The sequence below is a fragment of the Coenobita brevimanus genome, chromosome 114 (genome assembly GCF_032717465.1).
Source record: "Coenobita brevimanus isolate Jiangsu-jjx chromosome 114, ASM3271746v2, whole genome shotgun sequence".
In the NCBI taxonomy this organism is placed as follows: Eukaryota; Metazoa; Arthropoda; class Malacostraca; order Decapoda; family Coenobitidae; genus Coenobita; species Coenobita brevimanus.
Window position 1 is genome coordinate 24,189,278 of NC_137067.1, and position 72,089 is coordinate 24,261,366.

Here is a 72,089-nt window from a genome sequence, read left to right on the forward strand (position 1 = left end):
TGCGGGTTTTCTTCCTCTCTGCTTCAGTTTCTTCTCTCACTCACTTTTTTTTTTTAATCAGTATTTCTCCTGATTGTTCTTACCATTCCAAGTCTCTCTCTCTCTCTCTCTCTCTCTCTCTCCAGTTTTTCTTACCCCATTTTTCTCTCTCCCAGCACAGTCACGTTCTCCTCTACCACATTCCATCTTTCCCTGTTCCCACCTACAGTTACCCTCGTCATTACCTTCCTGTAATTCTTTTTTTCTCCTCCTCCTTCTCTTCTGTTCCTTCCTTTCCTTTCCCTCTCACTCTTCTTTCCACCTCTCTTTTCTCTTCTCCATCGTACATCATTTTACTTTCTCTCTCTCTCTCTCTCTTTAGGAATAAAGAGATTGTTCTCACAGTCTATCTCTCCTTAATACGGCCACTTCCTGAGGTGCTGTGGAATTTTGGTCGCTTGAAAAAGACATAGGTCGACCTAAAGAGTTCAGGAGACTAAGGTATCAGGTTGGCCTGAGGGCTGTGGGACTTTTTTTAGCAGAAACTCGTACACTACGAGGTCAGCTCATTAAAGTGTTTAAAATCTGAATGGGTTTCACAATCATTACATCAAAGTTGCTTACTCTTAACACGGACTAGGCACACAACGAACAAATTTTCCAGCAGAATTACATGAACACTTCATCACGTGCAAGATCTGCTCCACATGGAACTGACTCAACATGGACGTTGTTAACACTACAGTAGAGAAGTTTAAGGGATTCATCGGCAGGATCTTACACTAGAATAAATGTGAATTGGATATGCATTCCCAGGCAAACAAGATGTATCTCCACGGTATGGCCTGCATAGTCCTTAGCCTAACTTTTCCTTGTAACTCCTCTCTCTCTCTCTCTCTGTAAAAGAGGTGTTTACTACCGCAACATTCAATAACAGCAGATTTATTTTCGCTGTGTGTGTGTGTGTGTGTGTGTGTGTAAAAGTGGTTTCTATTACCGCAACATTTAATCACAGCAATTTATTCTCTCTCTCTCTGTCTCTGTCTCTGTCTCTCTCTCTCTCTCTCTCTCTCTCTGTGTAGTAAACCTTTTCCTAACTTGGTTTATGACATATACTGTACTGTTCCTATATTAGTTGTTCGCAGTACACGTAATTAGAGAGGTGCTTGAACTACAGAAACCCCTAGCTGGATGTGAGCGAGAGTATGGAGGGTACCGGGTGGGGTTATGGGGTTGGAGAGAAAAGTGGGGGGGTTGGTTGGGAGTGTGGGACTATGAGGAAGGGAGGAGGAGGGGTTACCTCTCCATCGAGCAGTGTTACAAACACCTTAGTCCACGGAAAAGGAAACGAACTTTTTCCAATGTCTGTACTTATCACCCTCTCCGTGCCCCACCCCTCTGTCACACACACACACACACACACACACACACACACACATGTGTACCGCCAACTGATCCACCATATACTATTACTCCTTCTCTGCAGCAATAAACAACTCACGTGATGGTGTTCGTAGCCAAGAAGATCACACTTGCTCTCATAAACACAGCCACTGTTATACTAACATCTCATCAGTCATCACTCACTGGCCAGAGCTAAATATGCTAAGGACGCTAAACAAGCTAACAAACAGCTACAATTTTGTTTATGCATAAAGTTCCGGAAATTAGCGAAAAAAATGGATAATATTTTTGGAATAAGGCCAATAATTTACTGAAATCACTAAAACATTACTTGATGTCCTGAAGTTAAGCAGTCAAAAAGTACCGCTATTGTTGGTTAAACGTAGCGCAAAGATCACTACATTGGCAACACGGCATCACTTCCTCAGGTTGCCAGGTCTGTCCTTTTGGGGACCTGCCTGTAGTTTTCTTTTCATACGAAAAAGGACAGCCCAAAACTGTCCTTTCTTGTCTTTTTTATTTACCTTTTGCTGTTTACAAATCAACAGTATTTAAAAAGCTTAGTATCCAGTTATGTAGCCAGGGCTGACATGCTAAATATTTAGCTACTCGTACTTGACACATCAGAGCGTAGTCAGGAATGACATGCACAAAAGAGAGTGAGGGAGTTGAGAGGAACTGAGAGAGACAGAAGTAGGTATACCAACCACACCCCACCCAACCCCATTTCTACCCCACAACACCCCACCCAACCCCATACTTACCCCAACACACCCCACCCAACCCCATACCCACCGCACCACACCCCACCCAACACCATACCAACCCCACCCAACACCCCATACCTACCCCACCACACCACACCCAACCACGTTACAATAACCCACACCCACACCCTACCCAACCCCATACCTACCCTACCACACCCCACCTAACCACATTAACATAACCCACACTCACACCACCATACCCAACACCCATACCACCATACCCAACACCCATACCACCATACCCAACACCCACACCACCATACCCAACACCCACACCACCATACCCAACACCTACACCACCATACCCAACACCCACACCACCATACCCAACACCCACACCACCATACCCAACACCCATACCACCATACCCAACACCCACACCACCATACCCAACACCCACACCACCATACCCAACACCCATACCACCATACCCAACACCCACACCACCATACCCAACACGCACACCACCATACCCAACACCCACACCACCATACCCAACACCCACACCACCATACCCAACACCCACTGTAGGCATAACGTCATAATATAACACAATAATATATGTAACTACGGTATGCAGCTATATACACATAGGTAACACTATGTTAAACAGGTAGTTATGTACGAGTTCTCCAGGAAGAGGTTACATAGGTAACAATATGTCAAACAGGTAGCTATGTCTGAGTTCTCCAGGAAGAAACAACCACACATCTCCCTACCTAGACGAATCAAGGATGTCAAGCATCTCTGATCACGTGTCGGAAACGTGACAGACACACACACGCACAAACCTACACACACGTACGCCCACACACTTCAGCCGGAAGCTAGAGGGGAGGATACAAGTCCGATATCACATGTAGGAGAGTTAGTAGAAGACAGTCAGACAGAGCAGGGCAGGAGAGAACAAGTGTTAGACAAGGAGAGAGTGATAGGGAGTAGGAGAGTAAGAGTAAAGTAGGAGGACAGCAGCTAGCATAAACTGCTACTAACCATAGGCTACACGGGTCACGCCAAGCTCTTAACTTTTATTCAAGTAACTGTCTCACAATTAACTCCGTCGACCCAAATCTGCCTATTTCATCATCCCACGAACCCTTTCAAGTCTCCTGGCCACTATAGTGGCTTTCTCGGTAAAGGTCTCCTAGCCACTCCCGTGGGAGCATATTTAGGCATGAATGAAAACTGTTGCGTGAGGCTGGTGAATGAAATGAGGATACGAGCTGGTCCCCAGACCCCTCTGCTTCCACCAGGCATGCTCAGATCACAGTATTTTAGTTTAAACAGTCTGGGAAGAGCTAATCATGGTGGGGGGGTTGGGCTGCACATACTGGTTTTATCTGGAAAGAGCTAATCATGGTGGGGGGTTGGGCTGCACATACTGGTTTTATCTGGAAAGAGCTAATCATGGTGGGGGTTGGGCTGCACATACTGGTTTTATTATACTGTTGACCTGGCAATATTGTTTTACTATTTTGGTATCAGACAGTTCATTTAGCAAAAGAATATTGTTTGCAATATATTTTTACTGCTCTGGAGGATACATAGCTCACACCTCCCTCCTCCCTTTCATATCCCCCTACCTCCCACCGATTCCCCACCCCTCTACCTCCCACCCTTCCTCCTTCCACTTTCCCTCCAATCCCCCACCCCCTACTTCCTCCGCCCTCCTACCTCCCACCGATCCCCCAACCCTATACCTCCCACCCTCCATTCTCCCTCCAATCCCCCACCCCCTACTTCCTCCGCCCTCCTGCCTCCCACCTATCCCCCACCCCTATACCTCCCACCCTCCATTCTCCCTCCAATCCCCCACCCCCTGCCTCCCGCATACGCACATAGTGCCGCGTCACTTGCAAGCAAGAGATTTCCGCGTTGTATGTCTCAATATTTATTCATTTCCTGGGTGTTAGAGTGTCTGATTGAGGAAAAATAATTACAGATTTATGATTTTAGGTTTCTAAGGTTGTTTCTGTAGCCTTTTATACACGTACCATGCATTTATTTGTTACCAGGCGAACATACATGTGCAGCGAGTGTTGCCTTTTTCATTGACAAATGATTGTTAGTGTCTCCTTACTTTTTTCTGATTTATATTTCATGAGTTTCTCACATTTCCTGGTTATACTTATAACACCGTCAATTTTGAGAAATAATGTTTGATCACTGTCTCTACTGCTGCCTGTAAGTAGCCTACACAGGACGATATAGTTAGCAACAATAAACTAAACATACGTAAATACAAAAGGCCAGCTCGTAGGTTTACCCCCATGTTCTCACCCCCACAGCCTTGGACAGTACTAAGCAAAATAAGAGTAAAGTAAAATAAATTAGTCAGTAGTAACTAGTAAGTGATAGTTTTATATGGATCTTGTAACTGTTTAGTTTGTTTTTTGTCAAGGAAACATCTCAAGAATCATTCACAAATGTGAGATATAATGTACATACTGTATATTAGTGCACTGTTTTTTTATGGAGAAACATGGAAACAAACAATGCAATCATGTCGCCAATGCACCAAGAAATCACCTACCCACCGAGACGGCAATACTCAACACGCTACCACACACCACTTGCTACGCAACTTCCCATCATTTTTGCAGCAATTGTATAGTAAGTAGAGCTCTAATGTTCTATAGGCAGTTGTGTATTACTTCCCTGTGCATGAATATCATATTTTTTCCTTTATTTGCAAAAACTGACTTAAAAAAAAAAATGCGTCTCTCAAACGTGACCTTGGGACCTATTTGAGACCTGAAAGGGTCATATGAAGAGAATAACGGAACAGAGAAGGCCTCCACTAACTCCTACACACCTCACCATTATTCTCTGCTGGTGTCTCTTCCATCGACGAAATAACAAAATAACAGTGTCTATAGAATTACAAACCTCGGCTACGTCTACTTACACTGGTGACAGCGGTGAACAACGAACCAACTACGTTCACTTACAATGGTAGCAGCGGCGAACAACGATAAAATACGTTACTTACACCACACCACCATATCCAACACCCACACCACCATACCCAACACCCACACCACCACACCCAACACCCACACCACCACACCCAACACCCACATCACCATACCCAACACCCACATCACCATACCCAAACCCACACCACCATACCACCATACCCAACACCCACACAACCATGCCCAACACCCACACCACCACACCCAACACCCACACCACCACACCCAACACCCACACCACCATACCCAACACCCACACAACCATGCCCAACACCCATACCATCATACCCAACACCCATACCACCATACCCAACACCCATACCACCATACCCAACACCCATACCACCATACCCAACAACCATACCACCATACCCAACACCGATACCACCATACCCAACACCCACACCACCATACCCAACAACCATACCACCATACCCAACCCCCACACCAGCATACCCAACACCCACACCACCATACCCAACACCCACATCTTTGAGGCCTTGTACCATTATACCTCAGTCATATATGTATACCTGCTTGCATTCATGACAACATTCATCAATAATACCTTATCATGTCACCACTACCACTATTACCACCACCACTATCACCACAACTACCATTATCACCACCACCACTACCACTATTACCACCACGACTATCACCACCACCACTACCACTATGACCACCACAACGACCACCACTATCACCACTACCACGACTACCACTATCACCACCACTACCACTATCACCACCACCACCACCACTATCACCACTACCACTATCACCACCACCACTATCACAAACACCACTACCATTATCATCACCACCACTACAACTATCACCACCACCACTACCACTACCACTATCACCACCATCATTAACACTATCACTATCACCACCACCAGTACCACTATCACCACCACTATTAACACTATCACTACCACCACTGCTGCTATCACCACCACTACTACCACTATCACAACTACCACTGCCACTATCACCACCACCACAACCACCACCAGTACCACTATCACCACCACCACAACCACCACCACCACAACCACCACCAGTACCACTACCACCATCACCATCCACACAATCACCACCACCACCACTATCACTACCACTATAACCACCACCACTACCATTAACACCACCACCAAAAACCACTACACCACCACCACTACCACTATCACCACCACCACTACCACAGTCACCACCACCACCACCACCACTATCACCACCACCACCACCACCACCATCACCACTACCACAACTATTATCAACATGACTATCACCACCACCATTACTATCACCACTACAACCATCACCACCACCACCACCACCACCACTATCACCACCACCACCACCACCATCACCACTACCACAACTATTATCAACATGACTATCACCACCAACACCATTACTATCACCACTACTACAATCACCACCACCACCACTATTACTATCATCACCAATATGACTATGACCACCACCATCGCTACCACTACCATCACCACCACTATCACCATTGCCACTACCATTATAAGTACCACCATCACCACTACTATTATCACCACCACCACTCTCACCACCACTACTATTACAACTACCACTACCACTATTACCACCACAACTACCATTATCACCATTACCATTATCACCATCACCACCACTACAACCATTACCACCACCACCGCTACCACTATCACCACCACCACCACTACCACTATTACCACTACCACCACCACTACTGTTACAATCACCACTACAACTAACACTATTACCACCTCTACCACTATCACCACCACCATCACCACCACTACCTTTATCACCATCACCAGTACCACTATCACCACCACCACCACCACCACCACCACTACCTTGATCATCTTCACCAGTACCACTATCACCACCACCACCAATACTACCTTTATCACCATCACCAGTACCACTATCACCACCACCACCACCACCAATGCTACCTTTATCACCGTCACCAGTACCACTATCACCACCACCACCACCAATACTACCTTTATCACCATCACCAGTACCACTATCACCACCACCACTACCACCACCACTACCTTTATCATCGTCACCAGTACCACTATCACCACCACCACTACCACTACCTTTATCACCGTCACCAGTACCACTATCACCACCACCACCACTACTACCTTTATCACCGTCACCAGTACCACTATCACCACCACCACCACCACCAATGCTACCCTTATCATCGTCACCAGTACCACTATCACCACCACTACCTTTATCATCGTCACCAGTACCACTATCACCACCACCACTACCTTTATCATCGTCACCAGTACCACTATCACCACCACTACCTTTATCACCGTCACCAGTACCACTATCACCACCACCACCACCACCACTACCTTTATCATCGTCACCAGTACCACCACCACCACCACTACCTTTATCATCGTCACCAGTACCACTATCACCACCACCACCACTACCACTACCTTTATCACCGTCACCAATACCACTATCACCACCACCACCACCACCACCTTTATCACCGTCACAGTACCACTATCACCACCACCACTACTACAATCACCACTACAACTAACACTATCACCACCTCTACCACTATCACCACCACCACCTCTGCCAGTCACCACCACCACCACCATCACAACTATTACCTTCACCACTACCACCACCACCACCACCACCACCACTACTACCTTTATCACCATCACCAGTACCACTATCACCACCACCACCACCATCACAATTATTACCATCACCACTACCACCATCACCACCACCAACACTACTACTATCACCAACACCACCATTACCACTATCACCCTCCCTTTCCTGTCTGCCTGATGCCTGCCTGTCTGGATGCATCTCTGCCTGCCTCTGTCTGTCAGCTTCGTAAGCCACAAGTTAGTGACAGATATATATGAAGAAATTTAACCTAATGTCAAAAAGTATTACCTACTTGTGAAAAACAAATACATATGAGCCAGAATGATAAGCTAATCTGAACATGAAGCAGCACGATAATTCCTGAATAAAATAAATAGCAAGGACAAAGGAAAAAACGGTGCGGATATAGACCACAGGCCGAACAACGACTGCACTGGACTCGATGATCACTGGTTTATTAGGACAGCTAATCCATTTAATTAGACACTGTATTATACACAGTAAATATCGTAACCAAAACTTGTGTCAGTAATATCTCGTTAAAAAAATTTCACGTGGTGAAATACCAATGTGATATATATCTATATATATATATATATATATATATATATATATATATATATATATATATTCATTTATTTCTTTATATATAAAATATGGAACAGACATGATACGTTTTTATTCATGTTTCTAGGGTATCTAAACTATATAGGAAATCCCCAGGAGGTATTATTCATTACCGTCCAGGCCAAGAACTGGAATTACTTACCTCACACGATGCCTGGGATACGCCTATGCAGCAATACAATGGACAAAGTGAGCTTTGTTTGGTACAACAGGCTGTCTGAATGCTGGCCGTTTATCGACCTTTAAAATAATATAACAAATGGTGTACATGAGTGAGCAGTATCATATGCCTCTGCTGTAACACTTAACATGTGTGATTTAAGTATTTTGCTAGTAATCATAATAACTACTGCTGTTGCAACAACATACACCCCGCATATATATATTATATTATATTATTATATATATATATATATATATATATATATATATATATATATATACTGCATATATATATTGTCACCGAACATTATTTATCGTTCGTGTTGTAATACATCGCTCTCACACTCGTAACCATAACAACACCCGGTGATAAAGCTAGTTATCTACACGCAGATACAAACATCCTCTCGTCGCACCTCCCTCTCCCAACCTCCCTACATAAACATTTCTGTGCGCCATCTGTTGGGTGAAAATGCCACTTCTTTCAGCTGCTTCGTTGTTCAATCCTCAGGTGTTTCTGATTCACACAGTGGCTGGCTGGGGGAACGGACTTTTGTTCGTGATAGTACAACAGACAGTGAAAGAGTTGTGAGGAAGCGAGAGAGACAGGAGTAGGTATACCGACCACACCCCACCCAACCCCATATCTACCCCACAACACCTCACCCAACCCCATACGTACCCCACCAGACCCAACCCCATACATAACCCACCACACCCAACCCCATAGCTACCCCACCACACCCCACCCAACCCCATATCTACCCCACAACACCCCACCCAACCCCATACGTACCCCACCACACCCAACCCCATAGCTACCCCACCACACCCCACCCAACCCCATACCCACCCCGCCACACCCCACCCAACACTCCATACCTACCCTACCACACCCCACCCAACCACGTTACCGTAACCCACACCCACATCGCCATATCCAACACCCACACCACCATACCCAACACCCATACCACCATACCCAACACCCACACCACCATACCCAACACCCACACCACCATACCCAACACCCACACCACCATACCCAACACCCACACCACCATACCCAACACCCATACCATCATACACACCCACACCACCATACCCAACACCCATACCACCATACCCAACACCCACACCACCATGCCCAACACCCACACCACCATACCCAACACCCACACCACCATACCCAACACCCACACCACCATACCCAACACCCACACCACCATACCCAACACCCACACCACCATTCCCAACACCCACACCACCATACCCAACACCCACACCACCATACCCAACACCCACACCACCATACCCAACACCCACACCACCATATCCAACACCCACTGTAGGCATAATGTCATAATATAACACAATAATATATGTAACTACGGTATGCAGCTATATACACATAGGTAACACTATGTTAAACAGGTAGTCATGAACGAGTTCTCCAGTTACATAGGTAACAATATGTCAGACAGGTAGCTATGTCTGAGTTCTCCAGGAAGAAACAACCACACATCCCCCTACCTAGACGAATCAAGGATGTCAAGCATCTCTGATCACGTGTCGGAAACGTGACAGACACACACACGCACAAACCTACACACACGTACGCCCACACACTTTAGCCGGAAGCTACAGGGGGGGATACAAGTCCGATATCACATGTAGGAGAGTTAGTAGAAGACAGAGTCAGACAAAGTAGGACAGGAGAGAACAAGAGTTAGACAAGGAGAGAGCGATAGGGAGTAGGAGAGTAAGAGTAAAGTAGGAGGACAGCAGCTAGCATAAACTGCTACTAACCATAGGCTACACGGGTCACGCCAAGCTCTTAACTTTTATTCAAGTAACTGTCTCACAATAAACTCCGTCGACCCAAATCTGCCTATTTCATCATCCCACTTAAAATATGAAGAGAATAACGGAACAGAGAAGGCCTACACTAACTCCTACACACCTCACCATTACTCTCTGCTGGTGTCTCTTCCATCGACGAAATAACAAAATAACCTTCTCTATGGAAGTACACCGCTCGGCTACGTCTACTTACACGATCAGTAATAACCTACTGACATATGTCACCATCACCACTACCACCATCACTACTACCACTATCACCACCACCATTACGACTATCACCACCACAACCACCACCATGACCACCACAACCACGATCACCACTACTACCACAACCACTATCACCACCACCACCACTATCACCACCACCATTACGACTATCACCACCACACCCACCACCATGACCACCACAACCACGATCACCACCTCCACCACTACTACCACAATCATCACCACAACCACCATCAACACCAACATCGACACCACCATCACTGCCACCACCACTACTACCACTATCACCACCACCATTACGACTATCACCACCACAACCACCATCATGACCACCACAACCACTATCAACACCACCACCATTGCTACCACTATCACCACCACAACCACCGCTATCACCACCACCACCACCACCACCACCACTACTACCATTATCACCACCACAACCACCACTATTACCACCACCGCCACCATCACTATCACCGCCAATATCACCACCACCACCACTATCACCACAACCACCATCACCATTATCACCACCACTATCACCACCACCACTACCACCAGTATCAACAACACGACCACTATCAACACTACCACTATAACCACAACCACCACCACTATCACCAACACTTCTACCTCCACAACCACCACCACTATCACCACCACTTCTACCTCCACAACCACCACATCCATTATACCACGACAACCACCACTATCACCATCACCATAAAAACCACCACTATCACCATCACCACCACCACCACTATCACCACCACCACCACCAGCAGTATCACCACCACTATCACCACCACCACCACCAGTATCACCACCACCACAACCACCACTATCACCACCACCGCCACCATCACTATCACCGCCAATATCACCACCACCACCACTATCACCACAACCACCATCACCATTATCACCACCACTACCAACACCACCACTACTACCACCAGTATCACCAACACCACCACTATCACCACTACCACTATAACCACAACCACCACCACTATCACCACTACTTCTACCTCCACAACCACCACATCCATTATACTACGACCAGTACCACAACTATCACCATCACCACCATCACCACCAAAACCACCACTATCACCATCACCACCACCACCACCACTATCACCACAACCACCACCACTGACCACCACCACCAGCAGTATCACCACCACTATCACCACCACCACCACCAGTATCACCACCACCACCACAACCACCACCACCACCACTATCACCACCACCACCACTATCACCATCACCACCACCACTATCTCCACCACCACCACCACTTTCACCACCATCACCACCACTATCATCACCATCACCACCACCACCACCACCATCACCACCACCACCACTATCACCATCACCACCACCACCACACAGTGCAGGAAACAAGTACAGACAAAAGGACTCGCTGCGCCTCAAGGTCACACCTCCCTCACTCCCTTGTCCTCCCTTCATCCTCCCTTTCCTGCCTGACTGCTGCCCCCCCCCCACCCGTCTGCCTGCTGCTTCCCTGTCTGCCAGCAGCCTCCCTGTCTGCCTGCTGCCTCCCTGTCTGCCAACAGCCTCCCTGTCTGCCTGCTGCCTTCCTGTCTGCCTGCTACCTCCTTGTCTTCCTGCTTCCTCCCTGTCTGCCTGCTGCCTAACTGCCTACTTATCTGCCTGCCTGTCTGCCTGCCTGCTGCCTAACTGCCTGCTGTCTCCCGGTGTTCCTGCTGCCTAACTGCCTATCTTCCTGCATCCTAACTGCTTGCTCCCTTGCTATCTGCCTGCTGTCTCCCTGTCTGCCTGCTGCCTTCTTGTCTGCATAACTGCATGCCTGTCTGCCTGCTGCCTCCGGGTCTGCCTGCTGCCTAACTGCCTGCCTGCTGCCTCGAACAGTCTTGTAATAGATTATATAGCAGTCGTAGCCGAGATGTAGTAAATATTGAGTAAATTGAGGAAATAACCTCAGTTCACTTGTAGTCGATGACGGGAGAAGATAAAAGATGAGTCTGGGGTTGATTGTAGTGTTATTGTGTTCAAAAGGAAAAAGCTCAAGATGAACACTGCGTGTATTACACAAGAGCGTTTGTGCTAGCTAACGTCTCCCAGCTTCTCTCGTTACACCCCCACTTCTCGCTCTCTCTCCGCTCCAGTCTCCTAATTCCTTCTGACTTCTCCTCCTCTTTCTTGGCGTATATAAGAACTTCCATCACGTGGGCTACACTGTCGTCGAAATGTTCTAGAAGCCTGTGTGTGTGTGTGTGTGTGTGTGTGTGTGTGTGTGTGTATCGTGGCTTTCCGGCCAAGCGTCACCAGGTGCTGAATACAGCATTCCTCAGCGGCAATTTACAAACGCTGTTCCTCCAGGCCGTAGCCATGACTTTGCTTTAACCTTGTAGATTACATCTATGTTACTAGCTATTATTTATGATATTTAAGAGTCCTGACACCTCTCTATCTGCCTCCTTCCTAACTGCCTGCTGCCTCCCTGTCTGCCTCCTTCCTAACTGCCTGCTGCTTCCCTGTCTGCCTGCTGCCTAACTGCCTGCTGCATCCCTGTCTGCCTGCTGCCTATAACTGCCTGCTGCATCCCTGTCTGCCTGCTGCCTAACTGCCTGCTGCATCCCTGTCTGCCTGCTGCCTAACTGCCTGCTGCATCCCTGTCTGCCTGCTGCCTAACTGCCTGCTGCTATAACTGCCTGCTGCATCCCTGTCTGCCTGCTGCTATAACTGCCTGCTGCCTCCCTGTCTGCCTGCTGCTATAACTGCCTGCTGCATCCCTGTCTGCCTTCTGCCTAACTGCTGCTGCATCCCTGTCTGCCTTCTGCCTAACTGCTGCTGCATCCCTGTCTGCCTGCTGCCTAACTGCCTGCTGCATCCCTGTCTGCCTGCTGCCTAACTGCCTGCTGCATCCCTGTCTGCCTGCTGCCTAACTGCCTGCTGCATCCCTGTCTGCCTGCTGCCTAACTGCCTGCTGCATCCCTGTCTGCCTGCTGCCTAACCGCCTACTGCATCCCTGTCTGCCTGCTGCCTAACTGCCTGCTGCCTCCCTGTCTGCCTGCTGCCTCCCTGTCTGCCTGCTGCTTAACCACCTGCTGCTTCCCTGTCTGCCTGCTGCTTAACCGCCTGCTGCCTCCCTGTCTGCCTGCTGCTTAACCGCCTGCTGCCTCCCTGTCTGCCTGCTGCCTGTCTGCCTGCTACCTAACTGCTTGCTGCCCCACTGTCTGCCTGCTGCATCCCTGTCTGCCTACTGCCTCGCCGTCTGTCTGCTACCTAACTGTCTGCTTGCTGCCCCACTGTCTGCCTGCTGCCTCCCTGTCTGCCTTCTGCCCCCCTTTCTGCTTGCTGCCCCCCTGTCCGTCTGCTACCTGTCTGCCTGCTGCCTCCTTGTCTGCCTTCTGCCTCCCTTTCTGCCTGCTGCCCCTCTGTCTGCTGCCTCCCTGTCTGCCTGCTACCTGACTGTCTGCCTTCTGCCTTCCTGTCTGCCTTTTGCCTTCTGCCTACCTGTCTGCCTGCTGCCTCCCTGTCTGCTCCCTGCCTTCCTGCTGCCTCCCTGTTTGCCTGCTGCCTCACTGTCTGCCAGCTGCCCCCGTCTGCCTCCTGCCTTCCTGTCAACCTGCTGCTAACTACCTGATGCCTTCCTGTCTGCCTGGTGCCTCTTTGCTGCCTTACTGCATGCCTGTCTTCCTCCTGCCTATTGCATGCCCGTCTGCCTCTCTGCCAACCCCTTCCCTGAATGCTGCTCTCTCTCTTTGATTGCAGGCCACACCCTAGCACAAGCAGTGTTGCCAAAGAATGTTATAGATATCTGCTAAATTTGCCTCAAAACTGGTAAAAATCCGCTAAACTGGGTGAATTAAGCAAAATCCTGCTAGTTGGGACAAAAATTAACGGGGGAATCACATAGAAAAGAAAATGGAATTGTATCGCTAGTGATTAAACTGGCTAGATATAGCACAAACAAAAAATGTCACTACTGCGTTTGTCACTGCTGCCACAAGTCATTCTTTAAACAAACACCAAACACACTTTCTCCGTGTAATTATAAATCTCGTTACGTTGTTTCATCCCTAAATCTGATATCAAGAAATAAAAACGATTGCTTAGGATTGCCACAGTACATTCCTTTACACTTTGTTGGCAGTGCAGCGCTTTTCTTCTACATCGAGACATTTTCCTCCAGTTAACGACAGTTTTCAATATTTAGCGTCAAGAAGTCTGCTTCTGTTACACACATCTGTACACAATTCTGAGAATATCGCCAAGTTTGATCATTTTATATGGCGATTTTATATACTTTTATTTTTTTATTTTTTTATTATTATTATTATTTATGGCCTTCCTAGCGTGTTGAGGCTTTGCATTTAGCAAGTCACTATCAGCGTCCAACACATGACTCATTTCCTGCACGTCTCCCTCTGCCGCTGATGCAAGGCTACCCACCTGTCTGGCACACGTCCACGGCAGCAGATGTGGCCAGTCATTACCAGAGATCGGATAAAAATGTTGTTATTTAGGCCATTTTAGGTACATCTCTACCAGAAACCATAATATATATATATATATATTTTTTTTTTTGCAAAAAAAAAAAAAAAATGGGAAAAAATATTTATGTACTTTTATTTTCCCGATCTCTGCTCATCACCCTCTACGTGCCCCACCCCTTTGTCTCTCTCTCACACACACACACACACACACACACACGTGTACCACCAACTAATCCACCATATACTATTACTCCTTCTCTGCAGCAAAAAACAACTCACGTGATGGTGTTCGTAGCCAAGATGATCTCACCTCCTTCCGTAAACACAGCCAGTATAACACTGACTCACAAACACCTCACGATCCTCATCACTCACTGGCCAGAGCTAAATATGCTAAGGCCGCTAAACAAGCTAACAAACAGCTACAGTTTTGTTCATGCATAAAGTTCCGGAAATTATCGATAAAAATGGATTACATTTTTGGAATAAGGCTAACTGTTTAGTTGATCATACAGTCTGTACATGACCCTCATTTTTTTAAAGATAATAGTATTTTTCCCTTACACTGGCTTGGAAGCACAGGTGTTAGCGTCTATTGCTAGGTAGCAGAGTGCTTGAATGTTGCTGGTGTGTGGAAGATAGAACGAAGGACAGCAAGTGTTTGTAAGTGTTAACAGACATGTTTAATGTAGTGCTTGCTAGTACTGGGCTACAAATTAAGGATATTCACGGAAAATGGCAAGCCACATATTTTCCTTATTTAACCCTGTGATTTGGTCAGTCAGCGTCAGAAGGTGTGGGTTTGTGTAGTTAACAGTTGGTGGACATTGCATTATGTAGTGATGCAGTGTGTGTGCCGCAGCTGCCCCACACACTGCACATGCTACTGGATCTTCTCTGGTAAAGTACCAATATTTATAACCCAGTCTCAGTCTCATCAGAACAGCGGCCTAAAGCCCACCTCTCTGGCCATAGGTTACAGCAGTATTCTGAGACACATTTACATAGTGAAGACAGCTAGTGCTGCCAATTGTCATGCTGTCATGGGGCTGTCTAGTAATACCAGGACTGTCTGTGTGGGCCCTTGTGGAAAGAAGACAGTCAGGGAGTCTTTTTGAAATGACAGTGTCCACGTACTGTGTGGGCGACTCCTACTCCCTAATGAACAGGCCACAGCCACACCTGGTGCCATGTACACCCCCGTCACAATATATGTGTACAGTCTGGTGACGTGATACTCCCTAATGAACAGGCCACAGCCACACCTGGTGCCATGTACACCCCCGTCACAATATATGTGTACAGTCTGGTGACCACCTATTGTCTCCAGCTGTGTCATGAAGTGGGATCTAAGGTCACAGGGCAGCCAACTGAGAGAGAGAGAGAGAGAGAGAGAGAGAGAGAGAGAGAGAGTATACAGTATATACAAACAAAAATCAGTACAGTTCTCTCTCTCTCTCTCTCTCTCTCACACACACACACACACACACACACACACACACACACACACAGGATTTTAACCATGGAAAATTATTAAGTTTTTAAATGAGTTATTCTTGCTTGTCCTGTTGGAACATTTCATTATTATTATTATTATTATATTATCATCATCATCAGCTTAGCTCAGTGGCAAAGAGACAATACTATGGCACTGTATTCCTTCCGTAGCACTTCTTCGTGACTAGCATCATATTCTAGTGTTACTATAATACATGCTTTCTGTTATGCTGGGTGTGTTTAGGTCGACTTCTCGTGCCCAAGACACCAGCGACTGAGCGTGGTCGTCTTTCGAGACTGGAACTACAACACTTAACAGAGGCACAGGGCATAAAAACTCGTAGGCCACCTTAACACATGTATTGCCTTAACCCAAATTCCCTTACAATATACATACAGTGGTATACAAGATGTGGAACGGGTATAGTGACAAGCTGGTTAACAATAGTATATCACGCCACACATACACTGTGATAACACACGAGTCAGTATACAGGGGTATAATACAGAGGGGTTGGTGACACAGTTCATACAATCCTATTTCCTCCGTCCTTATATATTTTACTGGTCCTTTGAACTTAGGTATCGCCACAGCACTTATATATTACTCTAGTTCCTTGAACTTAGGTATTGACACAGCATATTGGGTACGTTAGGTTGGAGACACTTTCATTGTTGGTATTCACGGCCTCACTGTCCTTAGGATATACGGGCACTGTCACTTTCAGCTCTTTGGCATAACACTGAGACCTTATTGTGTCGTCACTGGGGCCGCCGGTGTCTGGGCTTAGCCAAGGTGGCGCCTGGGGGTTGGAGGGAGCCCCACAGGTTAGCCCTCCCGTAGGAGACACGGGACTGCTACTGGGGGTGTCACGGCCCAGGTGGTTCTCTGGTCCAGGGTACAGGGAGGCCCTGTCTTGTCGGGGCCTCCACTAGGGGAGTGGCCTTCGGGACTGGGGCCAAACAGCATCAGGAGCCGGGCCTGCCACTTCTTACTCTGGGCGGAGGGCCGGCGGTGAGTGGGGCCAGAGCGGTCCCACCCTGGGGTCCGAGGGGTGTCCCTGGGAGGCCAGGGGCTGCGGTCGCCTCTAGGTTGGGGTGCCATCAGAGGTTGACTGGGGCACTTCGTCCGTGGGGCGTCCGTCAGGGCTGGGCGTTGTCCAGGGGCAGGCTGAAGGGCGTGGATCCCATCTTCACGTATCAAACCTTGCCACCACTCCTCGAACGGCGGCACCTCTGGGGAACCACACCTGGAGGGAAAGACAGAAGGGCATCCCACGTGGCCCCTGGATGGAGAGTGAGCCGCGCCAGGAACCTTCTCCGATGGGAGAACCCTCAGGACTGTGGACAAAGGACGTACAGTGACCGTCCCTTCCCCGGCATGTACAGTGGCCGTTGCTGCGGTTCCACAGGCCCTTGGGATAGCAGCAGAAGGACGTACAGTGGCCATTCCTTCCCCGGCACGTGCAGTGGCCGTTACTGTGGTGTTACTCCCGTAGGAGGAGGAGGTGGTGGATGAGGGACGTACAGTGGTCGTTCCCTCCCTGGTGCGTACAGTGGCCATTGCCACGGTTCCACCTCTCCTACTTTTGCCTGTCAGCGTGCATACAGTGGCCGTCATGCCGAGGCGGGCTCCAGATGTGACTGCAGCAGAAGGGCGTACAGTGGCCGTCCTTTCCCTGGTATGTACAGTGGCCGTTACCATTGTGCTGCCTGGGACTGTATCTGGAGCAGTCCCACCCTGATCCTGGCTAAGGCTGGTCTGGCCGAGATGTAGTTGGCCATCATTGCGACGTGGTGGTTGGGGGAGTTGAGGGGAAGGGGAACATGAGGCCGGGGTGCACCTGAGCCCGTCTCGCTCTGAGCCTACATTCTGTTCACCTGGCCCACTGTGGTGTCTTCCTGGGGTGGGGGTGGGGCTGCAGCTCCGTAGTGGGGTGGGGGGTTTGGTGGTGGGAGCCTGCATTTCACTTTCCATAGCACTTCTTCATGACTAGCATTCAAGATGGAGAGATGGCAATTTTTGGCCAAGTTAGAGTGAAAGGAGTGTCCAAACTAAACAGAGAGAGAGAGAAAGATCTGCAAGAGGTAACTATAGAAATGAGACTAAAATTACTACTACTGCTACTGCTGTCACTACTATTATACTACTATAAGTACTGGTGCTGCTACTACTACTACTACTACCATCACCACTGAAATACCAGCCGTTGCAACTGGGAACACAACAACACCCCCAGGAGGCGACTATGGAGGGGTTTCTAGGGCGTGTGCTCCGCCCGTGCAATATGGGCATATGTCCCATACGGCCACACGCCCCTATTCCACGAAGCTGACCTGGCATGAACACCGCAGTCCAGGTACATTACCCTCTGGCCAAGCCAGCCCTCGTCAGGATCGGGGTGGAGCTGAGAAATCAGTTCCTGGCAGCACCCCAGTGACAGCCTGTAGCTATACACTAAAAGAGACGGCCTGTAGCTGCTCTGATGCAGAAACAGCCTGTAGCTGTACACTAAAAGAGACGGCCTGTAGCTGCTCAGATACAGCGACGGCCTGTAGCCACTCCAGTGCTGCCCCCCCCCCCTGCAGAACCAGTGACGGCCTGCAGCCACACTTTAGGAGAGAACGGTATGCCCCCTCTCCTTCTGCAGTTGCCTCGAGGGGCATGACACTGGGGATGGCCTGTAGCTGCACAAGTAGACAGGAGACGGCCTGCAGCCGCTCCCCACCTATATGTCGCTCCTCATATGGAACACTGGCAATGGCCTGTAGCCGTGCCCGTGGACAGGTGATGGCCTGTAGCCGCACTTTGCCCACGGCCCCATCAGAAGTCAGGCCCTGGTGACAGCCTGTAGCCGCACCGACAGGGGACTGCCTGTAGCTGCCCTCCTCCTGTTACCCACAGGACCTTGGCGACAGCCTGTAGCCGCGCCAGGGAGAGATGCCTCTTAAAAAGTCTCTTGACCCCTGTGACTTCGCAACCCGAGGGTGACCCTTGCTCAGCCAGCCTCTCCTGTGGCAGAGTGGGTCGTGCCTCCATCTCCCCCAACAGAGGCAGCCCCCAGAAGGAGAACCTCTGCCTAGAGGACTTGTGGAGAGGCTCTGTGTTATCCCTGGGAGTGTGTGCCATCCAGCCGGCACTTGAGAGAGACAAGAGCCTGATGGATTCCTGCCGGAGGTGACACCACAGTATTACCCTAACGGCGACCCAACAGGAGAGAAGCCGCAGATGAAGGATCCTCGGTGGCGCCCCCAGAACCCCTGGGTGCGACCTCTCCAGTCCCAGGCGACAGCAACTTCCTTCCGAAGGCAGGTACTGACAAGAGCGCCTACTTGAGTTGTTTGGCCCAAGTCCAAAGGGCCAGACTCCCCTACCAAGCCCGACCATTAAGGGGCCCTTCACCATGCCCGACTGCAGTCCACGATGGGCGATGACATCCCTGCAGATAGTTCCGTGGCCCTTGAAAGAAGGGGCACCTGACGGGACTCCGCCAACATATGGCCGACGCCTGCGAGTCCCCAGGCCCCCTCTGCCTGGCCAGAGCCCTCAACCCTACCCCACCAAACAGTAACTGCTCCCCCAGTGAGTGCAATTCTAGTGCCCGTGTCTTATACAGTAAGGAAACATAGTGCCCTACAGACAGTGAGTGTTGAAGGTAATGTTCTTGTAATTACACCTTGAACAGTGCATGCCTTTCAATCTACAGTGCCACAATAGTGCTCTATCATTACCTAGTGTATAACGGGATGCATATACCCAGATTGTGAAATACGCAGCCCTAGACCCAAATTGTGTACAAACTCCACTCACTCATTACAGTGTCCATCCTGTATCGTCGTGACGGGAAGTATCCTGCGAGATACCTATCCTATATCAGTCAGTACCAGTCCTTCACCTGTCTAACAGCCCCTGACATTGTACAGTGTATTGTGTACCTTTGTTTGTGTTGTGTTACCTATCCTATATCAGTCAGTGCCAGTCCTTCACCTGTCTAACAGCCCCTGACATTGTATAGTGTATTGTGTACCTTTGTTTGTGTTGTGTTCTGGAGAATATAGTAATATACGTGTAAGGCAGGTGCCCAGAGTCTTTATGTCCTGTTCCTCTTGTAGTGTATCCTAGCTCCGGTCTAGACAAAGGACCCGGCTGTACAATACGTGTTTCTAGGACGGGAAGCCGACCTAAAAACACCTAGCGTAACAACCACCACCACTACTACTACTACTACTACTACTACTAGTGCTACTTCTACTAGTGCTACTGCTGCTACTACTACTACTACTACTACCACTACTACTATTAGTGCTACTGCTGCTACTACTACTATTATTACTCCTTTCATCACCACCACCACCACTACTACTACTACTACTACTACTAGTGCTACTTCTACTAGTGCTACTGCTGCTACTACTACTACTACTACTACCACTACTACTACTAGTGCTACTGCTGCTACTACTACTATTATTACTCCTTTCATCACCACCACCACCACTACTACTACTACTACAACTATTAGTGCTACTGCTACTACTATTACTACTAAAAGTACTACTTCCATCACCACCACCACCACTACCACTACTACTAACAGCACCACCACTATTACTAGTATGACTACTACCACTATAACTACTACTACCACTATTATTACCACTACAACTATTACCACCACCACCACCACCACCACCAGCACATTTTCTACTTACTACGCTGCCAGGCTGAGTAGCAAAGGCAAATGAGTTAAGGCACTATTACTACTGCTTTTATTTTCCTCTCTACAATTCAAACTACTGACTAGATAACACACAACGACATGAGAGAGAAAAACAAGTAACGGTTATTGGAATTGAAATGTAAACTATCCAATGCTGAGAATTGCCTTGCTAATATTTACAATAGTTCATCAATTCTGTAGCATTGCTCTGTAGCCTTGCTTAAGCAACCTCCCTAACACCTTTTCCTAAGCAATTTGTTTTGATTACACCTTGCTGTCCATCCAAGTAACGTTTTTTTTAAATTTAAACTAGGATTGATTTGGTAATATTTAATTCCATATCATTGGTCTATATGGTTGGCTAAGCAAGCTCCCTAACACCTTTTCCTACGCAATTTATCTTCTTCATTACACCTTACTGTCCTCTTCTGTGTTACATAAATCCTTCCAATAACACCATATTCTGCATAAAGCTCCCTAACACCTTTTCCTAAGTGATTTATTTTGTTTATTACACCTTACTGTCCTCTTCTGTGTTACATAAATCCTTCCAGTATCACCATACTCTGCATAAAGCTCCCTAACACCTTTTCCTAAGTGATTTATTTTGTTTATTACACCTTACTGTCCTCTTCTGTGTTACATAAATCCTTCCAATATCACCATACTCTGCATAAATAACATACACACCAATATTAACCAGCCATATCCAAAAATAAATCACTAAGGAAGAGGTGTTAGGGAGCAAGAATACAAGTCTTAACTTATGGGTAAAACTTTGAGCCAAATAAATAAATATATACATAATACTGTATTACGAGAGAGAGAGAGAGAGAGAATGGTTTTGTCTCTCTCTCATCCTATAATCAACTTTTTCCTTTTTCAGTACAAGGAAGAAGGAACCAAAGGCTGAATCCCTGGAAGGAAAAAAACAACAAAAACAACAACAAAGCCAAATTCAATAGCAGAGCAGTTAAGGAACCTCCCTAACACCTTTTCCTAAGTGATTTGTTTTGCTTACTATACCTTACTGTTTGAATGTATGGATGTATGGCAGTGTTAGTATACATACAGAGGTGGGACTATGCTCAGTACATGCTGTACCCAGCCTTGTCTTTACCAGTAATGATAACAATAAAAATGATGATGATGATGATAATAATAATAATAATAATAATAATAATAATAATAACAATAATAATAATAATAACAACAATAATAATAATAATAAAAATAATAATAATAATAATAATCTTGGACCATCATTTAGTGATGGCCAAGGTAAAGCTGCAAAGAAAATGGTTAAGGAGAAGAAGGGGAAGACAGGAGGAAACAGCTCCTGTGGGAAGAGTGGAGAAATTGCAAGATAGTGAGAAAATGGCAGAGTATAAGAGCATAGCGGAAGAAAGATTGGGAAGGTATGAGCTAGAGCAGATGGAAGGGGTGGAGGACGTATGTAAGATATTCACGGAAGAGATAAGCGCAGCGTGTGAGGCGGTTTGTGGAGTGAGGAGGAGATGCAACGGTGTACAAGGGACAGCATGGTGAAATGATGAGGTGAAACAAGCTGTGGAACAAAAGAAGAAGCCATATAGTGAATGGTTAGCGAGTAGAGGTAGGGGAGAAGATGAGAGAGAGAAGAGAGAGGTATATGTGAGCAGGAGAAGGGAGGTTAAGAGACTGGTGAAGGAGAGTAAGAAGAAAGTGGATATAGAGTTTGGGAGGAATCTGAGTGTGAAATGGAGGGAGAGTAAGAAATTGTTTTGGAAGGAGGTAAAGAAAGGCAGTGTGAAAGGGGAAAGAGTAGAGGAGTGAAAGATAGGAATAATAGACTGTTGGTGGAGGAGAGAAATTGAGGAGATGGAAGGAGCACTTTGAGGATATGTTGAATGTAGAGAGTGACAGCAGTGCGAGTATAAGTGGTTGGGGAATGGCTGGGAGAAGAAGAGATGAGAGGAGGGAGGAAGAGATCAGTAGGGCGGAAGTTGTGGAAGCAATGAAGAAGATTAAGTTGGGAATGGCCCCAGGAATTGCTGAAGTGTGTGGTGAAATGCTTAGGTATGGGGGTGAGATTGTTATGGTGTGGATATGGAAGTTGTTTAGATTGGCTTGGGAAGAGGGAAGGGTTCCAGAGGACTGGAAATCAGGTATAATTGTTCCTTTATACAAAGGAAAAGGGGAGAGGGAAGTATGTGGTAACCATAAGGGTATTTGTCTTCTTAGTGTGACTGGTAAAATATATGGTAGAATACTCATTAATAGGGTTAGGCATATGGCAGAGGAGCTAGTTGGAGAACAAGGGGGATTCAGGAAGGGAAAAGGGTGTGTAGATCAGATATTTGTTCTAAGATGTTTAGTGGAGAAGTATCTAGAGAAGGGAAGGAAAGTGTATGCTGCCTTCATGGACTTGGAGAAAGCTTATGACAGAACAGATAGGCAAGGTATGTGGAAGGTATTAAGAATATATGGAGTGGATGGGAAACTGTTGAGTGCTGTGAAGAGTATGTACGAGGGAGCTAGGATTATGGTGCAAGTGGATGGTGAGCTGAGTGAGTTCTTTGATCTCAATGTGTGATGAAACAGGGTTGTGTGATGTCTCCATGGCTGTTTAATATATACATGGATGGGGTTGTAAAGGAGGTGCAAGGTAGGGCAGTGGATGTGGGGGTGGCTCTAATGAATGAGGGTGAGATTTGAAAGATTCCGGTGTTGCTGTTTGCTGATGATACAGTATTGTTGAGTGAAGATGAATCGGAGTTGCAAGGTTTGGTGAATGAATTTGGGACAGTGGGTAGGAGGAGGAATCTGAAAGTTAATGCAAACAAAAGTAAAGTTATGGTGTTTGAGAGGAATGAAGTCACAGAGTGTGCAGTGAGGTTGGATGGTGAGGATATGGAGAAAGTGAGTGCATTCAAGTACTTGGGTAGTGTGATGAGTAAGGATGGAACTTTGGGGAATGAAGTGCGTAAAGGTGTAACTAAACAGTGTGTGATATGTAATACTAAAGATGCCACTGCAATATAATTATTTGGTCCCCCAAAATATATTTTTGTGCATAAAATCAGTAAGTTTTGATGTCTTTCCATATGCTGTTGTTATTATTTTGCTCCCAGCTTTAGTAGTGGCAACTTCAGTGTTACATTGTACACTAATACTTACATTATACAGTGATCAGAATAATGGTGTAACTGACTGACAATACCAATATCACATACGGTATTTATTAACTACCAGTAATAGCTTTAGAAAATTGTCCTCCTGATGCAAAGGGTAATAGAAATTCACATAATGGAGCATTTAGAAAAAGACCCACTGATCCAGCTCTACTCATGTCTGTGTCTAAGAAACAGGCTGAGCATTAAGCTTAAGTCCATTTTTATATATGTATTACAGCTCTAACCTGGGATTAAAAAAGAAAGAAAAAAAAAGCAATGATAGTCCCCCCCCCACACACACAACCTTCAATGTAAAAATGTTCTGTACATAATCACTTTAGTCCAGTTCAATTAATATACAACCATATATATGTACAAAACACACCTACAGTATTTGCATGACCATCTTCTACCTATGGTCAATAAATAAAACTTCAGGAAGTGATATGACAGATGTTGGAAGCTGTGAGTTGGGGAGCTTGGACAACAGGGAGAGTGGATTGCTGCAGCCTGGTAGGGAGAGAGACACTGTGTTACTAGAGTAATAAACAGAATACCTGCTTAGGAAGAGATATTAGTAATTTATACTGATGACAATATGGGCCCTAGTGTTATAGTAAAGCTTGAAAAACATCAAAATGGATAAAGATCAATATGATGGTAATATTTCTTATTATGTTGATGATCATAACTGATCATCAGCATAATAATAAATATTGCCATCATATTCATCATCTTTATGATGTTTTTCCTGCTGCTGTAGTCCCAGGCTCCTCTGAAGTGAACCAGTGAACTACAAGCTCTTATCTTGCACTCAGTCCTCCTCCTTTCAGGGGATAACAAGACTGCGTACATGGTTATATCAGTGCCACTGCATGAAGGCATCCCTCTATACTGGGTACATGGTTATATCAGTGCCACTGCATGAAGGCATCCCTCTATACTGGCTACATGGTTATATCAGTGCCACTGCATGAAGGCATCCCTCTATACTGGCTACATGGTTATATCAGTGCCACTGCATGAAGGCATCCTTCAGTAACATCTTGATATAACAAAATAACAAAATCCTACTTATATGCTTTCTCTTCCTGGATCCTACCTAACCTGATGTTTTAATGGAATTACGGTTATCCATCCATCCATCATCCAACCCTATGCTGCCCCATGAAGAGTGTAGCAGCCCGGGGCTAGGCAAGTTGGTCCTGACATTTAAGATGAGAGTGACCAGCCTCACTCATCCCTGCATGGCATTACGTGAGCAATAAACCCCAACCACCCTTGGATATAAACCTTCACCGGCTCAATCCGATTGGAGCGCAATAATTACCGACTAAACCACAAGGCGCCAAAATTTGGTATTATGGTTACCACCCAGCATACTAAATGGTTTCCTGGTATACTGGAAACCATTTGGCTTGTCACTCAGTGCAGAGTCACCTATAGACAGAAGGAAGGAGAAAGAATGAAGGAAAAAACAAAAGGGGGAGTGTAGAGTCACCTGTAGGCATAAAGGAGAGGAAAGAATGAAGGAAAGAAGACAGAAGAGGAGAGAAGAAAAGAAGGATGGAAGAGGAAACGGCAGTCATCCGAGAGCAGCACTACACTGAGTGAGTGGGTGGTGAACATCCAGTTACGTCTCAAAATTTTGGCTGATGGTGAGAAAATTAAGAAAAGATAAGTATATAATAATAATCATCAACAACATCATCAACCATCATAAAAACTATGCCAAAAATGACATGCCCGATTTGTCAGTAAGTCCAACTGACAAACTATGCATCATCCAGACATCAGTGGAGTTTCATCGCCTTGTGATAAAGGCACAGCTGGACACATACAAAGGTAACTGCATACAGTGACAGCAAACACAGGCAGATATGACTAACCCTGCATCATCCAGTATTGGTGAGTGACTGGAGGCATTTACCGAGAGACGCTGCTTGTTTGTGTGACACTAGAGGCCTTGTGTGTTGCTGCTGCCCCTCCACAGTGGATGATGGGCAGGCCTTGTGTGTTGCTGCTGCCCCTCCACAGTGGATGATGGGCAGGCCTTGTGTGTTGCTGCTGCCCCTCCACAGTGGATGATGGGCAGGCCTTGTGTGTTGCTGCTGCCCCTCCACAGTGGATGATGGGCAGGCCTTGTGTGTTGCTGCTGCCCCTCCACAGTGGATGATGGGCAGGCCTTGTGTGTTGCTGCTGCCTCTCCACAGTGGATGATGGGCAGGCCAGGGGATGAGGAGTGGCAGGGTGGAGGAAGTGGGCAGCTTGGCTGATCAGTTTGGCCTGCCACACTACCAATCCTGCTCACTGGCTCAAATCTGATACTTGCCGAATGCCCTGTGGGATAACAAGTCACTTTAACCCCTTCTCAGAAATTACACTGATTTTTAGTACTGAATAATCCTGCTGTATACAGACAACTTTATTCTGCCCAGGGTAAATATAACAAACTGGAGAGGTCACACACACCACTAGAACTGCCTGTTCATACACAGCATCAAATATTTCTCCCCCAATTCCTACCTAAGAAAAGGGATGAGGTAGGATCCCCCTTCCTCCCCACCAGAGAGAGTATAACAGTCAAACAGCATACCCAGTGACATATGCCACAGTCATTAACACATCACCTAACAATCTGAAGTAATGGTTCCACCTTATGAGTACTACTGGGTTGATCATGTTCCCTTTAGCACTTAACTCCTTCTGTAACACCTGCACAAATAAAGTATCAATGGTACCACTCAACTTTTTCTCTACCATCCACACATGCACTACTCAAAATGACACTGTGGTTACTCTTACAAAACCCTAATACAAAAGGACTCCTGATGTTACCAGTATATATGTTTATGGAAATCTGTTCGTATAAAAGAGTACATAACCTATGGGCAAAAATGAGGACTGGGTGTTTAACCACTACCAACTTACACCTATAATGCTAAATATTGTTCAGTTTTAAACAAGAATAAAGGTTAGTTATATCTAATATGCACAAACAATATTAACAAATTACCTATAATAATGCATATCTATTGTCTGTCAACTTGTACCTTTCCTTCTTGCTGGAAGTTTGCTCTCATTCAGCCAGTCCCAAAGAAGGGTGACCACTCCCAACCCTCCAACTATCGTCCAATTGCTTTAACGTCCTGTATTTCAAAAGTTTTCGAGTCAATTCTCGATAGAAAAATTTTAAGGCATCTTTCCTATCACAACCTTCTTTCCGATCGTCAGTACGGGTTCCGTCAGGGACGCTCCACTGGCGATCTTCTCACCTACCTTTCAGACTCCTGGTCATCCTCCTTTCGGGACTTTGGCGAAAGCTTTGCCATTGCACTTGACATCTCAAAGGCTTTCGATCGAGTCTGGCATAAATCTTTAATTTCCAAACTGCCCTCCTACGGTTTCTATCCTTCTATCTGTGCCTTCATCGCTAGCTTCCTTTCCGGTCGTTCTATAGCCGCTGTTGTAGACGGCCATCGTTCTTCTCCTAGATCTATCAACAGTGGTGTTCCTCAGGGCTGTGTCCTATCACCAACTCTCTTCCTTTTATTCATCAATGATCTAAGCTGTACATCTAACCCTATCCACTCATATGCTGATGACTCCACCCTTCACCTTTCCATTCGGTTCCCGCAACGCCCATCTCAACAGTTACTTCAGCAAACAAGGGATGAGGCTATGGCACACCTAATGTCTGACTTGGCTCATATCTCTGACTGGGGTAAAAATAATATGGTTGTTTTTAATGCATCTAAGACTCAGTTCTTACACCTATCAACCCGACAAAATCATCCACAGGTATACCCACTAATGTTTAATAATATTCAGCTTAATCCTGCATCATCCTTGAACATGCTTGGGGTTTCATTTACTCGGGACTTATCTTGGAAAGATCATATTACATCTCTTGTAAAATCTGCTTCCAAGAGATTGGGTGTGCTAAGCCGACTCCGCTCTTTCTTTACCCCTGCACAATTGTTGACTCTATACAGGGGTTTTATCTGCCCCTGTGTGGAGTACAACTCTCATGTGTGGGGAGGCTCCCCACATACAGCTCTTCTCAATAGGGTGGAGTCAAAGGCTTTTCGTCTCATTAACTCTCCTCCTCTTACTGACTCCCTTCAACCTCTGTCTCTTCGCCGCACTGTTGCATCTTTATCTCTTTTCTATCGCTACTTTAATGGTCTCTGCTCCTCTGAACTGTCTGCTTGCATTCCTCCACCTCTACGACAGACGCATAGCACCCGTCTGGCAGCAAACTCTCATCCCTTTTCTGTCCAACTCTCTAATGCAAGAGTTAACCGTTACTCCCAGTCTTTCATTTATGCAACAGGTCAGCTCTGGAACTGTCTCCCTCTGTCTGTATTTCCTGCTGCCTATGATCTCCAGTCTTTCAAACGCAGCGTGTCCAGGGATCTCAAAATGATCGGATCTTGAATTTGGCTCTCTATTGTATTTTTTCTCTTGGAGGGAACTGTTACTGCGGGCTCATGGCCTTTGGTTCCTTCTTCCTCGCATAAAAAAAAAAAAAAAAAAGATGCATAAAGATCCCAAGAAAAGCTACTGGAATTGAAACCAAATCCTCAAACACCTGACTCTGGCTGCTGACTGCATACAACAATCGTACACACAAGTAACCCTTAAAGGCAATACACAGAATAATTTATCTTACTATTGCCAGAAGCTTTAATCCTGTATGGGGTGACCAGAAACAAACTGCTTTCACACTGCCCTGTCCTTTGGCTGCCCTCCCTCCACCTATCCTCTTATGTCATTAATCTTTCCAGTTCATCCTCCCATCTTATCCCCAGTCTCTCCCTCCACCTCATGCACAGTCTCTTGTTCTTCATCCTCCCCACATGGTTAGTAATTTATGTCCTTATTTAAGAGGAGCCTGTGGAGTCACATGGAGAGACAGGTTGACAAATGAGGATATAAAGGATCGTTGTGGTGTGGATGTGGATGTGATAGGAAGCGTTAGGAGGAACACACTGAGGTGGTTTGGCCATGTGGAGAGGATGGAGACTGAGAGACTGATGAGGAGAGTGTATGTGAGTGAGGTGGAGGGGGGAAGAGGGAGGGGGATTCCGAGGATGAGATAGAAGGATGGAGTGGAGAGGTATATGAGAGAGGGGTGTGTAAATTGGAAGCAATGCAGTGAAATGGCGGGGGACAGGGCAGTGTGGAGGCAATTTGTTTGTGGCCACCCCGTGTGGGATTGGGGGGTCTGGCAATAGACAGATAGATAGATAGATTAACTCACCATAGATAGATAGATAGATAGATTAACTAACCAGTTCAGACAAAGTTATTCCTAACATGTTACAAAATTCCAGGATACTTGATATCTTAATCTTGTCCCAGCTGTTGTAATGTCTGAGGTGATACACTGGCAAGTATTTATAATGGTCCCTACCCAAATAACAGCATCTACACCCTCCATAAGTTTACTATTAACAAAAATGGTTTAGTTTTTGTTACTTTGATATTTAGTCTAAATGACTTCATTATGAAGTGTTTGTTAACACTGAGAACAGTAAATCACCCAGGGGGATGAGGGTGGGTTCATGGAATGTGGGAAGGTTGAGGGGAAGAGCGGGGGACGTCGTTGAGGCATTCACTAGGAGGTGGGTGGATGTGGCGTGTTTGCAGGAAGTCCGGTACAGGGGTGGATCGGCCAGAAAGATTGTTGGGAAGGACTGTTGCTATAAGTTGTTTTGGCAGGGGGGAACAGACGGATATGGAGGTGTTGGTGTGATGGTTGCGGAGAAATGGGTGGAATATGTTATGGATCTTTTGAGAGTAAGCAATAGGATATTGGTAGTGATAATTGTTGGGTAGAGATAGCTGCGATTATATCGGCATATTTCTTGAGAGTTACTGATGTAACATGAGGTTGGACAAGAGGACCACCAAGACATAAAGTAACTTGGTGGTGGGATGAGGGTGTAGAAGCTGCAATTAAGGAGAAAAGAAGGGTTTTCTGGGAATGGAAGAAGGGTGGTAGCAAAGAGGAATATTTGGCTGCCAAGCGTAGGGCTAGAAGAGAGGTATACAGGGCAAAGTCTGAGTCACAGAGACTATTACTTGATAACCTAAATCATGGGGAAAGGAAAAATATGGTATTTAGGGTGGCAGGTCAGGTGAAGAGGGATAATCGGGATATTATAGGTGAGCAGTGTGTGAAGAATGATGAAGGAAGGGTAGTGGTGAACAGTGAGGATATTAAAGATGCATGGAGAGAGCATTATAACTGGTTGTTGAATGAGGAGTTTGACTGGGACAGGGAAGGTTTGGAGCCAGCAGATCCAGTGTCTGGCCCTTGGCCTTTGATTGATACTGCTACTGTGAGTGAGGCAATAGGCAGGATGAGGGTGGGGAAGGCAGCAGGTGTGTCTGGGTTGACTGCCGAAATGTTGAAGGCCTCAGGCGATATAGGGGTGAGTTTAGTCACTGACCTGATAAATAGGATTATTTATGAGTGTGTTGTCCCAGATGACTGGCTGAAGAGTGTAATTGTAAATGTGTATAAAAGGAAGGGTGACGCCCTGGAAAGAGGAAATTATAGAGCTATAAAGCTTTTAGATCAGATAATGAAGGTAATGGAGAGAGTTTTAGAAGGTATGATTAGAGAAAGAGTGAATATTGATGAGATGCAGTTTGGGTTTATGCCAGGTAGGGGGACCAATGATGCAATATTCATTGTTCAACAGCTTCAGGAAAATTATATTGGTAGGAGAAGGGATCTTTATTTTGTTTTTGTTGATTTGGAAAAGGCCTTTGACAGAGTCCCTAGAGAGGTGGTGAAGTGGGCAATGAGAAAGCTTGGCTTGGAGAAGTGGCTGGTTAGGATGGTTATGGCCATGTATGTGGGTGCTCACACCCAGGTGAGAGTGAATGGAGATTTGAGTGATGAGTTTTCCATGAATGTTGGTGTGCATCAGGGGTCAGTCTTGAGTCCCATGTTATTTATCATGGTACTCGAAGCCCTTTCACATGACTTTAGAAACGGACTCCCGTGGGAGTTGTTGTATGTTGATGATTTGGTGTTGATTGCAGAGAACGAAATGGAGGCGGAGGAAAGGTTTAGGACGTGGAGAGATGGTATGGGGCACAAGGGTTTAAGGGTAAATGCAGATAAAACAAAAGTGATGATATCTAGGGTTGGTGGCGGTACTGTCAAAGTACCGGTGTGTGATAAATGGGTGCATAAGAGATGTAGTGGTATCAGAGGTAGACTGCGAGATAATGCTGAGTTTATGTGTACGGCGTGTCGGGGTGAGCAGGTGGAGATTGTCAGACGTGAAAGGATTGAACTTGCTGGTGAATCTCTTGAGTGTGTGGAAGAGTTTTGTTATTTGGGAGACATGTTGTGTGCTGGAGGTGGGGCTGGAACTAGCTCTGTGGCTTGGGTGAGAAGTGGTTGGAAGAAGTTCAGGGAGCTCTTGCCTCTCCTGACATTGAGAGGACTCTCCCTACGTGCTAAGGGGTCTTTGTATGGAGCATGTGTTGGGAGTGTAATGCTGTATGGTAGTGAGACCTGGGCAGTGAAGGAGGAAGATATTCGCCAGCTCAGACATACAGAAATGACAAGGATTAGGTGGACGTGCAGTGCGTCCCTGCGTCCAAGGCCTGGAGGGGCTGGTTTTACGATGGAAGAGTTGAGAGGTAGGATGGGACTGGAGTGTATTGATGTTGTGATGAGGAGAGGTAGATTGAGATGGTTTGGACATGTGGAGAGGATGGGGGATGATAATTGGGTGAGGAAGGTGAGAAGTGTTAATATTGGGGGTGCAGTTATGAGAGGTAGACCAAGAAAGACATGGGACAAGGTCATTAAGTGTGACCTCAGAGTTAAGGGACTGAACAGGGAGGCTGCAATGGATCGTGCAGCGTGGAGAGCCGCCATTAGGTGACCAAGGCCGACATATGCAAGTATGTTGGAGCCTTTAAAAAAGAAAACGAAAAAAAAACGATGTATGCACCAAAACGCAAACACAGCTGCACACATCATTCAACCTTACCTCAACACACTACATGAATGGTTCACCACAAACAGGCTCAAAATAGCCCCAGCCAAATCTACAGTGACTCTTCTCACAAACTGGACAGCAGAACACAGTCACATCACACACCTCACCATAAACAACACTCCCCTACCACACACACACACACACATCCAAAATCCTTGGTGTAACATACAATACATTAATGTCACTTAAACAACACATCACAAACATTAAAAATAAAGTAACACCAAGACTCAATGCTTTGAGGTCACTTGCCCATACAACATTCGGACACAACAAAGAAACCACCACCACAGTATACAAACAATACATATGTTCAGTGATGAATTATGCAAGCCCTGCCTGGGCTTCTAACCTCAACAAAACACACTACAACACTCTACAGACCATACAGAACAAGGCCCTAAAAATTATCACAGGCTGCACAGCTACTACACCCACAGACAACCTACATCAAGAAACCAAAGTCCTCAAAGTCAAGGATCACATAGATATGACAGGCACCCAGTTTCTTGCTGCAGCCTCCACAAACCCACAACATTCACTACAGTACATGGCAGCACATCCACCCACACCAAGGAACATCAAAACAACACCCAGCACACGATACCATACACAAACTTCTGTCATCTCTCTCCCCTTGCCCACCTCAGACCAGCTTCCAGAAGCATATCCACACTCAGATCACTCGCTGCTCCATTCAGTCACTTAAAGACAACACACAGCTGCATGCACGGCCTCCTGACATCCACCCTTCTGAATCCTATCTTCCTCGTGAGGACAGGGTCCACCTGGCCAGGCTGAGATATGGGCATCATCCAGCCCTCTTAAGCTACTAGATGAGGCTGGATGACTCCATCACTGATGCCTGTCCAGGATGCAACACAGCACCCCATACTATTAAGCACATTATGGAAGACTCCATTGCTCACAACCTGCAACACAGCACCCCATACTATTAAGCACATTATGCAAGACTGCATTGCACACAATCTGCAACACAGCACCCCATAATATTAAGCACATTATGCAAGACTGCATTGCACACAATCTGCAACACAGCACCCCATACTATTAAGCATATTATGCAAGACTGTATTGCACACTATCACCTATGCCAACAACACGACATACACTCTTTGAGAGCTCTGTGGGAAAGCCCGGTCTCGGCCATGGCCTTCCTAAAGGGCTCGGGGCTGTTCGGCCAGACTGCCTAGGGAACAACTACTACTACTACTACTCTTCCTTCCATTTCACATGGCTTTACACTGAGTGATGGGTCAAATGGTTTCCTGCTACTCAAGGAACCATTTACAACACTGGGTGGTAACCATATACAGTACCAAGAATCAGGTTGATGCAGGGCCTATTATGGTGCCCCTGTTAACTGGGTGATGTAAATGCAGTGTCCACCCAGGAACCACATTTTCTGTCAGCCACATAAGAACATCAGCCCACTGCATGGGATGGCCCAGTGAGGGCAGCTGCCTGTGTCTGATTGGTCTACTCAATCAGACAGACTGGGGCAGCATAGCACTGTACAATTACAATACCCATTCCATCACAGTACACATGTTCAAAACTGTACTGTACTGTACAGTAAAACCCTCAATACCTCTGCATCTCTGAGGGTTGTCCTTTGCTGGGTTATCAACAACTGATAACTTTCCTCCCTTACCCTCTACATCTATGTAAGAGGCACAGGCACTGACTTCAGCATAAATTAGGAGATTTTCTTACTGAGTTTTTCTTGAAAGGAAAGACATTTCAGTTCCATGACCTGAGTCAGGGAGCCTTTCAGGGAGGTGGTGTGGTGGTGCTGAGGTGCATTTTGGTCACTTATCACTGGTTGCAATGCATTAACACAGCAGCACACTGAAGCAGCAGCATGCTGGAGGTAGGCAACAACACAGCAACACATGGGTAATGCAACTGCCTCAGTATATCTTGCAGGTTAAATCAGTCCAGCCTGCCAACGTGGAGATATCAAAGATGTACTGTATATTTGTCTAGGTATTACACAAGGAAATTTATCTTTCAGTGGAACAAAACTAGTCCCCAACAACCTAAGTACAGCCCCAGCTCCACGTGTCCACTACCTGATGTATGGATTTATGGTCTATGTCTGGGGTGGACTGGTTGCCGCCACGGTGTACGTGTGTGAGGACAGAGGACGGGACATGAGCCTCTACCCACTCTGGAGTTGGTAGTACACTGACCCATGTGATTAAGCCAAGGGCAATAGTACGTAGCAGCAGGAAGTCTGGACGCACCTGTGGAAAAGTTGTTTTTAGCTTATACAGATGTTCTTTGCTTATATGACTTACTAATAAAATGTCTGCAAGCAATGACACTGATATAACCAAGCTGCCTAGGTAAACAAAAGTTCCTCAACTCCTCCCTATCCCCTGAAAATAAGAAGGTGGACTGTACAAGGGTAATTTCAGCCTGCATTCCACTGCATTCACATTTGTATCCTGAACAAAAAATGAGCCAGTGTTTACATGTCCTTCTTGTTCCCATAAAATTATGACTTACACCTGTGAGACTTAGTTATTCACACTACCAATGGAGGAGACTGGCACATATTTAACAACACCTTCTTCAAATTAACTTGGCCCAGATCTTTATTCTTCTCTGCCGTATTTCACAGGTCAATGGCAGAGTACGACTGTGTTACTGCTATACAGTGTTTCTATAGTAATTTTTGTGACTGGCACAGTTATGTGGCCTTAATCTATTGTTACAACTAAGCCTTCAAGAAGATGTTATTTTAAGGCCAAGTAAGAGTAAAAACAAGTACAGCAGAAGAGACAGCCTTCTTCCCTGATGGCACCTGGGGCTGTTACCTCAATGGTGACATTATCTATCTACCTAGTGCCAGACACCTTCATCCCACAAGGGGTGGCCATAAACAAACTGCCTCCATGTCGCCCTGTCCCCCACCATTTCACTGCCCTGCTCCCAGCTCACACCCCCACTCTTTCATATACCTCTCCATTCCATCCCTTCACCTCATCCTTGGCCTCCCCCTTCCTCTCCCCCCCTCCACCTCACTCACATACACTCGTCAGTCATACACAAGTTAATATGACACACATACCTCTACACCTAATACTGTTCAGTCCTTTTATATTGTACAGATATATGAACCACTGTTCCTGACCTCTTGGTATTGTACAGAACTATGCCTCATTCATCGATCCATCATCTAGTTTTGTACTACTCCTGAACTCAACAGCATGGAGCTAACATATACTCCTATAAATTTTGTACATGGTTATAAACTGGCAGACAGGAATTATTCTGTAATATAACACTGCCACAGTGAACAAAGGCTTTTTGCAACATGCCATTTACTTCATTTTTCTTGTTAATCACTTGTCAGTTTATGCTAAAGCTACTTCAAGCTATATTTAATGTGTCTATGAGGAATATATGTGTATGTACTAACCCCTTTAGGAGGGCCAAATAACCTACAGATCCACAGGAAGCAGGAATGTGAGAGGGACCTTGCCCAGCTCAGCTCCACGTTGTGTTATGAGCAAAGGCAAGAGGAACCACCTGCAGGGATGGGACGAGGGAAAATTCCATTCAACAACTTTTTCCTTAGCTAAATTGGCACTATGAATGAGAGAGGGTAGTGTTTGGAAACTCCCTGTACTGTTGTCTGCAGATGATACTGTGTTGTTGAGTGAAGACGAAGGGGAGTTGCAAGGCTTGGTGGATGAGTTTGGGAGAGTGTGTAAGAAATGGAATCAAAAGGTGGATGTAGGGAAGAGTAAAGTGATGGTCTTTGAGAGAGGTGAAGTCTGTGAATGTACAGTGAGGTTGGATGGTGAGGAAATGGAAAATGTGAGTACGTTTAAGTGCTTGGGTAGTGTGATGAGTAAGGATGGAGGTTTGGAGGGTGAAGTGCTTGAAAGGGTACAGCAGGGAAGAAAGGTTGCTGGTTCTTTGAAAGCAGTGATAAAAAACAGGGAAGTGAGCATGGAAGTGAAAAAGTTACTACATGACAGTATTGTGATACCAACTCTAACGTATGGAAGTGAAGCTTGGACGTTGTTGGAAGGACACAAGTCAAGAGTGAGAGCAGTGGAAATGAGTTATTTAAGAGGAGCCTGTGGAGTCACATGGAGAGACAGGCTGACTAGTGAGGAAGTGAAGGAGCATTGTGGTGTGGATGTGGATGTGATGGGAAGTGTTAGGAGAAACACATGAAGGTGGTTTGGCCATGTGGAGAGGATGGAGAGTGAGAGAGTGATGAGAAGAGTGTATGTTAGTGAGGTGGATGCCAAGGATGAGATGAAGGGATGGAACAGAGAGGTAAATGAGAGAAGGGGGTGTGAGATGGGAGCAGGACACAGAAATGACAGGGGACAGAGCGACATTGAGGCGATTTGTTTGTGGCCACCCCTTACGGGATTAAGGCGTCTGGCAATAGACAGATAGAATTTAATACGTGAGGAAGGATTATCAAATACTATTGTTATCGTACACTTGTCTGTTTTTAATAATTCAGTTTTACTAGGATTTAAGGGAACTGGTGATAGGTGGTGGCGACCATCATCCACTCACTTGATGTAGTGCTGCCTACTTCTTCCTTTGCCTTTATCATTCTTTTTCTGTGCCTGCCCTCCTCTCTTCCTATTTCTCCCATCTTTCCTGTCACTTCTTATTGCTTTTCTTTCCTTTACAGTTGGCTTTACTTTGAGTGACAAGCCAAATGGTTTCCTGTAAGCCAAGAAACCATTTACAACACTGGGTGGTAACCATACAACCAAACCATACGTGCTCCCGACGTATCAGCAAGTGGGTTGGTGGAGGGTTAGTGCCCCTCCACGTAAAACAACTAACTCAAAGTCAAATGGCCACCCCTTATGGGATTATGGCGTCTGGCAATTGACAGATAGATAGAGGAGAAAGTGGAAAGAACAGTGACATCAGGTGTGTGGGTATTTGAGTTAAGGATGGCGGGCAGTTCAAATCCAATCCCACGCCCATTACATCCATGAAGCCTTAATATTAAAGTACTACTATTACTGTGCTGACTTTGGGGGACCAGTGAGTGAAGGGAAAAGGCTTACTTAGAACTTATAAATGACATCTACAGACTACTGGCACCATGAGAGAGAGAGAGAGATAAGAGACACACACACACACACACACACACACACACACACACAGACACACACACACATACACACACACAGATAGACAGGCAGACAAACAGAGACAGAAAGCATTGGCACTCAAATGGTGTACCACAGTCCTACTCTGCACCACAACAAGCTGTGGTGTGGACCCCAGTGCCATCCATCACTGAGGGTTTGGTAAGTTGCTCAAAAATATGTACTGTACTATTATTACTTAGGACAATGGATGAATTTCTTTCTCAGTACAGATCGAGTTTGTAGCATTTCACAAAGTTATCTACTTACATGAGGCTCAGTTATTTTGGTTTTAACTTAAGACATGTGTATTATATACGACTTTCTTTACAGACGTCATGATGTGAAGAAGTATCGGTCTGTTTACTGCTTATAACAAAGGTGATGACTGAGACAACTGGTGAAGAGAAGTCACTAATTTTTCCAGCTACTCTAGGTGCTCCTATTCCTCATGTTAAGGTTTCATTATTGAGTCCTATCAGCCTTGTAATCTCACCAGAATTTAATAGTGGTAACTTGAGAACGGATACATTTATGTGAAGCTACAGAACGTGGTGAATATTTTGGCATATCAGATAGAGCCAGGATTCTGGCGACTTGAATGATGAGTGAATGGAAGTGTGGCCCATTGGACTCGGCAAATCTGGGCTGTCTGGACATTGCTACTCCTCACCATGCCCTAAGGTGGGAAAGGAGGTCCAGATCCTGATGATGATGTAACTTAAGAACAGCCTTTCCATCCATGAGAATAATATGAGCCTCTGTGGCAGGCTGCACTACAAGTATTCACAGGGTTTTGTCATTAGTCACTAAATGGTGGGGTAACAGAAGGCTACTGACATGTAGTGGACTGGCCAGAGGTGGGCAGTGTGCAGTACTGGTGAAGCAGCGAATGGCATTATGAAGTGAGGGTAAAGTGGTCTATATATGTATCTATTGCCAGACGCCTTAATCCTGTAATGGGTGGCCACAAACAAATTGCTTTATGTCGCCCTGTCCCCTGCCATTTCATTGCCCTGCTGCCAGCTCACCCCCCCCCCTCTCTCATATACCTCTCCACTCCATCCATCCATCTCCTCCTTGGCCTCCCCCTCCATCTCCCCCCACCCACCTCACTCACATACACTCTCCTCGTTAGTCTCTCACTCTCCATCCTCTCCACATGGCCCAACCACCTCAGTGTGTTTCTCCTAATGCTTCCTATCACATCCACATCCACACCACAATGCTCCTTCACGTCCTCATTTGCCAATCTGTCTCTCCATGTAACTCCACATGCTCCTCTCAAATGGGTAAAAGAGCTTTGACCCATTACAGAGTTTCTTCCATTATTTCCTGATAGGGCTGAGAGGATACTGTAGTAGTGTTGTGAATGGCTTCTTGTTAAACCACCTTACATCATCAATTTACTAACAAGAAAGTGGAATTTCCTACTTCCTATGATCTCTAGTCTTTCAAATGCAGTGTGTCCAGGCATCTCGAAATGAATGGATCTTGAATTTGGCTCTCTTTTGTATTTTTTTTTTTTTCTTGGAAGGAACTGTTTCGCAGGCTCAGCCTTTGGTTCCTTCTTCCTCACATAAAAAAAAATTACCTTAAAGAAAGTACAATTCCAACAGATCAGAAAGTATTAGGATTTGAGAATAAAATACTGACAAGGATTCTTGGGGTAAAGTGGCAAGACAGAGTTACAAATGAAAGAGTAAGGGATATTACGAGAGTGGAACCAGTTAATGAATATGTGAGACTGTCTCGCTGGAAGTGGCTGGGGCTCATATACAGAAAAGAAGATTGTTTAATACAGGATGTGCCAGAGTGGATTGCTAGAGGAAGAAGAGGTAGAGGTAGGCCGAGGGAAACCTGGCTGAGGACAATGAAAAAAGAAGCAGGAGAGGAGTGTTGGTGGGACCTGAAGGAGATGGCAAGAGACAAAACTTGGTGGAGAGAGTTCATTGAGACCCTATGCACCCCGTGGGGTGCCACAGGAAATGACTGATTGATTGAAAGAAAATGCTTTATTTTACTTTGTAAGTTAATTTTCTGAATCTTTAGCATTACTTTCACTATGATTTACAAGAATAACTAGACATACATTCTGAAATACATCAAGGATAGTTCATACATATATTCTATCATATTATCAATATATAGATATAGATATATTTTTTTTCATCTGAACCTCGGACACATGGAACAGCACTGTGACCAGACCTTCAAAGAAAGTAACAGAGTAACCGTGGAATAGAGAGAGAAAGAGAGAGGGACATTTATATATACAAGTCTATGTCAGAAATATATGTCTTAAGTACAAGGGTAGCATAAGTTTAAAGTGTATGTGTAAATTATCAGTTAAAATAAGTTTTCAGCATAATTAGTATATAGTCAATTATTCCACATGAGTTATTTACACACATACACACATAAGCACATACAAATATACATACCAGTAGTTTTGGAAGTAGCAGCACACCAACTGCATAACTGAGGGTGGTAAAGCTGGACCAACTGGATACCCCCCCATGCTGCCTTGGAGAGACTGTGTGAGGTCAAGATGAAACACTCGCTGGTGTCAGTATCACCCCTGGTGGCGGCATAAGACTGTGTGAGGTCAAGGTGAAACACTCGCTGGTGTCAGTATCACCCCTGGTGGTGGCATAAGACTGTGTGAGGTCAAGGTGAAACACTCGCTGGTGTCAGTATCACCCCTGGTGGTGGCATAAGACTGTGTGAGGTCAAGATGGAACACTCGCTGGTGTCAGTATCACCCCTGGTGGTGGCATAAGACTGTGTGAGGTCAAGATGAAACACTCGCTGGTGTCAGTATCACCCCTGGTGGCGGCAGAAGTCTTTGGCTGTGGCATGTCACGAGGCAGGTTCTTATTTTCACTTTGCCACATGCTGGAAAGAAAAAATCATCATATATTTCCTGTACTTACTACAACCATTATCATATCATCATCATCATCATCCAGACCTTCTTTCCCACCCTAGGGCAGGGTGAGGAGTAGCAATGTCCAGACAGCCAAAATTTGCCCAGTCCAATGGGCCAGGCTTCCATTCACTCATCATTCAAGCCCCTGAAATCCTGGCTCTATCAGATACACCCAAAACATTCACCAGGTTCTGTAGCTTCACATAAATGTATCCGATTGTATCATCTATATTATATACATGCTACTGCTATATCTATTATGTTGCTATGCTGACAATGCTTTTGCTACTTATGACTTTTTTTGGAACTTAAACACTGTAGTATTTGACAGCCTCATGTGTGTAATTTAGTTAACTTTAATCATGAGGCAGGAATGAGTTTCACTGGTAGTATAAGTTTAAAGTGTAAGTGTAAAATATCAAAATAAGTTTTCAGCATAATTAGTAAAGAGTTAGTAAATTATTACACATAAGTTATTTAAACACACACACACACAAATATATGCACATACATATATACAACACTTACCAGTAACTGTGGTAGGAGCAGCACCCCAACCTCATAACTGAGTATAGTAAATCGGGCCCAAAATTATACCTCCCCTCATGCTGCCTTGGAGATTGTGGGACGTCAAGATGAAGTACTCAGCAGCAGCAGCATCCTTGATGGTGGCATGTCTTGATATGTGGAATGTGATGTGTTAGTTTCTTTTTGTCACATCACCACAAGCTGGAAACAAAAACTCGTAATCAGATTTTTCCTCTGCTCACTACAGCAATAATCTATATTATATATACACTCAATCCTCGTAAATCACGGCAATTTGGGTCTGGACCACTGCCGTGATTTACAAATTCCGTGGTTTATAAATAATAACTCTCATGTGAAAAATTAATTTGGGTCTGGACTTTGGCCAACCACCCCCCACAGCACCCTACCTACACCTATCTAGGCACCAGCAAACAAAATCATACAAATTTAGGAATATTCAGTGCATGTATTTAATAGAAATAAGCAATGTTAAGGGATCTCACCTTAATCCTATGACAAAATTGCTTAAGTGAATGGAGTGGGGTGGTGTTGGGAAGAATTTAGAACCTCTCAGCACTTGTTCTTCCCAAACTCTTTTGCCAGCTTTGAAAACTTCTCTCACCTCTCAACACAACAAAAGAGCTCCAAACGTTGACTGTACGACAACTGCGGCAGCTTCTTGATGCCATACTGCTTAGATGCTTCGTTGGGAGGTCGGGAGGGGCCATGGAAGGTAGGAGGCGGGGGGAAGTTGCACAAAAAAAGGCAGTTAGCTCTCGTACTCCACGGCGACGGTCTGTAGTGTGCGGACTGGCGGGACAAGAACAACAACAACATGGCGGCATTAGTGTGCACATATGCCACCACGGACACACAGTGATTGGTTGTTTGGTCGCGATTTTCAGTTTGAATGCCGTGGTTTACACGATTTTTGTGACTTAACAGCGATTTAAGGATGCCGGCAGTCTGACAGCCACTTAGCCGTGATTTACGAATCCGTGATTTATAAACACGCAATTTACGAGGATTGAGTGTATTATATACATGCAATCGTTATATCTATTATGTTGTTATACAGATAATGCTTTTGCTATTTTTGAGCTTAAATAGTGTAGTATTTGATAGCCCAGTGTAAGTCATGTTGTGTGTAATTCAATGAAGTGTAATCCTGAGGCAGGAATGAGTGTCACTGGTTACTACAGTTGGTTTGTGTTCAACTGGCAGTGCTGGGCTATTCTGGCAACATAAATACTATGACATGGTTGTAGGAAAATAACTGAGCCTATGATATGAGGTATGAATGAGTGTCCTTGGTTACTGATCCAATTAACCATCAACTGAGCTGAAAAGGGCTATAAAACACTGTCAGATGAAGCCAACCAGCTACTGCCAGACTGAATCTTCACTCTAAATACACTTCCTTCATCATTAACAGAAAGTGGTTAGAGGGACAGGGAGGGGAAGACTGAGGATAAAGTGGAAGGATGGAGTTGAGAGGTATATGAGTGAGGGGGGAGTGAGTTGGGGGGAGGGTAGTCAAATGGTGGGTGACAGAGTGACTTGGAGGCGTTTTGTCTGCAGCCACCCTTTGCGGGATTAGGGTGTCGGGCTATAGATAGATAGATAGGTTAGATAACACCACATGTCCACTATGCATGGTGGCAAGGAGGGACACCTTCACATGGTGACACTGATGTAAGTGGGTGGCTCCATGTCCAACCAGTGTCCTACAGCTCCCTCCCTCCACAAGGCAGACTGCAGCAGGATGGGCACTACATCCTGCAGTCCACTGGGTTTGTGTCCACATGAACCCCTGGCCACAACAACAATGACCAGATATACTTACTGGTCCAGACTGTGGCTCCACAACTGGACATCATACTTTGCCTGAGACAGAAACAGGCCACGCCCTCCATGCCGTCCCTCAATGCCACTCCTCACATTATCTTCACTCGGGAAGTTGATGTTAACCTGAAAAATAATGAAATACAATAATGCAATTTCTTTCCAACACAACCTTACCTCCTGCCTCACTGATGGTAAATAATTTCCTCTCCTCTCTCTCTCTGTGCCCCATTTCTGCCTTCCACCTCCCCCCACCCCTCTCTTCCTCTTCCCTCACCATTTTTAACTTTTCTCATTGATTTTATTGTAATGTCTTCCCCGTCTCTCTCTTGCCCTCTTCCTCCTAACCTCCCCCCCTCTCTCTAATAATGCAGTCTCTCCCATATGGCCACACATCCTTACCTCCTGCCTCACTGATAGTAAATAATTTCATCTCTCTCTCTCTCTCTCTCTCTCTCTCTCTCTCTAATAATGCAGTCTCTCCTATATGGCCACACATCCTTACCTCCTGCCTCACTGATGGCAAATAATTTCATCTCTCTCTCTCTCTCCATTCCAACTGCCCTTCCTAGAGACTACACACTGCCCCAGCCACACTACACTGCACGCTGCTTCACTACCCTTCAAAACACAGCTAACAATCCATTCAGTCCCTCTGCTTGTACTACCCATCTGTGTTTTTATTGTTTTCTAGTAGTAGTAGTAGTAGTAGTAGTAATGGTACTCAGAGAGAGAGAGAGAGAGAGAGAGAGAGAATCTTCTGGGTGTACCTTCCTCTGTGATAATGTGGGTGTGATTATTGTTGTGGTGGTAGTAGTAGCGAGAGAGAGAGAGAGAGAGAGAGAATGATGACAAAGATCCTGCTGCTGCTGCTGATGATAACGATAAACAAGGGAGGAAGGTAAGTAAAGAGAAAGAGAGAAAGAAGGATGAAATATCGAATGGATAATAATAAATAACAATAATGACGTTTTTGGAGGGACACAAGAGTGAGAGCAGTGGAAATGAGTTATTTAAGAGGAGCCTGTGGAGTCACATGGACAGACAGGCTGACAAATGAGGAAGTGAAGGAGCATTGTGGTGTGAATGTGGATGTGATAGGAAGCATTAGGAGAAACACATTGAGGTGGTTTGGCCATGTGGAGAGGATGGAGAGTAAGAGACTGATGAGGAGAGTGTATGTGAGTGAGATGGAGGGGGGGGAGAGGGAAGGGGAGGCCAAGGATGAGATGGAGGGATGGAGTGGAGAGGTATATGAGGGGCGTGAGCTGGGAGCAGGGCAGTGATATGGCACGGGACAGGGCGACATGGAGGCGATTTGTTTGTGGCCACCCCTTAAGGGATTAAGGCGTCTGGCAATAGATAGATAGACAGATCATGATAGGAATAATGATAATAATAAATAATAACAGTAATGGTACGGTAATACAAGTAATAATAATAATAATTATCTATCTATCCATTGCCAGACGCATCAATCCCATTCGGGGTGGCCACAAACAAATCACCTCCATGTCGCCCTGTCCCTTGCTATTTCACTGCCCTGCTCCCAACTCACACCCCCCTCTCTCATATACCTCCCCACCCCATCCCTCCATCTCATCCTCGGCCTCCCCCTCCACCTGACTCGCATACACTCTCTTTGTCAGTCTTTCACCCTCCATCCTCTCCACATGGCCAAACCACCTTAGAGTATTCCTCCTAACGCTTCCTATCACATCCATATCCACACCACAATGCTCCTTTATATCCTCATTCGTCAGCCTGTCTCTCCATGTGGCTCCACAGGCTCCTCTTAAATAACACATTTCCACTGCTCTCACACTTGACTTGTGTCCTTCCAACAAGTTATTATTATTATTATTATACAAGAGGGTGAGAAAAAGGCAGAGTATAATAGAGAAGTGGAGGAACGATTGGGCAAATATGAATTGGAGCAGATGGGGGATGTGGAAAGTGTGCAGGATATTTACAGAAGAAATATGTGCAGCATGTGATGTGGTGTGTGGGAGGAAGAGCAGATGGAGGGGGGTGCAAGGAACAGCATGGTGGACTGAAGAGGTGAGACAGGCTGTGGCACAAAAGAAGAAACCATACAATGAATGGATGAGAAATAGAGGAGTGGAAGAAGTTGAGAGGCGGAGAGAGAGTTATATGTAGAAAGAAAGAGGTGAAAAGATTAGTAAGAGAGAGTAAGAAGAGAGTGGATGAGGAATTTGGAAGGAATTGGAGTGTAAAGTGGAGGGATTGTAAGAAAATGTTCTGGAAAGAGGTGAAGAGAGTAAGACAGGGTGGAAGTGAAGTTAGCAGGGGAGTGAAAGATAAAAATGGTAGATTACTAGTGGAGAAGGGAGAAAAAGTGAGCAGATGGAGAGAACACTTTAAGGAACTGTTGAACATAGAGGATGGAAGTAATGCGAGTATAAGTGGCTGGAGAATGGCAGGGAGGAGGAGGGAGGTGAGAAGACAGGAAGAAATCAGTAGGATAGAAGTTGTGGAAGCAATGAAGAGTGTTAAATTGGGGAAAGCCTCAGGAATTGATGGAGTGTGTGGTGAAATGCTGAAGCATGGGGGAGAGATAGTAGATTAATGGATGTTGAAGATGTGCAGATTGGCCTGGAAGGATTGGAAGTCAGGTATAATTATTCCCTAGTACAAAGGAAAAGGGGAAAAAGAAGTGTGTGGTAATCATAGGGGCATTTGTCTTCACTTATTGACAGAGTTAAAGAACAAAGGAATTAGTTGGAGAAGAACAGGGAGGCTTTAGGAAGCGAAGAGGTTGTGTAGATCAGATATTCATTCTTAGATCTTTAGTGGAAAAGTTTCTAGAGAAGGGAAAGAAGTTGTATGTGGCTTTCATGGATTTGGAGAAACCATATGACAGGGTGGATAGACAAAGATTGTGGAAAGTATTAAGAATATATGGAGTAGATGGGAAGTTGTTGAATGCTGTGAAGAGTATGTATGATGGTGCTAAGGCTGTAGTGCGTGTGGATGGTGAACTGAATGAATTTGAAGGTTGGGTTGAAACAGGGATGAGTCATGTCTCCATGGTTGTTCAATCTATACATGGATGGGGTAATAAAAGAGGTACAAGGTAGGGTAGTGGATGATGGAGTGGCCCTGGTGAGAGAGGATAGTGTTTGGAAACTCCTTGTACTGTTGTTAGCAGATGATACTGTGTTGTTGAGTGAAGACGAAGGAGAGCTACAAGACTTGGTGGATGAGTTTGGGAGAGTGTCCAAGAAACGGAATCTAATGGTGAATGTAGGGAAGAGTAAAGTGATGGTCTTTGAGACAGGTGAAGTCAGTGAATGTACAGGAAGATTGGATTGTGAGGAATTGGAAAATGTGAGTACGTTTAAGTACTTGGGTAGTGTGATGAGTAAGGATGGAGGTTTGGAGGGTGAAGTGCTTGAAAAAGTACAGCAGGGAAGAAAGGTTGCTGGTTCCTTGAAAGCAGTGATAAGAAGCAGGGAAGTGAGCATGGAAGTGAAAAAGTTACTACATGACAGTATTGTGATACCAACTCTAACATATGGAAGAGAAGCTTGGACGTTGCTGGAAGGACACAAGTCAAGAGTGAGAGCAGTGGAAATGAGTTATTTAAGAGGAGCCTGTGGAGTCACATGGAGAGACAGGCTGACAAAAGAGGATATAAAGGAGCGTTGTGGTGTGGATGTGGATGTGATAGGAAGCGTTAGGACGAATACACTGAGGAGGTTTGGCCATGTGGAGAGGATGGAGGGTGAAAGACTGACGAAGAGAGTGTATGTGAGTGAGGTGGATGGGGGAAGAGGGAGGGGGAGGCCGAGGATGAGATGGAGGGATGGGGTGGAGAGGTATATGAGAGAGGGGGTGTGAGTTGGAAGCAGGGCAGTGAAATGGCGGGGGACAGAGCGACGTGGAGGCAATTTGTTTATGGCCACCCCAAATGGGATTGATGCGTCTGGCAATAGATAGACACATTACTTAGGACAATGGATGAATTTCTTTCTCAGTACAGATCGAATTCGTAGCATTTCACAAAGTTATCTACTTACATGAGGCTCAGTTATTTTGGTTATAACTTAAGACATGTGTATTGTATAAGACTTTCTTTACAGACGTCATGATGTGAAGAAGTATCAGTCTGTTTACTGCTTATAACAAAGGTGATGACTGAGACAACTGGTGAAGAGAAGTCACTAATTTTTCCAGCTACTCTAGGTGCTCCTATTGCTCATGTTAAGGTTTCATTATTGAGTCCTATCAGCCTTATAATCTCACCAGAACTTAATAGTGGTAACTTGAGAACGGATACATGTATGTGAAGCTACAGAACGTGGTGAATGTTTTGGCATATCAGATAGAGCCAGGATTCTGGGGACTTGAATGATGAGTGAATGGAAGTGTGGCCCATTGGACAGGGCAAATTTGGGCTGTCTGGACACTGCTACTCCTCACCCTGTCCTAAGGTGGGAAAGGAGGTCCAGATGCTGCTGCTGCTGATGATGTAACTTAAGAACAGCCTTTCCATCCATGAGAATATTATGAGCCTCTGTGGCAGGGCTGCACTACAAGTACTGACAGGGTTTTGTCATTAGTCACTAAAATGGTGGGGTAACAGAAGGCTACTGACATGTAGTGGACTGGCCAGAAGTGGGCAGTGTGCAGTACTGGTGAAGCAGCAAATGGCATTATGAAGTGAGGGTAAAGTGGTCTATATATGTATCTATTGCCAGACGCCTTAATCCCGTAAGGGGTGGCCACAAACAAATTGCTTTCATGTTGTCCTGTCCCCTGCCATTTCATTGCCCTGCTGCCAGCTCCCCCCCCCCCTCTCTCATATACCTCTCCACTCCATCCATCCATCTCCTCCTTGGCCTCCCCTCCCTCCACCTCACTCACATACACTCTCCTCATTAGTGTCTCACTCTCCATCCTCTCCACATGGCCCAACCACCTCAGTGTGTTTCTCCTAATGCTTCCTATCACATCCACATCCACACCACAATGCTCCTTCACGTCCTCATTTGTCAATCTGTCTCTCCATGTAACTCCACATGCTCCTCTCAAATGGGTAAAAGAGCTTTGACCCATTACAGAGTTTCTTCCATTATTTCCTGATAGGGCTGAGAGGATACTGTAGTAGTGTTGTGAATGGCTTCTTGTTAAACCACCTTACATCATCAATTTACTAACAAGAAAGTGGAATTTCCTACTTCCTATGATCTCTAGTCTTTCAAACGCAGTGTGTCCAGGCATCTCAAAATGAATGGATCTTGAATTTGGCTCTCTTTTGTATTTTTTTTTTTTTCTTGGAAGGAACTGTTTCGCAGGCTCAGCCTTTGGTTCCTTCTTCCTCACATAAAAAAAAATTACCTTAAAGAAACTACAATTCCAACAGATCAGAAAGTATTAGGATTTGAGAATAAAATACTGACAAGGATTCTTGGGGTAAAGTGGCAAGACAGAGTTACAAATGAAAGAGTAAGGGATATTACGAGAGTGGAACCAGTTAATGAATATGTGAGACTGTCTCGCTGGAAGTGGCTGGGGCACATATACATAAAAGAAGATTGTTTAATACAGGATGTGCCAGAGTGGATTGCTAGAGGAAGAAGAGGTAGAGGTAGGCCGAGGGAAACCTGGCTGAGGACAATGAAAAAAGAAGCAGGAGAGGAGTGTTGGTGGGACCTGAAGGAGATGGCAAGAGACAAAACTTGGTGGAGAGAGTTCATTGAGACCCTATGCACCCCGTGGGGTGCCACAGGAAATGACTGATTGATTGAAAGAAAATGCTTTATTTTACTTTGTAAGTTAATTTTCTGAATCTTTAGCATTACTTTCACTATGATTTACAAGAATAACTAGACATACATTCTGAAATACATCAAGGATAGTTCATACATATATTCTATCATATTATCAATATATAGATATAGATATATTTTTTTTCATCTGAACCTTGGACACATGGAACAGCACTGTGACCAGACCTTCAAAGAAAGTAACAGAGTAACCGTGGAATAGAGAGAGAGAGAGAGAGAGAGAGAGAGAGAGAGAGACATTTATATATACAAGTCTATGTCAGAAATATATGTCTTAAGTACAAGGGTAGCATAAGTTTAAAGTGTATGTGTAAATTATCAGTTAAAATAATTTTTCAGCATAATTAGTATATAGTCAATTATTCCACATGAGTTATTTACACACATATGCACATACAAATATACATACCAGTAGTTTTGGAAGTAGCAGCACACCAACTGCATAACTGAGGGTGGTAAAGCTGGACCAACTGGATACCCCCCCATGCTGCCTTGGACAGACTGTGTGAGGTCAAGATGAAACACTCGCTGGTGTCAGTATCACCCCTGGTGGCGGCATAAGACTGTGTGAGGTCAAGATGGAACACTCGCTGGTGTCAGTATCACCCCTGGTGGTGGCATAAGACTGTGTGAGGTCAAGATGAAACACTCGCTGGTATCAGTATCACCCCTGGTGGCGGCAGAAGTCTTTGGCTGTGGCATGTCACGAGGCAGGTTCTTATTTTCACTTTGCCACATGCTGGAAAGAAAAAATCATCATATATTTCCTGTACTTACTACAACCATTATCATATCATCATCATCATCATCCAGACCTTCTTTCCCACCCTAGGGCAGGGTGAGGAGTAGCAATGTCCAGACAGCCAAAATTTGCCCAGTCCAATGGGCCAGGCTTCCATTCACTCATCATTCAAGCCCCTGAAATCCTGGCTCTATCGGATACACCCAAAACATTCACCAGGTTCTGTAGCTTCACATAAATGTATCCGATTGTATCATCTATATTATATACATGCTACTGCTATATCTATTATGTTGCTATGCTGACAATGCTTTTGCTACTTATGACTTTTTTTGGAACTTAAACAATGTACTATTTGACAGCCTCATGTGTGTAATTTAGTTAACTTTAATCATGAGGCAGGAATGAGTTTCACTGGTAGTATAAGTTTAAAGTGTAAGTGTAAAATATCAAAATAAGTTTTCAGCATAATTAGTAAAGAGTTAGTAAATTATTACACATAAGTTATTTAAACACACACACACACAAATATATGCACATACATATATACAACACTTACCAGTAACTGTGGTAGGAGCAGCACCCCAACCTCATAACTGAGTATAGTAAATCGGGCCCAAAATTATACCTCCCCTCATGCTGCCTTGGAGATTGTGGGACGTCAAGATGAAGTACTCAGCAGCAGCAGCATCCTTGATGGTGGCATGTCTTGATATGTGGAATGTGATGTGTTAGTTTCTTTTGTCACATCACCACAAGCTGGAAACAAAAACTCGTAATCAGATTTTTCCTCTGCTCACTACAGCAATAATCTATATTATATATACACTCAATCCTCGTAAATCACGGCAATTTGGGTCTGGACCACTGCCGTGATTTACAAATTCCGTGGTTTATAAATAATAACTCTCATGTGAAAAATTAATTTGGGTCTGGACTTTGGCCAACCACCCCCCACAGCACCCTACCTACACCTATCTAGGCACCAGCAAACAAAATCATACAAATTTAGGAATATTCAGTGCATGTATTTAATAGAAATAAGCAATGTTAAGGGATCTCACCTTAATCCTATGACAAAATTGCTTAAGTGAATGGAGTGGGGTGGTGTTGGGAAGAATTTAGAACCTCTCAGCACTTGTTCTTCCCAAACTCTTTTGCCAGCTTTGAAAACTTCTCTCACCTCTCAACACAACAAAAGAGCTCCAAACGTTGACTGTACGACAACTGCGGCAGCTTCTTGATGCCATACTGCTTAGATGCTTCGTTGGGAGGTCGGGAGGGGCCATGGAAGGTAGGAGGCGGGGGGAAGTTGCACAAAAAAAGGCAGTTAGCTCTCGTACTCCACGGCGACGGTCTGTAGTGTGCGGACTGGCGGGACAAGAACAACAACAACATGGCGGCATTAGTGTGCACATATGCCACCACGGACACACAGTGATTGGTTGTTTGGTCGCGATTTTCAGTTTGAATGCCGTGGTTTACACGATTTTTGTGACTTAACAGCGATTTAAGGATGCCGGCAGTCTGACAGCCACTTAGCCGTGATTTACGAATCCGTGATTTATAAACACGCAATTTACGAGGATTGAGTGTATTATATACATGCAATCGTTATATCTATTATGTTGTTATACAGATAATGCTTTTGCTATTTTTGAGCTTAAATAGTGTAGTATTTGATAGCCCAGTGTAAGTCATGTTGTGTGTAATTCAATGAAGTGTAATCCTGAGGCAGGAATGAGTGTCACTGGTTACTACAGTTGGTTTGTGTTCAACTGGCAGTGCTGGGCTATTCTGGCAACATAAATACTATGACATGGTTGTAGGAAAATAACTGAGCCTATGATATGAGGTATGAATGAGTGTCCTTGGTTACTGATCCAATTAACCATCAACTGAGCTGAAAAGGGCTATAAAACACTGTCAGATGAAGCCAACCAGCTACTGCCAGACTGAATCTTCACTCTAAATACACTTCCTTCATCATTAACAGAAAGTGGTTAGAGGGACAGGGAGGGGAAGACTGAGGATAAAGTGGAAGGATGGAGTTGAGAGGTATATGAGTGAGGGGGGAGTGAGTTGGGGGAGGGTAGTCAAATGGTGGGTGACAGAGTGACTTGGAGGCGTTTTGTCTGCAGCCACCCTTTGCGGGATTAGGGTGTCGGGCTATAGATAGATAGATAGGTTAGATAACACCACATGTCCACTATGCATGGTGGCAAGGAGGGACACCTTCACATGGTGACACTGATGTAAGTGGGTGGCTCCATGTCCAACCAGTGTCCTACAGCTCCCTCCCTCCACAAGGCAGACTGCAGCAGGATGGGCACTACATCCTGCAGTCCACTGGGTTTGTGTCCACATGAACCCCTGGCCACAACAACAATGACCAGATATACTTACTGGTCCAGACTGTGGCTCCACAACTGGACATCATACTTTGCCTGAGACAGAAACAGGCCACGCCCTCCATGCCGTCCCTCAATGCCACTCCTCACATTATCTTCACTCGGGAAGTTGATGTTAACCTGAAAAATAATGAAATACAATAATGCAATTTCTTTCCAACACAACCTTACCTCCTGCCTCACTGATGGTAAATAATTTCCTCTCCTCTCTCTCTCTGTGCCCCATTTCTGCCTTCCACCTCCCCCCACCCCTCTCTTCCTCTTCCCTCACCATTTTTAACTTTTCTCATTGATTTTATTGTAATGTCTTCCCCGTCTCTCTCTTGCCCTCTTCCTCCTAACCTCCCCCCCTCTCTCTAATAATGCAGTCTCTCCCATATGGCCACACATCCTTACCTCCTGCCTCACTGATAGTAAATAATTTCATCTCTCTCTCTCTCTCTCTCTCTAATAATGCAGTCTCTCCTATATGGCCACACATCCTTACCTCCTGCCTCACTGATGGCAAATAATTTCATCTCTCTCTCTCTCCATTCCAACTGCCCTTCCTAGAGACTACACACTGCCCCAGCCACACTACACTGCACGCTGCTTCACTACCCTTCAAAACACAGCTAACAATCCATTCAGTCCCTCTGCTTGTACTACCCATCTGTGTTTTTATTGTTTTCTAGTAGTAGTAGTAGTAGTAGTAGTAATGGTACTCAGAGAGAGAGAGAGAGAGAGAGAGAGAGAGAATCTTCTGGGTGTACCTTCCTCTGTGATAATGTGGGTGTGATTATTGTTGTGGTGGTAGTAGTAGCGAGAGAGAGAGAATGATGACAAAGATCCTGCTGCTGCTGCTGATGATAACAATAAACAAGGGAGGAAGGTAAGTAAAGAGAAAGAGAGAAAGAAGGATGAAATATGGAATGGATAATAATAAATAACAATAATGACGTTTTTGGAGGGACACAAGAGTGAGAGCAGTGGAAATGAGTTATTTAAGAGGAGCCTGTGGAGTCACATGGACAGACAGGCTGACAAATGAGGAAGTGAAGGAGCATTGTGGTGTGAATGTGGATGTGATAGGAAGCATTAGGAGAAACACATTGAGGTGGTTTGGCCATGTGGAGAGGATGGAGAGTAAGAGACTGATGAGGAGAGTGTATGTGAGTGAGATGGAGGGGGGGAGAGGGAAGGGGAAGCCAAGGATGAGATGGAGGGATGGAGTGGAGAGGTATATGAGGGGCGTGAGCTGGGAGCAGGGCAGTGATATGGCACGGGACAGGGCGACATGGAGGCGATTTGTTTGTGGCCACCCCTTAAGGGATTAAGGTGTCTGGCAATAGATAGATAGACAGATCATGATAGGAATAATGATAATAATAAATAATAACAGTAATGGTACGGTAATACAAGTAATAATAATAATAATTATCTATCTATCCATTGCCAGACGCATCAATCCCATTCGGGGTGGCCACAAACAAATCACCTCCATGTCGCCCTGTCCCTTGCTATTTCACTGCCCTGCTCCCAACTCACACCCCCCTCTCTCATATACCTCCCCACCCCATCCCTCCATCTCATCCTCGGCCTCCCCCTCCCTCCCCCCCTCCACCTGACTCACATACACTCTCTTCGTCAGTCTTTCACCCTCCATCCTCTCCACATGGCCAAACCACCTTAGAGTATTCCTCCTAACACTTCCTATCACATCCATATCCACACCACAATGCTCCTTTATATCCTCATTCGTCAGCCTGTCTCTCCATGTGGCTCCACAGGCTCCTCTTAAATAACACATTTCCACTGCTCTCACACTTGACTTGTGTCCTTCCAACAAGTTATTATTATTATTATTATACAAGAGGGTGAGAAAAAGGCAGAGTATAATAGAGAAGTGGAGGAAAGATTGGGCAAATATGAATTGGAGCAGATGGGGGATGTGGAAAGTGTGCAGGATATTTACAGAAGAAATATGTGCAGCATGTGATGTGGTGTGTGGGAGGAAGAGCAGATGGAGGGGGGTGCAAGGAACAGCATGGTGGACTGAAGAGGTGAGACAGGCTGTGGCACAAAAGAAGAAACCATACAATGAATGGATGAGAAATAGAGGAGTGGAAGAAGTTGAGAGGCGGAGAGAGAGTTATATGTAGAAAGAAAGAGGTGAAAAGATTAGTAAGAGAGAGTAAGAAGAGAGTGGATGAGGAATTTGGAAGGAATTGGAGTGTAAAGTGGAGGGATTGTAAGAAAATGTTCTGGAAAGAGGTGAAGAGAGTAAGACAGGGTGGAAGTGAAGTTAGCAGGGGAGTGAAAGATAAAAATGGTAGATTACTAGTGGAGAAGGGAGAAAAAGTGAGCAGATGGAGAGAACACTTTAAGGAACTGTTGAACATAGAGGATGGAAGTAATGCGAGTATAAGTGGCTGGAGAATGGCAGGGAGGAGGAGGGAGGTGAGAAGACAGGAAGAAATCAGTAGGATAGAAGTTGTGGAAGCAATGAAGATGTTAAATTGGGGAAAGCCTCAGGAATTGATGGAGTGTGTGGTGAAATGCTGAAGCATGGGGGAGAGATAGTAGATTAATGGATGTTGAAGATGTGCAGATTGGCCTGGAAGGATTGGAAGTCAGGTATAATTATTCCCTAGTACAAAGGAAAAGGGGAAAAAGAAGTGTGTGGTAATCATAGGGGCATTTGTCTTCACTTATTGACAGAGTTAAAGAACAAAGGAATTAGTTGGAGAAGAACAGGGAGGCTTTAGGAAGCGAAGAGGTTGTGTAGATCAGATATTCATTCTTAGATCTTTAGTGGAAAAGTTTCTAGAGAAGGGAAAGAAGTTGTATGTGGCTTTCATGGATTTGGAGAAACCATATGACAGGGTGGATAGACAAAGATTGTGGAAAGTATTAAGAATATATGGAGTAGATGGGAAGTTGTTGAATGCTGTGAAGAGTATGTATGATGGTGCTAAGGCTGTAGTGCGTGTGGATGGTGAACTGAATGAATTTGAAGGTTGGGTTGAAACAGGGATGAGTCATGTCTCCATGGTTGTTCAATCTATACATGGATGGGGTAATAAAAGAGGTACAAGGTAGGGTAGTGGATGATGGAGTGGCCCTGGTGAGAGAGGATAGTGTTTGGAAACTCCTTGTACTGTTGTTAGCAGATGATACTGTGTTGTTGAGTGAAGACGAAGGAGAGCTACAAGACTTGGTGGATGAGTTTGGGAGAGTGTCCAAGAAACGGAATCTAATGGTGAATGTAGGGAAGAGTAAAGTGATGGTCTTTGAGACAGGTGAAGTCAGTGAATGTACAGGAAGATTGGATTGTGAGGAATTGGAAAATGTGAGTACGTTTAAGTACTTGGGTAGTGTGATGAGTAAGGATGGAGGTTTGGAGGGTGAAGTGCTTGAAAAAGTACAGCAGGGAAGAAAGGTTGCTGGTTCCTTGAAAGCAGTGATAAGAAGCAGGGAAGTGAGCATGGAAGTGAAAAAGTTACTACATGACAGTATTGTGATACCAACTCTAACATATGGAAGAGAAGCTTGGACGTTGCTGGAAGGACACAAGTCAAGAGTGAGAGCAGTGGAAATGAGTTATTTAAGAGGAGCCTGTGGAGTCACATGGAGAGACAGGCTGACAAAAGAGGATATAAAGGAGCGTTGTGGTGTGGATGTGGATGTGATAGGAAGCGTTAGGACGAATACACTGAGGAGGTTTGGCCATGTGGAGAGGATGGAGGGTGAAAGACTGACGAAGAGAGTGTATGTGAGTGAGGTGGATGGGGGAAGAGGGAGGGGGAGGCCGAGGATGAGATGGAGGGATGGGGTGGAGAGGTATATGAGAGAGGGGGGTGAGTTGGGAGCAGGGCAGTGAAATGGCGGGGGACAGAGCGACGTGGAGGCAATTTGTTTATGGCCACCCCAAATGGGATTGATGCGTCTGGCAATAGATAGACACATTACTTAGGACAATGGATGAATTTCTTTCTCAGTACAGATCGAATTCGTAGCATTTCACAAAGTTATCTACTTACATGAGGCTCAGTTATTTTGGTTATAACTTAAGACATGTGTATTGTATAAGACTTTCTTTACAGACGTCATGATGTGAAGAAGTATCAGTCTGTTTACTGCTTATAACAAAGGTGATGACTGAGACAACTGGTGAAGAGAAGTCACTAATTTTTCCAGCTACTCTAGGTGCTCCTATTGCTCATGTTAAGGTTTCATTATTGAGTCCTATCAGCCTTATAATCTCACCAGAACTTAATAGTGGTAACTTGAGAACGGATACATGTATGTGAAGCTACAGAAACGTGGTGAATGTTTTGGCATATCAGATAGAGCCAGGATTCTGGGGACTTGAATGATGAGTGAATGGAAGTGTGGCCCATTGGACAGGGCAAATTTGGGCTGTCTGGACACTGCTACTCCTCACCCTGTCCTAAGGTGGGAAAGGAGGTCCAGATGCTGCTGCTGCTGATGATGTAACTTAAGAACAGCCTTTCCATCCATGAGAATATTATGAGCCTCTGTGGCAGGGCTGCACTACAAGTACTGACAGGGTTTTTGTCATTAGTCACTAAAATGGTGGGGTAACAGAAGGCTACTGACATGTAGTGGACTGGCCAGAAGTGGGCAGTGTGCAGTACTGGTGAAGCAGCAAATGGCATTATGAAGTGAGGGTAAAGTGGTCTATATATGTATCTATTGCCAGACGCCTTAATCCCGTAAGGGGTGGCCACAAACAAATTGCTTTCATGTTGTCCTGTCCCCTGCCATTTCATTGCCCTGCTGCCAGCTACCCCCCCCCCTCTCTCATATACCTCTCCACTCCATCCATCCATCTCCTCCTTGGCCTCCCCCTCCCTCTCCCCCCACCCACCTCACTCACATACACTCTCCTCATTAGTGTCTCACTCTCCATCCTCTCCACATGGCCCAACCACCTCAGTGTGTTTCTCCTAATGCTTCCTATCACATCCACATCCACACCACAATGCTCCTTCACGTCCTCATTTGTCAATCTGTCTCTCCATGTAACTCCACATGCTCCTCTCAAATGGGTAAAAGAGCTTTGACCCATTACAGAGTTTCTTCCATTATTTCCTGATAGGGCTGAGAGGATACTGTAGTAGTGTTGTGAATGGCTTCTTGTTAAACCACCTTACATCATCAATTTACTAACAAGAAAGTGGAATTTCCTACTTCCTATGATCTCTAGTCTTTCAAACGCAGTGTGTCCAGGCATCTCAAAATGAATGGATCTTGAATTTGGCTCTCTTTTGTATTTTTTTTTTTTTTTCTTGGAAGGAACTGTTTCGCAGGCTCAGCCTTTGGTTCCTTCTTCCTCACATAAAAAAAAATTACCTTAAAGAAACTACAATTCCAACAGATCAGAAAGTATTAGGATTTGAGAATAAAATACTGACAAGGATTCTTGGGGTAAAGTGGCAAGACAGAGTTACAAATGAAAGAGTAAGGGATATTACGAGAGTGGAACCAGTTAATGAATATGTGAGACTGTCTCGCTGGAAGTGGCTGGGGCACATATACATAAAAGAAGATTGTTTAATACAGGATGTGCCAGAGTGGATTGCTAGAGGAAGAAGAGGTAGAGGTAGGCCGAGGGAAACCTGGCTGAGGACAATGAAAAAAGAAGCAGGAGAGGAGTGTTGGTGGGACCTGAAGGAGATGGCAAGAGACAAAACTTGGTGAAGAGAGTTCATTGAGACCCTATGCACCCCGTGGGGTGCCACAGGAAATGACTGATTGATTGAAAGAAAATGCTTTATTTTACTTTGTAAGTTAATTTTCTGAATCTTTAGCATTACTTTCACTATGATTTACAAGAATAACTAGACATACATTCTGAAATACATCAAGGATAGTTCATACATATATTCTATCATATTATCAATATATAGATATAGATATATTTTTTTTCATCTGAACCTTGGACACATGGAACAGCACTGTGACCAGACCTTCAAAGAAAGTAACAGAGTAACCGTGGAATAGAGAGAGAGAGAGAGAGAGAGAGACATTTATATATACAAGTCTATGTCAGAAATATATGTCTTAAGTACAAGGGTAGCATAAGTTTAAAGTGTATGTGTAAATTATCAGTTAAAATAATTTTTCAGCATAATTAGTATATAGTCAATTATTCCACATGAGTTATTTACACACATATGCACATACAAATATACATACCAGTAGTTTTGGAAGTAGCAGCACACCAACTGCATAACTGAGGGTGGTAAAGCTGGACCAACTGGATACCCCCCCATGCTGCCTTGGACAGACTGTGTGAGGTCAAGATGAAACACTCGCTGGTGTCAGTATCACCCCTGGTGGCGGCATAAGACTGTGTGAGGTCAAGATGGAACACTCGCTGGTGTCAGTATCACCCCTGGTGGTGGCATAAGACTGTGTGAGGTCAAGATGAAACACTCGCTGGTGTCAGTATCACCCCTGGTGGCGGCAGAAGTCTTTGGCTGTGGCATGTCACGAGGCAGGTTCTTATTTTCACTTTGCCACATGCTGGAAAGAAAAAATCATCATATATTTCCTGTACTTACTACAACCATTATCATATCATCATCATCATCATCCAGACCTTCCTTCCCACCTCAGGGCAGGGTGAGGAGTAGCAATGTCCAGACAGCCAAAATTTGCCCAGTCCAATGGGCCAGGCTTCCATTCACTCATCATTCAAGCCCCTGAAATCCTGGCTCTATCAGATACACCCAAAACATTCACCAGGTTCTGTAGCTTCACATAAATGTATCCGATTGTATCATCTATATTATATACATGCTACTGCTATATCTATTATGTTGCTATGCTGACAATGCTTTTGCTACTTATGACTTTTTTTGGAACTTAAACACTGTAGTATTTGACAGCCTCATGTGTGTAATTTAGTTAACTTTAATCATGAGGCAGGAATGAGTTTCACTGGTAGTATAAGTTTAAAGTGTAAGTGTAAAATATCAAAATAAGTTTTTAGCATAATTAGTAAAGAGTTAGTAAATTATTACACATAAGTTATTTAAACACACACACACACAAATATATGCACATACATATATACAACACTTACCAGTAACTGTGGTAGGAGCAGCACCCGAACCTCATAACTGAGTATAGTAAATCGGGCCCAAAATTATACCTCCCCTCATGCTGCCTTGGAGATTGTGGGACGTCAAGATGAAGTACTCAGCAGCAGCAGCATCCTTGATGGTGGCATGTCTTGATATGTGGAATGTGATGTGTTAGTTTCTTTTTGTCACATCACCACAAGCTGGAAACAAAAACTCGTAATCAGATTTTTCCTCTGCTCACTACAGCAATAATCTATATTATATATACACTCAATCCTCGTAAATCACGGCAATTTGGGTCTGGACCACTGCCGTGATTTACAAATTCCGTGGTTTATAAATAATAACTCTTATGTGAAAAATTAATTTGGGTCTGGACTTTGGCCAACCACCCCCCACAGCACCCTACCTACACCTATCTAGGCACCAGCAAACAAAATCATACAAATTTAGGAATATTCAGTGCATGTATTTAATAGAAATAAGCAATGTTAAGGGATCTCACCTTAATCCTATGACAAAATTGCTTAAGTGAATGGAGTGGGGTGGTGTTGGGAAGAATTTAGAACCTCTCAGCACTTGTTCTTCCCAAACTCTTTTGCCAGCTTTGAAAACTTCTCTCCCCTCTCAACACAACAAAAGAGCTCCAAACGTTGACTGTACGACAACTGCGGCAGCTTCTTGACGCCATACTGCTTAGAGCGCTTCGTTGGGGGGTCGGGAGGGGCCATGGAAGGTAGGAGGCGGGGGGGAAGGTGCACAAAAAAAGGCAGTTAGCTCTCGTACTCCACGGCGACGGTCTGTAGTGTGCGGACTGGCGGGACAAGAACAATAACAACATGGCGGCATTAGTGTGCACATATGCCACCACGGACACACAGTGATTGGTTGTTCGGTCGCGATTTTCAGTTTCAATGCTGCGGTTTCCGCGATTTTTGTGACTTAACAGCGATTTAAGCGTGCCGGCAGTCTGACAGCCACTTAGCCGTGATTTACGAATCCGTGATTTATAAACACACAATTTACGAGGATTGAGTGTATTATATACATGCAATCGTTATATCTATTATGTTGCTATGCAGATAATGCTTTTGCTATTTTTGAGCTTAAATAGTGTAGTATTTGATAGCCCTGTGTACGTCATGGTTGTGTGTAATTGAATGAACTGTAATCCTGAGGCAGGAATGAGTGTCACTGGTTACTACAGTTGGTTTGTGTTCAACTGGCAGTGCTGGACTATTCTGGCAACATAAATACTATGACATGGTTGTAGGAAAATAACTGAGCCTATGATATGAGGTATGAATGAGTGTCCTTGGTTACTGATCCAATTTACCATCAACTGAGCTGACAAGGGCTATAAAACACTGTCAGATGAAGCCAACCAGCTACTGCCACACTGAATCTTCACTCTAAATACACTTCCTTCATCATTAACCCCTTCTTTACCGACCCCTCCCCCAAATGTAAACATTACGTTTACCCCCCATACTGACCTGATAGCTCCCCCTCCCGTAGTGTGAGGGGTAGCGTATATTTTTTGCCACGTTGAAACTATTCATTCTTTTTTATTTGTTCGTATACTGATGATCACATAAACCCTGCATGATGTTGGTAATAAAAAAATATTAAATAAATCATTACAGTATATAAGTTTACATATCTTATGCTGAAGTACTGTTACCCAGGTAACTACTGTACAAACTGGCTTGAAAAAAATGTCCTGCACAGATGGATGGCTTATTTATTTACCTGGTAAGCTAAGCATGAAGTATGTGGACACACGTGATGGTGATGACGACCTTGGCCCACTTGTTGCCGAGAGTGCAGCGTCACTAAGCTCGCTACTATTTTCCTTCTCTTTCCTCACTCACATCAACTTCGCTATCATTTTCAGGATCACAGTCATCTACTGACACATCAGACACTGCTGCATCATCATCTGATACATCTAAATAAGTATCCTCAAGAGGAATAAACTTGTCACTATCGGAATTTGCCAGAGATGCCACGAGAGAAAAATATCCTGTACACCCTCTCTCATGGTCAAGTGCGTGGTAACTGACTCTCTCAGGCAGGCCAAGGGGTGTAAATTTTGCCGTATGTCAGCAGAAAATATAGTACGATATCTGTAGTAATTATAAATAAAATAATGATTGGTCTAAAAGAGGTTACATCACAGATGAGTAAGCAAGCCATTGGTGCCACCGCAACTCAGTCATGACGTATCTTATGATGTCAGAATTCGTCAAAACTTCGTCAGTCTCTGTCGTCAAAACACAGAGCTGTTGCTAACACGAGGCCCTCAGAAACAGCCTTACCGGGCTACCCTGAGGCCCATCAGCTGCCATTCATTGGAGGTTGTACCAGCATACCACGGTAGCGATTCCGGTATCTCACGGGTGTTTACTGGCAATGTACGGGGGTACATCAAAACACTTTTCAGTAAAGAAGGGGTTAACTAAAAGCGTGTATGTAGGTGAAGTGGAGGGAGGGAGAGGGAGGGGAAGACCGAGGATGAGGTGGAGGGACAGAGCTGAAGGGCATATGAGGGAGGGGGGGAGTGAGTTGGGAGGAAGGCAGTCAAATGGTGGGTGACAGAATGACTTGGAGGCGTTTTGTCTGCAGCCACCCTTTGCGGGATTAGGGTGTCGGGCTATAGATAGATAGATAGGTTAGATAACACCACATGTCCACTATGCATGGTGGCAAGGAGGGACACCTTCACATGGTGACACTGATGTAAGTGGGTGGCTCCATGTCCAACCAGTGTCCTACAGCTCCCTCCCTCCACAAGGCAGACTGCAGCAGGATGGGCACTACATCCTGCAGTCCACTGGGTTTGTGTCCACATGAACCCCTGGCCACAACAACAATGACCAGATATACTTACTGGTACAGACTGTGGCTCCACAACTGGACATCATACTTTGCCTGAGACAGAAACAGGCCACGCCCTCCATGCCGTCCCTCAATGCCACTCCTCACATTATCTTCACTCAGTAAGTTGATGTTAACCTGAAAAATAATGAAATACAATAATGCAATTTCTTTCCAACACAACCTTACCTCCTGCCTCACTGATGGTAAATAATTTCCTCTCCACTCTCTCTCTCTCTCTGTGCCCCATTTCTGCCTTTCACCTCCCCCCACCCCTCTCTTCCTCTTCCCTCACCATTTTTAACTGTTCTCATTGATTTTATTGTAATGTCTTCCCCGTCTCTCTCTTGCCCTCTTCCTCCTAACCTCCCCCCCTCTCTCTAATAATGCAGTCTCTCCCATATGGCCACACATCCTTACCTCCTGCCTCACTGATGGTAAATAATTTCATCTCTCTCTCTCTCTCTCATTACATACGTCAGTACATAAGTATACAGGTATGTATGGTGTAAACTGCCTATGGGTGATAAGTGAAATGCACAAAAAACTATGAAACTCTTAATTGTAACTTATATAACCTTGTGTCCATCTGTCAGCCTATATCATTGGTATTTCAGCCAAGCAAACTCACTATCTCTGTCTCTTTCTCCCTTCTGTCTGTCTGTCTGTCTCTCTCTCTGTCTTTGTTTCTCTGTCTATCTGTCAGTCTCTGTCTCTGTCTCTCTCCATTCCAACTGCCCTTCCTTGAGACTACACACTGCCCCAGCCACACTACACTGCATGCTGCTTCACTACCCTTCAAAACACAGCTAACAACCCATTCAGTCCCTATGCTTGTACTACCCATCTGTGTTTTTACTGCTGTTCTTGTAGTAGTAGTAGTAGTAGTAATGGTAGTGAGAGAGAGAGAGAGAGAGAGAGAGAGAGAGAGAGAGAGAGAGAGAGAGAGATGTTCTGGGTGTACCTTCATCTGTGATAATGTGGGTGTGTGTTTATTGTTGGTAGTAGAGAGAGAGAGAGAGAGAGAGAGAGAGAGAGAGAATGATGACAAAGATACTGCTGCTGCTGCTGCTGATAATGATAAACAAGGGAGGAAGGTAAGTAAGGAGAAAGAGAGAAAGAAGGATGAAATATGGAATGGATAATAATAATAAATAACAATAATGAAATTGTTGGAGGGACACAAGTCAAGAGTGAGAGCAGTGGAAAGGAGTTATTTAAGAGGAGCCTGTGGAGCCACATGGACAGACAGGCTGACAAATGAGGAAGTGAAGGAGCATTGTGGTGTGAATGTGGATGTGATAGGAAGCATTAGGAGAAACACATTGAGGTGGTTTGGCCATGTGGAGAGGATGGAGAGTGAGAGACTGATGAGGAGAGTTTATATGAGTGAGATGGAGGGGGGGAGAGGGAAGGGGAGGCCAAGAATGAGATGGAGGGATGGAGTGGAAAGGTATATGAGAGAGGGGTGTGAGCTGGGAGCAGGGCAGTGATATGGCACGGGACAGGGCGAAATGGAGGCGATTTGTTTGTGGCCATCCCTTACGGGATTAAGGCGTCTGGCAATAGATAGACAGATCATGAGGAATAATAATAATAATAAATACTTACAGTAATGGTATGGTAATACAAGTAATATAAATAATTATCTATCTATCTATTCCCAGATGCCTCAGTCCCATTCGGGGTGGCCACAAACAAATCACCTCCATGTTGCCCTGTCCCTTGCTATTTCACTGCCCTGCTCCCAACTCACACCCCCCTCTTTCATATACCTCCCCACCCCATCCCTCCATCTCATCCTTGGCCTCCCCTTCCCTCCCCCCCCCTCCACCTGACTCACATACACTCTCTTCATCGGTTTTTCACCCTCCATCCTCTCCACATGGCCAAACCACCTTAGAGTATTCCTCCTAACGCTTCCTATCATATCCATATCCACACAACAATGCTCCTTTATATCCTCATTCATCAGCCTGTCTCTCCATGTGACTCCACAGGCTCCTCTTAAATAACTCATTTCCACTGCTCTCACTGTTGACTTGTGTCCTTCCAACAAGTTATTATTATTATTCTTATTATTATAGAAGAGGGTGAGAAAAAGGCAGAGTATAAGAGAGAAGTGGAGGAACGATTGGGCAAATATGAATTGGAGCAGATGGGGGATGTGGAAGGTGTGCAGGATATTTACAGAAGAAATATGTGCAGCATGTGATGTGGTGTGTGGGAGGAAGAGCAGACGGAGGGGGGTGCAAGGAACAGCGTGGTGGACTGAAGAGGTGAGACAGGTTGTGGCACAAAAGAAGAAACCATACAATGAATGGATGAGAAATAGGGGAGTGGAAGAAGTTGAGAGGCAGAAGAGAGAGTTATATGTAGAAAGAGAGAGGTGAAAAGATTAGTAAGAGAGAGTAAGAAGAGAGTGGATGAGGAATTTGGAAGGAACTTGAGTGTAAAGTGGAGGGACTGTAAGAAAATGTTCTGGAAAGAGGTGAAGAGACTAAGACAGGGTGGAAGTGAAGTTAGCAGGGGAGTGAAAGATAAAAATGGTAGATTACTAGTGGAGAAGGGAGAAAAAGTGAGCAGATGGAGAGAACACTTTAAGGAACTGTTGAACATAGAGGATGGAAGTAATGCGAGTATAAGTGGCTGGGGAATGGCTGGGAGGAGAAGGGAGGTGAGAAGACAGGAAGAAATCAGTAGGATAGAAGTTGTGGAAGCAATGAAGAGTGTTAAATTGGGGAAAGCTTCAGGAATTGATGGAGTGTGTGGTGAAATGCTGAAGAATGGGGGAGAGATAGTAGTAGAATGGATGTTGAAGATGTGCAGATTGGCCTGGAAGGAAGGTAGAGTCCCGGAGGATTGGAAGGCAGGTATAATTTTTCTCTAGTACAAAGGAAAAGGGGAAAAAGAAGTGTGTGGTAATCATAGGGGCATTTGTCTTCTTAGTATTATAGGAAAAGTGTATGGTAGGATACTTATTGACAGAGTTAGAGAAAGAACAGAGGAATTAGTTGGAGAAGAAAAGGGAGGCTTTAGGAAGGGAAGAGGTTGTGTAGATCAGATATTCATTCTTAGATCTTTAGTGGAAAAGTTTCTAGAGAAGGGAAAGAAGTTGTATGCAGCTTTCATGGATTTGGAGAAAGCATATGACAGGGTGGATAGACAAGGATTGTGGAAAGTATTAAGAATATATGGAGTAGATGGGAAGTTGTTGAATGCTGTGAAGAGTATGTATGATGGTGCTAAGGCTGCAGTGCGTGTGGATGGTGAACTGAATGAATTTGAAGGTTGGGTTCAAACAGGGATGTGTCATGTCTCCATGGTTGTTCAATCTGTACATGGATGGGGTAATAAAAGAAGTACAAGGTAGGGTAGTGGATGATGGAGTGGCCCTGGTGAGAGAGGATAGTGTTTGGAAACTCCTTGTACTGTTGTTAGCAGATGATACTGTGTTGTTGAGTGAAGACGAAGGAGAGCTACAAGACTTGGTGGATGAGTTTGGGAGAGTGTGTAAGAAACGGAATCTAAAGGTGAATGTAGGGAAGAGTAAAGTGATGGTCTTTTAGAGAGGTGAAGTCAGTGAATGTACAGCGAGATTGGATGGTGAGGAATTGGAAAATGTGAGTAGGTTTAAGTACTTGGGTAGTGTGATGAGTAAGGATGGAGGTTTGGAGGGTGAAGTGCTTGAAAGGGTAAAGCAGGGAAGAAAAGTTGCTGGTTCCTTGAAAGCAGTGATAACAAGCAGGAAAGTGAGCATGGAAGTGAAAAAGTTACTACATGACAGTGTTGTGATACCAACTCTAACATATGGAAGTAAAGCTTGGACCTTGTTGGAGGGACACAGTCAAGAGTGAGAGCAGTGGAAATAAGGAGAGGATGGAGGGTGAAAGACTGACGAAGGGAGTGTATGTGAGTGAGGTGGAGGGGGGAAGAGGGAGGGGGGAGGCCGAGGATGAGATGAAGGGATGGGGTGGAGAGGTATATGAGAGAGGTTGTGTGAGTTGGGAGCGGGGCAGTGAAATGGCGGGGGACAGAGCGACATGGAGGCAATTTGTTTGTGGCCACCCCAAACGGGACTGAGGTGTCTGGCAATAGATAGATAGATTACTTAGGACAATGGATGAATTTCCTTCTCAGGACAGATCGAATTCGTAGCATTTCACAACGTTATCTGCTTACATGAGGTTCAGTTATTTTGGTTATAACTTAAGACATGTGTATAGTATTATATATGACTTTCTTTACAGACGTCATGATGTGAAGAAGTATCAGTCTGCTTACTGCTTATAACAAAGGTGATGACTGAGACAACTGATGAAGAGAAGTCACTAATTTTTCCAGCTACTCCAGGTGCTCCTATTGCTCATGTTAAGGTTTCATTATTGAGTCCTATCAGCCTTGTAATCTCACCAGAATTTAATAGTGGTAACTTGAGAACGGATACATTTATGTGAAGCTACAGAACGTGGTGAATGTTTTGGCATATCAGATAGAGCCAGGATTCTGGGGACTTGAATGATGAGTGAATGGAAGCGTGGCCCATTGGACTGGGCAAATTTGGGCTGTCTGGACATTGCTACTCCTCACCCTACCCTAAGGAGGGAAAGGAGGTCCAGATGCTGCTGCTGCTGCTGATGATGATGATGATGTAACTTAAGAACAGCCTTTCCATCCATGAGAATATTATGAGCCTCTGTGGCAGGCTGCACTACAAGTACTCACAGGGTTTTGTCATTAGTCACTAAAATGGTGGGGTAACAGAAGGCTACTGACATGTAGTGGACTGGCCAGAGGTGGGCACTGTGCAGTACTTGTGAAGCAGCGAATGGCATTATGAAGTGAGGGTAAAGTGGTCTATATATGTATCTATTGCCAGAGGCCTTAATCCCATAAGGGGTGGCCACAAACAAATTGCCTTCATGTCGCCCTGTCCCCAGCCATTTCATTGCCCTGATGCCAGCTCACCCCCCCCCCTCTCATATACCTCTCCACTCCATCCATCCATCTCATCCTTGGCCTCCACCTCCCTCTCCCCCCACCCACCTCACTCACATACACTCTTCTCATTAGTCTCTCACTCTCCATCCTCTCCACATGGCCCAGTCACCTCAGTGTGTTTCTCCTAATGCTTCCTATCACATCCACATCCACACCACAATGCTCCTTCATGTCCTAATATGTCAATCTGTCTCTCCATGTAACTGCACAAGCTCCACTCAAATGGGTAAAAGAGCTTTGACCCATTACAGAGTTCTATCTATCTATCTATTGCCAGACGCCTCAATCCCATTTGGGGTGGCCACAAACAAATCGCCTCCAAGTCGCCCTGTCCCCCGCCATCTCACTGCCCTGCTCCCAACTCACACCCCCCTCTCTCATATACCTCTCCACCCCATCCCTCCATCTCATCCTCGGCCTCCCCCTCCCTCTTTCCCCCTCCACCTCACTCACATACACTCTCTTCATCAGTCTTTCACCCTCCATCCTCTCCACATAGCCAAACCACCTCAGTGTGTTCCTCATTACGCTTCCTATCACATCCACATCCACACCACAACGCTCCTTTATATCCTCATTCATCAGCCTGTCTCTCCATGTGACTCCACAGGCTCCTCTTAAATAACTCATTTCCACTGCTCTCACTCTTGACTTGTGTCCTTCCAAGAACGTCCAAGCTTCACTTCCGTACGTTAGAGTTGGTATCACAATACTGTCATGTAGTAACTTTTTCTCTTCCATGGTCACTTCCCTGCTGCTTATCACTGCTTTCAAAGAACCAGCAACCTTTCTTCCCTGCTGTACCCTTTCAAGCACTTCACCCTCCAAACCTCCATCCTTACTCATCACACTACCCAAGTACTTAAACGTACTCACATTTTCCATTTCCTCACCATCCAATCTCGCTGTACATTCACTGATTTCACCTCTCTCAAAGACCATCACTTTACTCTTCCCTACATTCACCTTTAGATTCCGATTCTTACACACTCTCCCAAACTCATCCACCAAGCCTTGCAGCTCCCCTTCGTCTTCACTCAACAACACAGTATCATCTGCAAACAACAGTACAGGGAGTTTCCAAACACTATCCTCTCTCACCAGGGCCACTCCAACATCCACTACCCTACCTTGTACCTCTTTTATTACCCCATCCATGTACAGATTGAACAACCATGGAGACATGACTGTCACGAATCAATTCGCGACATTTCCTTTTTGTGAGAAGCCACGAACTATTAGTGGAAAACTCACTGTGTATCGCTCAGTTAACCGTTTCTCTCTCCATTTTGGGGTATACTTTTCAAATCATTCGTCACTTTCAAAAGTGACCGATTTAATGCACGTCACTAAGTGCGCTACTGAGCGATACAATTGTTTCTTTATCGTTCGCCTCTGCTTCCCTAAACCGTTAGCCACGCCTTCTTCTGGTAGCTTGTGCGTCCTGCCTATACATTATATGAATTCAGTCGAGTGTTTGCTGTGACGGAGACAGGATCTGTGCAGCAGTGCGAGAGGTCAGCTAGTACCCAAACTCCACTTACAGTTTCTCCAAGCACCCACCTTTAGTTCTCCAGCTTTGGGTGATACATAGCATTCATCGACTGGTATTTCCTTCGTGTATTTCCTAGTTTTAAGAGTTTAGTTAAGGTGTTTTTCCTAGGCGTAAGTATTTAGCTTTTGTGAGAGTGAGTGAGTGCGTCTCATTGATTTGATTTGAAATGTAATGTTGAATTTATTTTTTGTGATTAATAAATTTAACAGTTCTATTTCTTGAGCTTAATGTAGAGTAAAAATCTTGTTTCATTTCTCCATAATTAAGCTTATTTTCCATACAGCTCCTAGCTTGCATAAACGTTTGCTTTCATAACTGGTACTTAGACCAGTCTTGTTGTATTAACTTAAAATCCGTTGTGCCAGGAGTTAATGCATCAGCAAGAACCTGATGTTATTATTATTAGTATTAGTTATTTATTGTCAGGGGTGATGTAACTTTCTCCAGAGGCTAACAGTACAGTAATTCAGCAATTGTGAGTAATTAGTCTCTGCTGTGTACTGTTGAGGAAGTTTATAAATTCTCGTTCTCAGAGAATCGTGCTAAGCCAGCGTAAAGTAAACGTTGCTTGATGTAGCAAGACAATCATTGTCTCTGCTCTTCAATATTATTGAATATTATTATCAATTTAAATAATATTTAACCATTTATTTAATCAAAAATACCGTGATATTATAAAAACCCCGTGACAATTGGCGACCTCATTCCAGGATATTAACTCCTAGCTATAAAGCTATTCACGAGATAATGCTCACTCATTCATATTTAGGTATTTATAATTAAAGTTTATAGGCACAAGTTTACTGGTGTTTACCGTTAATTTAGCAAGTGAGTTTTTGCTTTATTAATCAATAGAGTACTTAACTCTAGTTTATTCTTGGTAACGCCAGACGATTTTATTCGCTCCTGGGAAGTCGCCGTACCCATTGTGTTTATTATTGAGTCTTCCCAGTCATTTACATTTTTGATTTCTTCTTTGACAGTTAACTGGATAAGACTGGTCACCACTAGCTTGTGTCTGTACTCTTTACTTGTGTTATTAGTATTCGTCGCTAAGCAGTCAGTACTCAATTTCGGTTTTGCTTAATAAATTAGCGCCATGGCTACTACTGTATTTTTACAGGAAGCCAAAGAAATGGGTCTTTCGGACCCAACCGAAATTAAAGAGTATATACTCTCACGGCATAATCAGGAGCAGCAGCGCGAGAATGATGCCCGTGAAGAGCGTAAGATTCAGCGCGAATACGAGCGAGAACAGCGTGAGGAACGCGAAAAGGAGCGCGAGTACGAGCGAGAACAGCGTGAACACGAGCAAAAACAGCGCGAACTCGACTTGGAACACGAGCGAGAACAGCGTGAGGAACGAGAGAGAGAACGAGAACACGAACGTGCCGAGCGAGAAGCACGCGAGAGACATGAACTTGAAGTGCTGAAGCTCAAGCGAGATTCCTTGGCTTCAGACACGTCTGGTGCAGTTGGTCCAAGCTCCACGAGCGTTCCCCCTGCACATGTCCTGGCGACCCCACGCATCAAGCTTCCTTCATACAAGGAAAGCGAGCGAATCGAGCCGTACATAGCTCGTTTTGAGGACATGGCAGACATGTATCAACTGGATGAGGCAGCTAAGCGGCTCCAATTTCTTAGCCTATTTGAGGGCCCTGCCCTCGATATTCTCCACAGAATTCGTGGAGACAATCTCACATATGAGATGATGAAAGCTGCACTCATTAAGGCGTATGGTCTCACAGTAGACGACGCCAAAGTTCAGTTCATGCGAGCTCGTCTCCAAGACAAGGAGACAGCTGTTCAGTTCCTTGATCGTCTCACAGCTTACTTAAATGAGTGGATGGAGAAAGATGAAACTCCTTCCACGCGTGAGGGGATAACTGACCTTATGCTGCGTACACAGCTAGAGAGGTCGTGGCCTGCTGAGCTCATAGCACAGCTTAAGATCTGCCAGGTGAAAGATGCCAGCCAAATGGCAGAGAAGGCTGACGCATTCTTTACTGCATACGGGTATCAAGCTCGTAAGCAAAACACCTGGAGCAGAAAAGATACTGCCAAGTCTGGGAAGCCGTCTCAGACTGAATCCCAGCACCAAGGCCGTTCTCAGAGTAATGGTCAAGGTCCAAAACCGCAGTGGAAGGACCAGGGGCAAAACACTCAGAAACCTGAGTGGAAGAGGTACAACAAGTACCCTAACCAGCAGCAGTATCAGCCACGCAACCGACCGACGGGACAAAGTTTTTCACCACCAACTCAAAAGAGGCAGGAAGCGAATGCAGCCTTCATTCCTCAGCAGCAGCCTGGTGGTCACGTCCCTACCAGTGTGGGTACTTCCCCACAGTTCACTAGTCCCACAGTGACAGTGAACCCCCCTCCACAGATGGCCAATGTTCCATCTTCCCAATATAACCCTCAAGGCACAATGTTTGCCACATCAATTCAGCAGCCTCATGAGTGGCTAGCTGCTTCCTCCACAGGCCCTCCCACAGGTGACAGTACCTTCCTTGTTCAGCCAGGGTTTGTGGGAGACATTCCTGTGAAGGTCCTGAGAGACAATGGTTCCTCAGGTTGCTCTGTTAAACAGAGTTTAGTTCGGCCTGAGCAGTATACAGGTCGACAGATCCATGCAAAGCTTATTGATGGATCAGTGAGATTGTTCCCTGAGGCATGTATCCAGGTGGCATCTCCATTTTATACTGGTACGACACTTGCGGTTGTCATGCCAGAGCCTCTATTTGACTTAATAGTAGGCAATATTAATGGAGTCAAGGATAGTTGCTCCGATGGCGCCACTCAGACTTCGGCTGCTGCGGTAACACGAGCCATGGCTGAGGCTCCAGATTGTGTCACCCCAGTGATCATTGAATCGCCACAAGATCTGATGTGCAGTCAACTTGTTGTACAAGAACAACATTCTGACCCGACACTTGCTACCGTGCGGAACAAACAAAAGGGTCAAGTGATTAAGTATTCACGGGGAGGTCGAGCCAAGTTCCTTCGCAAACAAGGACGGCTCTACCGTGAGTCACGAACACCCGAGGGCGAGGTTCGACTGCAGTTTGTCGTTCCCGCCAAGTACCGCCCAGCAGTGTTACAATGGGGTCATTATTCAGCCTCAGGAGGTCACCTGGGCAAAAGGAAGACCCAGGGCCGTATCCGAGCTGACTTTTTCTGGCCAGGGATGGGACGAGACATAGATAGTTTTGTCCGTTCCTGCAGTGTGTGTCAAAGTATCACCACTAATCAGGGACATGCCCTTCCTGTGCCATTCATAACCACACCTGTAATCTCTGAGACAGTTGAGAGACAGGATAGTGGTGAAGTGGGTGCAGACCTGACGTCTCGCCCATTGGCCCCACAGGACACATTATGTCCAGGGCCTGTACATACATATTATGTACCGTAAGTTAAGGGGGAAGTTGAGAGGCGACTTGAGGCTATAGAAGACCCGAGTTTGCACAAGGATTCTCAGCTTCCCGGTAC